General features: G+C 43.9%; 3 protein-coding genes and 1 non-coding gene across 9 annotated transcripts; 1 reads left to right on the top strand and 3 right to left on the bottom strand.

The window, feature by feature from the left end:
* Positions 1 to 1953: 1953 nt before the first annotated feature.
* LOC106585412 (zinc finger and BTB domain-containing protein 26) lies at positions 1954 to 6501 on the bottom strand. Of its 3 annotated transcripts, none has more exons than XM_014171572.2 (3): positions 6343 to 6500; positions 5380 to 5547; positions 1954 to 5172 (listed from the first exon to the last, which is right to left on the bottom strand). In XM_014171572.2, the coding sequence occupies exons 2-3, from the start codon at positions 5518 to 5520 to the stop codon at positions 3958 to 3960; spliced, it is 1356 nt and encodes a 451-aa protein (XP_014027047.1). In that variant the 5' UTR covers positions 5521 to 5547; positions 6343 to 6500; the 3' UTR covers positions 1954 to 3957. The 3 variants fall into 3 exon arrangements, with proteins under 3 accessions (XP_014027047.1, XP_014027048.1, XP_014027046.1); XM_014171573.2 differs by having other exon boundaries at positions 6454 to 6480; XM_014171571.2 differs by having other exon boundaries at positions 5380 to 6501.
* A 16144-nt stretch (positions 6502 to 22645) lies between these two features.
* trnat-ugu (transfer RNA threonine (anticodon UGU)) lies at positions 22646 to 22719 on the top strand. Its single transcript has one exon. It is a non-coding gene; the product is annotated as a tRNA-Thr (tRNA).
* A 6828-nt stretch (positions 22720 to 29547) lies between these two features.
* LOC106585413 (UDP-glucuronosyltransferase 2A2) lies at positions 29548 to 35524 on the bottom strand. Of its 2 annotated transcripts, none has more exons than XM_045706742.1 (2): positions 35344 to 35524; positions 29548 to 31204 (listed from the first exon to the last, which is right to left on the bottom strand). In XM_045706742.1, the coding sequence occupies exon 2, from the start codon at positions 31188 to 31190 to the stop codon at positions 29607 to 29609; it is 1584 nt and encodes a 527-aa protein (XP_045562698.1). In that variant the 5' UTR covers positions 31191 to 31204; positions 35344 to 35524; the 3' UTR covers positions 29548 to 29606. The 2 variants fall into 2 exon arrangements, with proteins under 2 accessions (XP_045562698.1, XP_045562699.1); XM_045706743.1 differs by lacking the exon at positions 35344 to 35524 and adding an exon at positions 33914 to 34203.
* Positions 35525 to 45142: 9618 nt separating this feature from the next.
* On the bottom strand, positions 45143 to 58645 carry krt1-c5 (keratin, type 1, gene c5). 3 transcript variants are annotated; one of them, XM_045706741.1, is made up of 10 exons: positions 58490 to 58645; positions 57376 to 57800; positions 57011 to 57093; positions 56170 to 56326; positions 51324 to 51488; positions 50636 to 50761; positions 49418 to 49635; positions 46260 to 46368; positions 46039 to 46064; positions 45143 to 45892 (listed from the first exon to the last, which is right to left on the bottom strand). In XM_045706741.1, the coding sequence occupies exons 2-9, from the start codon at positions 57781 to 57783 to the stop codon at positions 46041 to 46043; spliced, it is 1290 nt and encodes a 429-aa protein (XP_045562697.1). In that variant the 5' UTR covers positions 57784 to 57800; positions 58490 to 58645; the 3' UTR covers positions 45143 to 45892; positions 46039 to 46040. The 3 variants fall into 3 exon arrangements, with proteins under 3 accessions (XP_045562697.1, XP_014027051.1, XP_014027052.1); XM_014171576.2 differs by lacking the exon at positions 46260 to 46368 and having other exon boundaries at positions 45145 to 45892; positions 58490 to 58634; XM_014171577.2 differs by lacking the exon at positions 46260 to 46368 and having other exon boundaries at positions 45145 to 45892; positions 57376 to 57795; positions 58490 to 58634.
* Positions 58646 to 58865: the final 220 nt, after the last annotated feature.

Raw genomic sequence — 58865 nt, 5'->3', positions numbered from 1 at the left:
TTGAGAGTCCTATATATTTGTATGTGTTTGGTTAAGTGTTTGTGGGAGATTGTTTCTTGTTTTGCCTGTGTGAGCCTGACAAGACTGTTTTGTTGTTCGTGAGTTCTTTGTTTTTGTTATTTTGGTGTTCTCTTTGTTTAAAAATAAATACAAGATGAGCATCCACATTCCTGCTGCGTTTTGGTCCTCTATTCCCGACGACAACCGTTACAAATACCCACTGCTGGTTAGGGCCGTTACGATACCAGTATCGCGATACCCGTTAGTATCGGGGAAAGGAAGCAAAACACAAAATGGATTTAACTCCTTTAGGAAAACAGCCCTAATGTTGGAAACAAACATCATTATGTTGTCACCCAGAGTCACATTTATTTATTTTCCAAGCTACAGCACAGAATATTTTACATACAACAGGTTTTTAAAGGACCAATGAGTTTTATCTGCTTCGCCATGGAAAAATATCACAATACTGGTATCGTCCCGGCCGTACTGCTGGTAGTAGCCCTCACAATGGCTGGTGTGCACTTCGCGCTGCTCCATATCTCAAAGCCATATCAAATATCTTGGTTGTAAAATAGTTGCTATTGAGAGTTGAGAAATAACTACACTTACAGCAGGCCCCAGCTAAACAGGCACAGAGGCAGGGCACACACTTTCATTACAGGAATCATGAGGATAATACACTTTACTGTAATGAAAGTGTAAAACAAATCTTAACAGGCTCATAGGCCACCGGCCATGTCACCTTTTTCAATTATTTGATCAAAATTTTTAAAAATGATGTGTGTCAATTTTTGACCAGCCCACCCAACTAAAAAATGGTCCAGCTCATCTGTCATTTGCCAAAATTGACAGATGGCCAATCTGCCCCTGGTCCAGGACATATCTACTGAAGTGGATACTACCGTGGATATATACTGTACTATGGTATTATGCACTCCACTTGACAATATAATGTCCTCAGTACCAATGATTTACATCATGTTTCTGTTATCTGACAGAAAACAGCCGGACTGGAGTCAGACAGGGACAGGACCAGTTCTAAAAACATTGTATTTCTTCTCAGTATAATTGAATTAATGTTTTTGACATCCGGCCCCTTAAGACAGACATATTCTGTGAGACAAGCAGCCACTTAAAACATCTTAAAATGTCCGGTGGAGAACAAAAGGAGCTCTGAGGGCTTCACTGGGTGACTAATATTTGATATTCTGCACTAAAACAAAACATTTGAAGCTATTTCTAGACAAGACTTGTTTAACAAAGGGCTCCATATTTCTACCCAAACGTCCCATTTGTAAAAACAATGACCACGGTCTGGAGGCCTGACCATGGAAAAGACAAGTCCCAGAGTGGTAATACATGTCTAATATTCTATCTGAGGTGCACATGGCTTCTTGGAAAAGATATTTCACCATCAGTCGTGGCGGACTTGGCTGGTTGATAACGTTCCGTGACGTGGGTGGATTCAGTTGAATAATAACAGCAAATTAGGGCAACTTCTCTGGACATTGAGTCTGCAGACTCCAAAACAGAACATCAACAAAACTCATACTTCTTTGGCATTGTATGTTTTTGTCATAGAGTGCATTCAATTGACAATTATCACCTTTAGGCTAAGAGCTGCTGCCCACAATTAGCAAAACTTTTGAGAAACTCATTAATGTAAACACAGAGCGTTTCAGTTTACTGAATTAAGCAATTCAAAGATTAACTCTTGTAGCTACTGCTTAATGTATTCACACACACACACACACACACACACACACACACACACACACACACACACACACACACACACACACACACACACACACAGAGAGAGAGTTGGTTTAATAATGGTTTAACATATACAAAACAGGCAATATCTGTACCAACAGAACATAGACAGTGACAACGTCTAAGTGACATATTCCACAGAACAATTGTAACATAGACACAGGAAGTCAGGAAGCAGGTGCAGTTAGTGAGTTTAATGATAACGAACATGGAATGATACAAAACAAGAGAAGTGTCTCACACAAACAATACTACTTGATGATTGACAAAACAGTGCTAGATAAATAGTAAGTAATGAAGGTAGTGATGAAGTCCAGGTGTGACTGTGCAGGTGTGCGTAATGATGGTTGCCAGGTGTGCGTAAAGATGGGTTGCCAGAACCGGTGGATAGTAGACCGGTGACGTTGAGCGCCGGAGCGGGAGGAGAGTTAACAACAATGAGCACACCCAGTTAGCCATGTGAGCTAACTACAGTAATTGTGAGTGAGCCAAGAGTCAGGATTGTGACTGGCTGCACAGCGAAGCTGCAGAGTTTCAGTCAAGCAGATCCTGTCTGCCTGAGTGATTGGGCTAGGCGCAGGAAGACATGCCAGCTGCCCCACAGACCATGCGTCCATGCACCACCGCACCTGCACACACACACACACAGAGAGGGCGTATTCCAGATTTACAGACATACTCTGTGCAGGCCTGCTCAGATTTGTAGATATTTGTAATCCCTGGTGATGTGTTTACCTTCTCAGAAATGCCATCAATATGATACAGTATAATGATCTTGTAATCTGTGCAGGCTAGACTGCACTCAATGTGCATATAGAACTGTCTGTAGGTTACTTGTAACCAGTCAAGTAGTCAATCAACTGACGTGGCCCCTTAATTTGATATCTATGTAAATAAAACAGAGATCAGTGTGACAGTGAATACATCTATTCATAAGGCATGGTATGAAGTACAATAGGATATTGATATCTAAATGGAGCAGATAAAAAGACTAGTGTAAACATTAATTTACTACATTATAATAACCCTGATGCTGTGGCATGGGGAATGGTCATCAATGTAAATCCTCTTACAATCTTGAATTACAGTACTGTAACATCAGTAATACAACCACAACAATGGGCAACTACATGTAGTGTTCTCAGAGAATACAAAAGACAGCGCATCATGTTGAGATTACATGGTATACAACGGCTCCATCTGCTGTAGGAAGCATAGTAATGCTTTTGGGGTTACAGGCTGACTACAGTAACTTGATTGGGTCCATAGTGCTGAAAAAAAAATATACTAGTATTTACATGGTGGTTACATTGACAGGTACAGTGTAATTACAGTGTAGATACACATTGTTGCATAGTACTTACAACTATAGATGTTTGGACTTTGTAGGCTATCAATAAGATTTGCAAATAAATTCTAATTGACAGTTGGGCCCAAACCGCCCATACTACGTACCAATGTGTACACACACTGTAATTAACCTGTACCTACCAATCTAATAACATTGCAAATAGATCAGCTTTTAGTGTCACAAAGTAATGTGGGACGCTTTGTTTTCCTGTTGGGTGTCTGCTCCTCTGATATGGTAGAAACACAACATCCTCATCATTCTCACCCATGTCACATCCTCATACAAGATACAAGCATTTATTGTCTACCCATTTCCAAAACAGGCTTAATCGACAATAATAACATATTATGTTTTAAAGACACACTATCATCACTTTGGTCCTACTGTGGGCTACCTTTAGCCAAAACAATCCTCCTGAGGACAAATCATGTCAGTAATATTTTTGGCACTCATTTCACTTAAGAACACTTGTTGTGACTTAACAGAAATGTCAGCATTACACATCTTTAAAGCTTGCTATTTTAATCTGATAAGAAATCTAACAGATTCACATTCTGTTGTCTATTCATAAATAAAATATGCATTTACATGTATTACAAAAATGACACCACACAATCAGGGCAGCTTTTTAAATATCATGTTAACTCATTCACTAAATGAACATTGTTATAAAATATGAACACATACTGTATACACGTCTACAGTAACTTTTATTCTAATATTCAGTGTTGTACCTTCAAGTACCGTACGATTCGGTTTACAATTCAGCTAACACTACTACGCAGCTATTCCTTTATGACTCAGCAGAAATGAAACGTGATACAGCACTAAAGAGAATCATCCATAACAACAGGCTTATTGTCCATGCTATTGTCCATGCTACAGTCCTGCAGACGCCCGTACTCAAAATCAAGAACCCCGTCATGTAGTAGACTCCGCTCGTTGGCGTTGTCAAAGCTGTTCTTGCCGTGGATTTGTTTGAGATGTTTGCGGAGCACGGGCTTGTGTGCGAACACCATGTCGCAGTAGTTACAGCGATGGGGCTTGTCTCCACTGTGTAAGTTCTGGTGGTCCAGGAGAGAGCATTTCTGAGTGAAGGTCTTGCCACATATGTTGCATTGAAAGGGCTTGATGCCAGCGTGGACCCGCATGTGCCGGTGCAGGTTACCCTTCTGGGTGAACGTCTTTCCACACAGCAGGCACATGAACAGCTTGTGCATCTTGAGGTGGTTGGCGTAGTTCTCTAGCTGGCGGAACACACGGGCACACTTTGGGCACTGGTGGTACCACTGAAGAGATTTGTCTGAGTTTCGTAGGTGCCCCCCCAGATTAGGTCTCCCTGTGGCTGAGGTGGGTAGTGGGGGGGGGCTGAGCGGGTATCCTGGCATATGTGGTATGGTCATCTCACCAGCCCGGGTGTCCACGGTTGAGTTGATTAGGGAGTGCTGGGGCTCAGGGGAGTGTAATGACGATGGGGGGCTGGTGTGGAAGCACCCTGCAATGGAGGCAGAGGAGCGTTCAGACATCTCCGACACCCGCTCACAAACGGCCTCCACCTTTACGATGGTGATGGGGCTCTCCTCGCCCTCACCCCTGTCTCGCCTCTGGGTCGGGGTCATCGGCTGAATTATCACATCATCATCTTCATCATCCTCCTCCTCCTCACGATTTATTACCTGGGCATGGGGCAACTCCTGTATTTTCTGGGTGGGAGAGGCTCTGAGAGTCTCTCCATCTCCTTCCTCCTCCTGAGGCTGCTGTTTCACTTGGCAGTGTCGTGGCTGGATGAACTTCTTGAGGGCCTGGGTGCACTGCTCCACCACGTGGCCCATCTGGAGGAAGCTGGCCACAGTTAGGTAGTTGACCAGCTCCAGCTCAGGCAGCTCCAGGGTGCCTGTGTAGCAGGACAGCAGCAGCCGCTGGCCCACCTCTGCCTCCTGGGTCATGGAGATCTGAACCTCCCTTGTGGACGAGTCCTGAAGGAAGAACTGGTCCCGGAGGAAGGGAGAACCGGCAGCCAACACCACCTTGTGACCGGGGACCTAATAATAATATTTATAAAAAATGTAATAAAATGTATAGCACAATTCATACAGAGACTGCACCTCATGGTGATGTGCCTAATAAAATAATGATAAAAAGAAGATACAAAATATATAAAAACTTGGTAAACAGAAAATGCTTATAATATAAGCAGCAGAGAATGCTTATAATAAGTGCAAAAACACAGGTGGTTGATAGATGTGTACCTCCAGGTCATTGATGCGCACGGTGACATCACAGAAGCGGGTCTGGCGGCGAAGCAGGTTCATCTTCTGCAGCATAGAGTCTCCAAAGGTTCCGAAGCGGAACTGGAGGATCACCTGGTTCTGCTGCTGGGCCATGGACATGGTGGCTTCCTGCAGCTGCCTGCAGGCCTGGTGGGAGAGAGAAAACACAGTGGCAATGCATTTTATAACAGGTATATGGAATATCATGTGGTTAAAATGCATTTTAAGACTTTTTATAAGAATATGATCCCTTTATGAGGTAGTATTATCAGAATTATCCTGATTTAATAACAGCCAGCTTGAGGCAGTTGAAAATGTCCTAGATACAGACATAATATGTCATTATAAAGGCTTATAAGACATCACAAAGGCTCAAACTACATTATAAGGGTCAAGCATGATGATATGAGAGTGCAACATTAATTTATGTTTCTGAGCAATGACTATTAGTGTAATGTGAAGTGTATCATACCCAAATAGAAAATCATGACATAATATATTAGTTCTTATTATCAAATAAATCTTTGAACAATCAATAATGCTGATATTATAAGAGATCAATATGAAAACTGAAACATATCAAGACGCAAAACAATCTCAATTGATAATATAGGATTATTATTCTTAGGCCTATTATTATGCTACGGTGCGGAGACATAGTTGACAGCAAACGCGGAGCCTAATGGTCAGAAGACAAACTGATGTTAGATAAATATTCAGAAAAAAGGATGTCACTCCATTTGTATCAAACAGAAACACAGCTAGGCGTCATTCATTGTTTTAGTGAAACGATCAAGCAAAAGCATATTATGTCTACTCGGCGTTCTTTCTCTTCATCACGGGAATCTAGATACGGCTCTAAAACAGTGGCCATATTTTACCAGTGTCCCGAATGTAAAGACAACAGCATTACTACACTTCAGCGCTAGAGAAAACATTCACCTATCGTCTATTGTCAATAGGAAAATCACGCCTCGAAAACTCGGTAAAATCACTTTACATTAATCTACTTTTCAATCTAGAATCGTCTTGAAAAGATTGCAGTTTGCCTACAGTGCGGAAGTGCTAGCAAGGAGGTTCGTCACTAGATCCTACAGCCATAAAGTCATAAACCCCGCCTATTTCTACCGTTTATTATCCTAAATTAGTTTTTAAAGCTAACCCTAACCTTAACCACACTGCTAACCTTATGCCAAATCCTAACCTTAAATTACGACCAAGAAGCACATATTTATTTTTATACATTTTTACGATAATAGCCAAATTTCCCTTTGTGGCTGTGGTAACTAGTGGAAACCAGTGAGGAGGGGCAGCGCCACAGAGGTTCTAAACCCAGAGACCCAACATCGCGAGACTTCCGGGGACGCTTGCGAAGCAGACACGGCAGACCGGTGTTAAAGAAGTCAATGGGCGCGTTCGAGCGAATCACTTTTGTCAAATTGATGTACATCGTTGGTCACTGTCTTTAAAAATTCAGGGGATCAAAGGTCATGAAGTTTTGATAGCAGTAGATGGCAAGTTATGTTTATTTGTACTAATAGCACAAACTCCGAGAACATCGAGTTATAGGATTCAGAAGGGGCGTAGCATTGATGGAGTTCGATGCGCCATGAGTTTGTGCTATTAGTACATAAAAACATTGTGCTAATTTGTACATAAAGTACATAATGAATGAGAGACTGGGTTGCAACTCCTATATAAAATAGTTTTTGATGAAAATGAAAACGTGTCAGTTTGTCACTTTCACGAGTTTGTAATAATGACATGTTCAGCTACATAAAATAACTGGTTTGAATCTAGGCTGTACTATTAGAAATCGATCAAATTAACAACTTAGTTTGAATTGTTCACATCTGTCATTGAGCACGTTTGAGTGGTAAGTCGAACACATTATCGAATCAATCCGTGAACGAGAGTCTCAAATATCACATGAATTTGTATTACTCCATTGTACATGAATCGCAGCAAAATTAGTTGTTGTTCAGTCATGTCTTTGGTCACCTTCGCGTGGGTCAAACAAAAACACCCTTATGAGTGGCTGACAATAGATACTCCTACAATACAGTCGATGGATGCAGGATGAAGTTGGTAACCGTAGCTAGCTAGCTATTTTAAAGTGAATTTGAAAATGTCTTATCTGATAAGAAATTACCAATAAACTAGTAGTTTCTGTATTTCGGCCCGCATAATTCTGGACTATTATTATATTTTAATCAGTTATGTGTATTGCTTTATCATCTTGATTACCAACCATGACGAAACACCCTGTAGGGAGGAGGTGAGCGCACTCAGAGTGTGATGTCAGGAAAACAGCCTCTCACTCAACGTCAACAAAACAAAGGAGATGATCGTGGACTTCAGGAAACAGCAGAGGGAGCACCCCCCATCCACATCGACAGGACAGCAGTGGAGAAGGTGGAAAGTTTAAAGTTCCTCGGCATACACATCAAGGACAAACTGAAATGGTCCACCCACGCAGACAGTGTGGTGAAGAAGGCGCAACAGTTCCTCTTCAACCTCAGGAGGCTGAAGAAATTTGGCTTGTCACCCAAAACCTTCACAAACTTTTACAGATGCACAATTGAGAGCATCCTGTCGGGCTATATCACCGCCTGGTACGGCAAAAGCATCGCCCACAACCGCAAGGCCCTCCAGAGGGTGGTGCGGTCTGCACAACGCATCACCAAGGGCAAACTATCTGCCCTCCAGGACACCTACAGCACCCGATGTCACAGGAAAGCCAAAAAGATCATCAAGGACAACAACCACCCGAGCCACTGCCTGTTCACACCGCTACCATCCAGAAGGCGAGGTCAGTATAGGTGCATCAAAGCTGGGACCGAGAAAAAAAAACAACTGAAAAACAGCTTCTATCTCAAGGCCATCAGACTGTTAAACAGCCATCACTAACACAGAGAGGCTGCTGCCTACATCAGACTTGAAATCATTGGCCCCTGTATTAAATGGATCACTAGTCACTTAAATAATGTCACTTTAATAATGCTTACTTAATAATTACTCATCTCATATGTATATACTGTATTTTATACAATCTATTGCATCTTGCCTATGCCGCTCTGTCATCGCTCATCCATATATTTATTTTTATACTCTTATTCCATTCCTTTACTTAGATTTGTGTGTATTAGGTAGTTGTGTGGAATTGTTAGACTACATGTTAGATATTGCTGCACTGTCGGAACTAGAAGCACAAGCATTTTTCTGCACTCACAATAACATCTGCTAATCGTGTGTATGTGACCAATACAATTAGCTTTGATTTGATTTGATTAACTGGAAGTGATCTTTATTTGCTCTGGCCAACATTGCTGTTGCAACGTAACGTTAGCATGTTTGTTCCCGGGAGCGTGTAGGCCTTTTAGCAAGCTGTTTAAAAATCTGCTCGCTGTTGTTATCATTTATGTAAAAAGAAAATCAATAATATCAACCGTGTAAGCACATGGAAATACTTTTTAGCAAACTATTTATTTATTTCAGACTCATGACTTAAATGGCGGACTGTGAAACTCAATCTCCCTTGATTCCGTAGTACTGCAACTGACCATATAATAAATCTACTTAATTATGTTGTATTCTACACCAAACCTTTTTTTTTAAACTATTACTCTGAACATATTACTCTGCATCTAATGTGCAAGATGGCACTGACAGAGATGGTCGCCTCGCCCCACGTTCTTAGGAAACTATGCAGTATTTTGTTTTTTTAATGTTTTATTTCTTACATTGTTACCCCAGGAAATCTTAAGTCTTATTACATACAGCCGGGAAGAACTATTGGATATAAGAGCAACGCAACTTACCAACATTATTATTGAATTATTGTTAGACATTATTGTTAAATTTCACTGCTATGCGGATGACACACAGCTGTACATTTCAATGAAACATGGTGAAGCCCCAAAATTGCCCTCGCTAGAAGCCTGTGTCTCAGACATAAGGAAGTGGATGGCTGCAAACTTTCTACTTTTAAACTCGGACAAAACAGAGATGCTTGTTCTAGGTCCCAAGAAACAAAGAGATCTTCTGTTGAATCTGACAAATAATCTGGATGGTTGTACAGTCGTCTCAAATAAAACTGTGAAGGACCTCGGCGTTACTCTGGACCCTGATCTCTCTTTTGAAGAACATATCAAGACTGTTTCAAGAACAGCTTTTTTCCATCTACGTAACATTGCAAAAATCAGAAACTTTCTGTCCAAAAATGACGCAGAAAAATGTATCCATGCCTTTGTTACTTCTAGGTTGGACTACTGCAATGCTCTACTTTCCGGCTACCCGGATAAAGCACTAAATAAACTTCAGTTAGTGCTAAATACGGCTGCTAGAATCCTGACTAGAACCAAGAAATTTGATCATATTACTCCAGTGCTAGTCTCCCTACACTGGCTTCCTGTTAAGGCAAGGGCTGATTTCAAGGTTTTACTGCTAACCTACAAAGCATTACATGGGCTTGCTCCTACCTATCTTTTCGATTTGCTCCTGCCGTACATACCTACACGTACACTACGGTCACAAGACGCGGGCCTCCTAATTGTTCCTAGAATTTCTAAGCAAACAGCTGGAGGCAGGGCTTTCTCCTATAGAGCTCAATTTTTATGGAATAGTCTGCCTACCCATGTGAGAGACGCAGACTCAGTCTCAACCTTTAAGTCTTTACTGAAGACACATCTCTTCAGTAGGTCCTATGATTAAGTGTAGTCTGGCCCAGGGGTGTGAAGGTCAACAGAAAGGCTGGAGCAACGAACCGCCCTTGCTGTCTCTGCCTGGCCGTTTTCCCCTCTTTCCACTGGGATTCTCTGCCTCTACCCCTATTACAGGGCCTGAGTCACTGGCTTACTGGTGTTTTTCCATGCCGTCCCTGGGAGGGGTGCGTCACCTGAGTGGGTTGAGTCACTGACGTGGTCTTCCTGTCTGGGTTGGCACCCCCCCTTGGATTGTGCCGTGGCGGAGATCTTTGTGGGCTATACTCGGCCTTGTCTCGGGATGGTATGTTGGTGGTTGGAGATATCCCTCCAGTGGTGTGGGGGCTGTGCTTTGGCAAAGTGGGTGGGGTTATATCCTACCTGTTTGGCCCTGTCTGGGGGTTTCATCGGATGGGGCCACAGTGTCTCCTGACCCCTCCTGTCTCAGCCTCCAGTATTTATGCTGCAGTAGTTTATGTGTCGGGGGGCTAGGGTCAGTCTGTCACATCTGGAGTATTTCTCTTGTCTTTTCCGGTGTCCTGTGTGAATTTAAATATGCTCTCTCTAATTCTCTCTTTTTCTCTTTCTTTCTTTCTTTCTCTCTCTCGGAGGACCTGAGCGCTAGGACCATGCCTCAGGACTACTTGGCTTGATGACTCCTTGCTGTCCCCAGTTCACCTGGCCGTGCTGCTGCTCCAGTTCCAACTGTTCTGCCTGCGGCTATGGAACCCTGACCTGTTCACCAGACGTGCTACCTGTCCCAGACCTGCTGGAACCCTGACCGGTTCACCGGAAGTGCTACCTGTCCCAGACCTGCTGTTTTCAACTCTCTAGAGACAGCAGGAGCGGTAGAGATACTCTCAAAGATCGTCTATGAAAAAGCCAACTGACACTTATTCTTGTGTTACTTACTTGTTGCACCCTCGACAACTACTATGATGATTATTATTTGACCATGCTGGTCATTTATGAACATTTGAACATCTTGGCCATGTGCTGTTATAATCTCCACCCGGCACAGCCAGAAGAGGACTGGCCACCCCTCATAGCCTGGTTCCTCTCTAGGTTTCTTCCTAGGTTTTGGCCTTTCTAGGGAGTTTTTCCTAGCCACCGTGCTTCTACACCTGCATTGCTTGCTGTTTGGGGTTTTAGGCTGGGTTTCTGTACAGTACTTTGAGATATCAGCTGATGTAAGAAGGGCTAAATAAATACATTTCATTTGATTTGATTATGACCAGGAATACGACTTCCCGAAGCAGATCCTCTCTTCGGACCACCACCCAGACAATGTATCTAATCCCAGCAGATGACTGAAAACAATGGCGATGCAGAAGGGGCAGAGGGAGCGGTCTTCTGGTCAGGCTTCGTAAATGGGCACATCGCTTACCACTCCCGAGTATACTACTTGCCAATGTCCTGTCTCTTGACAACAAGGTAGACAAAATTCGAGCAAGGGTTGCCTTCCAGAGAGACATCAGAGAATATAACATTCTCTGTTTCACAGAAACATGGCTCTCTTGGGATATGTTGTCAGAATCGGTCCAGCCATCGGGCTTCTCCATGCATCGCGCCGACAGAGATTAACACCTCTCTGGGAAGAGGAAGGGCGGGGGTGTATGCTTTATGATTAACAACTAATGGTGTGATCATAACAACACACAGGAACTCAAGTTCTTCTGCTCACCCGACCTAGAATTCCTTACAATCAAATGCCAGCCATTCTACCTACTAAGAGAATTCTCATCAGTTATAGTCACAGCTGTATACATCCCCCAATCAAGCGAACACCAAGACGGCCCTCAAGGAACTTCACTCGACTCAATGTAAACTGGAAACTATATATCCGGAGGCTGTATTTATTGTAGCTGGGGATTGAAAAAAATCAAATTTGAGATCAATGTTAACTAAATTTTATCAGCATATTGATTGCACGACACATAGGGCTAACACTCTCGACCACTGCCGTTCTAACGTTCGCGATGCATACAAAGCCCTCCCCTGCTCTCCCTTCGGAAAATCTGACCACGACGCCATCTTGCTCATTCCGGCTTATAGGCAGAAACTCAAACAGGATGTACCAGTGACGAGAACCATTCAACGCTGGTCTGACCAATCGGAAGTCACGCTCCAGGATTGTTTTGATCACACTGACTGGAATATGTTCTAGTCAGCCTCAGTGAACGACATTGATCTATATGCTGACTCGGTGAGTGCGTTTATAAATAATTTCATTGGAGATGTCGGAACCACTGTGACTATTAAAACCTACCCTAACCAGAAACCATGGCTGGATGGCGGCATTCGCAAAAAACTGAATGCGCGATCCATCGCATTTAACCATGGAAAGAGGTCTGGTGATATGGCTGAATATAAACAGTCTAGTTATTCCCTCCGCAAGGCAATCAAACAAGCGAAATGATGGTACAGGGACAAGGTGGAGTCGCAATTCAACGGCTCAGACACGAGACGTATGTGGTAGGGTCTACAGGAAATCACGGACTACAAAAATAAAAACAGCCATATCACGGATACCGATGTCACGCTTCCAGACAAACTAAACACCTTCTTTGCCTGCTTTGAGGATAATACAGTGTCCCCGTATCAGCTCGCTAACAAAGACTGCGCCCCCCCCCTCTCCTTCTCAGTGGCTGATGTGAGTAAAACATTTAAACATGTTAACCCACGCAAGGCTGCTGGCCCAGACAACATCCCTAGCCGCATCCTCAGAGCATGTGCAGACCAGCTGGCTGATGTGTTTACGGACATATTTAACTGCTCCCTATCCCAGTCTGTTGGTCCTATATGATTCAAGATGGCTACCATTGTTCCTGTACCCAAGAAGGCAAAGATAACTGACCTAAATGACTACCGCCCCGTAGCACTCACTTCTGTCATCATGAAGTGCATTGAGAGGCTAGTCAAGGATCATATCCATGCCACTTTACCGCCCACCCTAGACCCACATCAGTTTGCATTCCGCCCTAACAGGTCCACAGATGACGCAATCGCCATCGCACTGCACACAGCCCTATCCCATCTGGACAAAAATAATACCTATGTAAGAATGCTGTTCATTGACTACAGCTCAGCATTCAACACCATAGTACCCTCCAAGCTCATCATCAAGCTGGAGGCCCTGGGTCTCAACCCCTCCCTGTGCAACTGGGTCCTGGACTTTCTGACGTACTGCCCCCAGGTGGTGAAGGTAGGAAACAACATCTCCACTTCACTGACCCTCAACACTGGGGCCACACAAGGGTGTGTGCTCAGCCCTCTCCTCTACTTCCTGTTCACCCACGACTGCGTGGCCATGCACGCCTCCAACTCAATCATCAAGTTTGCAGACAACACAACAGTAGCGGGAGAAGATGTGGAGAAGATGGAAAGTGTTAAGTTCCAGGGCGTACACATCACAGACAAACTGAAATGGTCCATCCACACAGACAGTGTGGTGAAGAAGGCGCAACAGCGCCTCTTCAACCTCAGGAGGCTGAAGAAATGTAGCTTGTCACCTAAAACCCTGACAAACTTTTACAGATGCACAATCGAGAGCATCCTGTTGGGCTGTATCACAGCCTGGTACGACAACTGCACCGCCCACAACCGCAAGGCTCTCCAGAGGGTTGTGCAGTCTGCACAACGCATTACCAGGGGCAAACTACCTGCCCTCCATGACACCTACAGCACCCGATGTCACAGGAAGGCCAAAAAGATCATCAAGGACAACAACCACCCGAAACACTGCCTGTTCTCACCGCTATCATCCAGAAGGTGAGGTGTATCAGGTGTATGAGGTGTATCAATGCTGGGACCGAGAGATTGAGAAACAGCTTCTATCTCATGGCCATCAGACTGCTAAAAAGCAATCACTAACTCAGAGAGGCTGCTGCCCACATTGAGACCCAATCACTGGACACTTTAATAAACGGATCACTCTAGTCACTATAACTAGTCACAAATAATTCCACTTTAATAATGTTTACATATCTTATATTACTCATGTCACATGTATACCTATTGCCTACCACATGTATATCTATTGCACCTTGCCTATGGCGCTCGGCTATCGCTCATCCATATACTTATATGTACATATTCTTATTCGCCCCTTTAGATTTGTGTGTATTAGGTAGTTGTTGGGGAATTGTTAGATTATTTGTTAGATATTACTGCACTGTTGGAATTAGAAGCACAAGCATTTCGCTACACTCGCATTAACATCTGCTAACCATGTGTATGTGACCAATAAAATTTTATTTTGATAATAATAGAAGAAACAATTGTATTTTGCATTTTAATTATATCTGTGATAGTGTAGCTTGTTTATTTATTGGCCTATATGCGTCCAATAGAAAAAACACTGGTATATTTATTTAACTAGGCAAGTCTGTTATGAACAAATTCTTATTTACAATGATGGCCTACCCCGACCAAACCCTAACCCAGACAGCGCTGGGCTAATTGTGCACTGGCCTATAGAACACCCAATCACAGACAGTTGTGATACAGCCTACAATTGAACCAGGGTCTGTAATGACACCTCTAGCACTGAGATGCAGTGGCTTAGACCGCTGCGCCACTCGGGAGCCCATGTCTGTCCTGACTGCACAACCATTAAAATGATCACAGAGAAAATTCTTTGAGTCTTAGTAGTTGCTCAGTGAAACATATTTGACAGTATATTGAGATGTTAGTCTCAGTACACTCAAAAAAAGAGTGCTTTGGTGCACCATTTGTGCCTGTAGGGGAACCCTCTAAAAAAGGTTCCTGATCGAACCATTTAAGATCAGATACAACTCTTTCTTTCTGAGTGTAGATTATTCATTGTCCCACAGCTCACTGTCTTTATTGATGATCAGGTAAAACACAGAATGTTGTAGCCTAAGTTTGTGCGCTGTGACAGCATCAATGGCAGGATCAGTGGACTAGACTGTGAAGGCTTACTGTCCAAGTCTACAGGGATGTGACCCGGCAATAGTGCAACCAAAAACACTATATTAGTTTGGCAACACTGCCCTACAAAGGCAAAACGCAGTAACTACGAATTTGGTAAAACATATTTGTTCTGTTGTAATGGTTTCCTTACACAAACAAGCCAGTTGATCAGAATATACCATGTATTATTAGAAATTGCTGTCAGTCTAGACAGAAAAACAAGTCAGATTTAGCAGTAAAAGAAATGGAGTAGTTCCTGTTTTTTGCATTTGTAGGGCAGAAGTGGGAGCCTAATAATCATATGTTTACAATCAATACTATATATTTATTTATTATTTAACTAGGCAAGTCAGTAAAGAAAAAAAGCATATTTACAATGACAGCCTAACCCAATTGTGCACCGCCCTATGGGACTCCCATTCATGGCCAGTTGTGATGCATCCTTGAATCAAACCAGGATCTGTAGTGAAGCCTCTAGCATTGAGACGCAGTGCCTTAGACCACTGCACCACTCAGGTGCCCAAGCAACTATACAATATAATGTATAGCAACTATACAATAAAATATAGGCCTACAACATTTTACAATCATATGGGAACCCAGTCTAAGTCGGCTACCACTCAAGTGCGGTCATAGAAATAAATAAGAAAACTAAACTGCATTAGGTAAAATGGACATCCTAAATATTTCTGTTGAGCACTTTGGCATTACAAGGCAGTTGATAAAAGTACTCCTAGAGTCATTGGAAAGACTATACAGATATCCAGATTCTGTCTGGGGGGGGGGGGGTTGCAAGTGCAACGCAATATTAGGAAGGTGTTCTTAATATTTTGTACATTCGGTGTACATGCAAAATAATGTCATATTGCAACGAGAACATAGCATTTTACAAACAACATCATATGACTCTATAAAGGAATACCCCAATAAAGTGCTGTAAGGGATGGATGCAGATGAACACAAATATTGATGATCTTTCTGGAAGGTTCTCCCATCTCCACAGAGGAACTCTAGAGCTCTGTCAGAGTGACCATTGGGTTCTTGGTCACCTCCTTTTTATATGTAATATATTTGCCAACATTTCTAAAAACCTGTTTTCGCTTTGTCATTTTGTGGTAGGTTTGTGTGTAGGTTGATGAGAAAAATAATAAGGCTGTAAAAATGGGGAAAAAGTCAAGGGGTCTGAATACTTTCCGAATGCACTGTACCCTACCGGGACCTGGGAAGATCCAATCCGAAAAACGGGAGCCGCGGAGCAGACAATTTGCGCCATACGGCTAAAGCCAATTTTGCGACAATAAATGTGAGACACGGCGTGGTCTGATGTACGGATTTATATGAACCGCGGGCACGTCCTCCTTTCCTTCCAGTGAAAATGAATGGGAAGCGGTGTTTCACCGCACGGCACTGCTTGCTAGTGAACACGAGGCATTCGCCTGCGCAGAGCGTGAGGGATATAATCCACACTTTCAACCGTAGTGACCGTCTGAAAGGTATGAAATAGAACAACACTTAAAAATTGATCAGGAACATACCGATTAAGTATGACTTTTCTTGCCAGCTAATGAATGTATGCACTAGACATATTTTTGAAGTTTATTGACCTGACAGCCCATGTACACTTGCACAAGATGCCGGGCGGTGAAACATCGCTTCCCATTCATTTCAATGGAAGGAAAGCGGAGAGGGCGGGGACCGCGGCGTGGGAGGAGGTGAAAAACATAAACGTTTCCCCACTTTATGAAAATCACCAGCAATAACCGCTGGGCGATGGCCAATCATATTTTTTATTCTTTATTTCACCTTTATTTAACCAGGTAGGCAAGTTGAGAACAAGTTCTCATTTACAATTGCGACCTGGCCAAGATTAAGCAAAGCAGTTCGACACATACAACAACACAGAGTTACACATGGAGTAAAACAAACATACAGTCAATAATACAGTAGAAAAATAAGTCTATATACAATGTGAGCAAATGAGGTGAGATAAGGGAGGTAAAGGCAAAAAAGGCCATGGTGGCAAAGTAAATACAATATAGCAAGTAAAACACTGGAATGGTAGATTTGTAGTGGAAGAAAGTGCAAAGTAGAAATAGAAATAATGGGGTGCAAAGGAGCAAAATAAATAAATAAATACAGTTGGGGAAGCGGTAGTTGTTTGGGCTAAATTATAGATGGGCTATGTACAGGTGCAGTGATCTGTGCGCTGCTCTGACAAATGGTGCTTAAAGCGAGTGAGGGAGATAAGTGTTTCCAGTTTCAGAGATTTTTGTAGTTCGTTCCAGTCATTGGCAGCAGAGAACTGGAAGGAGAGACCGAGTGGTTCCCATGACGAATTTGACGCTATGCGACCCAAGGCTTGAGACTTTCTTCAGCAAAGATGGCTGACAAAAATACTAGGATGGAAGCAAATGTAAGTGATTATAACGTCATAACTAATCATGCAAAAAATGTACAGTTCAGAGGAATATGTTAGTTAATGTAGAGACAAACGATTATGCATATTTATTTGTCATAAAGTTAATTTACGAAGATCGCGATTGAACAAGCTAGCTGACTAGCTAACATTAGCCTGCTAGCTGGCTAGCTTTATGGGTGTTGTGACATGAGTATGAAATTGTAATTCTGGTTGTTTAATGTTTTAGGGACTCCTGAAACAACCAGCATACCAGGCTGTCATCTAGTGAAACAGTGGATGTAAAGAATCTAGCTAGCTGAAGCATTTACTGCAAATTTAATGTACAATTGTGTACGCTTGCCTTGCTGATATTTGCCATGCAATGCAGATTAAATAACATAGCTAGCTAACTATTTTCTTGCTTACTGTGCAGTGGAGGATAACAATACCTGTATGCCTATGGATGTGTAGCTAGCTTTGTAGCTGATCTGTGTACGGACCCTAAAACGTTTGGTATACATATTAGTTCAGAGCCTAGCTATGAACCTCAGCTATCATAACCAGTTGTATCAATTTCAAAACCTTCTGAATGACGTTAATGAAGACTATGGATTGAGTAGAATATAATATACAGTTGTCGGAAGTTTACATACACCTTAGCCAAATATATTTAAACTCAGATTTTCAGAATTCGTGACATTTAATCCTTTTAAAAATTCCCTGTTGTCACGAATCCCACCGAAGGTGGCTCCCCTGCCTGCTCGGGCGGCGCTCGGCGGTCGTCGTCGCCGGCCTACTAGCCGCTGCTGATCCCTCTTTCCTTTTCGGGTGGTATGTCTTATTGTTTGCACCTGTTCCTTATTTGTGTATCTTGATTTGTGGTTATTTAAGCCTGTTTAGCCCGCCCAGGTTTGTGCGGGATTATTTTCGTCAGTGTGCTTTTTTTGGATGTGCTGGCGATCTGCTTGAGTTATTTTCTTTCCGAACTGTGTAACCGTTGTGTATGGGTTGGGCACTTAGTTCTCACGCCTGTTGTGTTGGCGTCGACCGTTGTCGAACCAGAGAAAAATAAAACTCATTTTTCTTATCTCTGCTCTCTGCGCCTGACTCCTACCACCACTCCTAGCATTCGTGACACCTGTCTTAGGTTAGTTAGAATCACCACGTTATTTTAAGAATGTGAAATGTCAGAATAATAGTCAAGAGAATTATTTCTTTCAGCTTTTATTTCTTTCATCACATTCCCAGTGGGTCAGAAGTTTACATACACTCAATTAGTATTTTGTAGCATTGCCTTTAAATTGTTTAACTTGGGTCAAACGTTTCGGGTAGCCTTCCACAAGCTTCCCACAATAAGTTGGGTGAATTTTGGCCCATTCCTCCTGACAGAGCTGGTGTAACTGAGTCAGGTTTGTAGGCCTCCTTGTGTAACCGATGTGAAATGGCTAGTTAGTTAGCGGTGGTGCGCGCTAATAGCATTTCAATCAGTGACGTCACTCGCTCTGAGACTTAAAGTAGGGTTTCCCCTTGCGTTGCAAGGGCCGCGGCTTTTGTGGCGCGATGGGTAACGATGCTTCGCGGGGTGTCAGTTGTTGATGTGCGCAGAGGGTCCCTGGTTCGAGCCCGGGTTGGGGCGAAGAGAGGGACGGAACCTACACTGTTACATTGATGCTGTTGACCCGGATCATTGGTTGCTGCGGAAAAGGAGGAGGTCAAAAGGGGGGTGAGTGTAATAGATTTGAAATGGCTAGTTAGTTAGCGGTGGTGTGCGCTAATAGCATTTCAATCAGTGACGTCACTCGCTCTGAGACTTGAAGTAGGGTTTCCCCTTGCGTTACAAGGGCCGCGGCATTTGTGGCGCGATGGGTAGCGATGCTTCGTGGGGTGTCAGTTGTTGATGTGTGCAAGGGTCCCCGGTTGGGGCGAAGAGAGGGACGGAACCTTACACTTGCTCGCACACACTTTTTCAGTTCTGCCCACACATTTTCTATAGTATTGAGGCCAGGGCTTTGTGATGGCCACTCCAATACCTTGACTTTGTTGTCCTTAAGCCATTTTGCCACAACTTTGGAAGTACGCTTTAACTTCCTGACTGATGTCTTGAGATGTTGCTTCAATATATCCACATCATTTTCCTCCCTCATGATGCTATCTATTTTGTAAAGTGCACCAGATCCTCCTGCTGCAAAGCACCCCCACAACATGATGCTGCCACCCCCGTTCTTCACGGTTGGGATGGTGTTCTTCGGCTTGCAAGCCTCCCCCTTTTTCCTCCAAACATAACGATGGTCATTATGGCCAAACAGTTCTATTTTTGTTTCATCAGACCAGAGAACATTTCTCCAAAAAGTATTTTCTTTGTCCCCATGTGCAGTTGCAAACTGTAGTCTTCCTTTTTTATGGCGGTTGTGGAGCAGTGGCTTCTTCCTTGCTGAGTGGCCTTTCAGGTTATGTCGATATAGGACTCGTTTTACTGTGGATATAGATACTTTTGTACCTGTTTCCTTCAGCATCTTCACAAGGTCCTTTGCTGTTGTTCTGGGATTGATTTGCACTTTTCGCACCAAAGTACGTTCATCTCTAGGTAGACAGAACGCGTCTCCTTTCTGAGCGGTATGACGGCCTCGTGGTCCCATGGTGTTTCTACTTGCGTACTATTGTTTGTACAGATGAACATGGTACCTTCAGGCGTTTGGAAATTGCTCCCAAGGATGAACCAGACATGTGAAGGTCTACAATTTCTTTTCTGAGGTCTTGGCTGATTTCTTTTGATTGTCCCATGATGTCAAGCAAAGAGGCACTGAGTTTGAAGGTAGGCCTTGAAATACATCCACAGGTACACCCCCAATTAACTCAAAGTATGTAAATTAGCCTTTCAGAAGCTTCTAAAGCTATGACATAATTTTCTGGAATTTTCCAAGCTGTTTAAAGGCACAGTCAACTTAGTGTATGTAAACTTCTAAACCACTGGAATTGTGATACAGTGAATTATAAGTGAAATTATCTGTCTGTAAACAATTGTTGGTAAAAAATACTTGTGTCATGCAAAAAGTAGATGTCCTAACCGACTTGCCAAAACTGTAGTTTGTTAACAAGAAATTTGTGGAGTGGTTGAAAAACGAGTTTTAATGACTCCAACCTAAGTGTATGTAAACTTCCGACTTCAACTGTAACTTTGTGCCAAGGATGTAAGTCGTATATACAGTACATGTAGTTATTACCATGCATGAGATCCTCACATTGAAGCCTGTACATTTAATATATTCACTGATCATGTACTCTACCTTGGCAAATAAAGGTGCAGTTCAGGTATGAATGTCTTTGAGATTATTTTTCAATCATATCCAATACCAGGAGTATCAAATTAGTCTTTGCTACTGTGTCTGCATGTATGTATTACAATTATACACTTCAACAGTGTTTACCAATCTTGGTCCTGGTACATCAATGGTTACACTAAATATGCAATGGACTAGAAACATGATTTAACTAGTTAAGGCTCATTTGTAATTCATATATACAGAAATATTATTTTAAAAAACTGTACACTACACTTCCTATGCATCATGTAAAAACTCTAAAACCAGTTCATCTCAATATCTAAATTCCTTCATCCGTATTGATCTGATAAACACAGGATAGGTGTAGTATTTCATCAAATGAGAGACTTAATTTCAACCAGAAGAGAATGTGAAACGCTTTATTGAAAGAAGTTAATTATCCAAGTGTTATAAATACATGCATTATAAATATTATAATTGTGATATTATGAATACAAGTTCAATCTTTACTTCAATATGTTGTGCATTATAAAAACAGAGGAAGAAAGAGGTGGCAAGATTGGTGTAAAAGAGGGAAAGAGGTAAGGACATAGGAGCAGGGAAGGCAGCATGTGATTAATGAATCACAGTGCTACCCTAACATTCTCTCAGTTCATCACAATTACATAGTGTCTCTAGTGGTGTCTCCTAACCAGCCTTGGGGTCCCAATCGCCCCGAAGGTTATCTTAATAGCGGGTGAGGTGGTGATGACGGGACTGGGAGTTGGCATCCTCTCTCACATCAAAACATACGTGCAGACGAGAGACAGATGGCGAGAGATATAATAAAAAAATAAAAAAAGACTTAAACATGCTAACACTCTCAGTCGTCAATCATCAGGAGGTGAAATGCAAAACTGACCTTGGATCATTAACTCGGGGACTACTGCATCTCTATCTGAATTTCAATGATAAGCATATCTTTAATAATACTTCCTGTTGACCTGACCAAGTGACCTCTCACCTCTGATCATGCTGTGCCCTCTATGTAGCCAGTTCAGATGCAGGAGGGGTTCACCGACACAGCTGCTATAACCTAGAGGATTTAGAGAGAAGGGGAGAGAGGGATATGTGTGTGGCCTCACCTGGTGTCCACACTAAGTGGCTGCAGAGTACTCTATGCTGAAAAACATGAACGGACACACGAGGACAAACAATATAGCGTAGTTATAGAAATAATGAAGTGTCTTACTGTTCTCCATGGTTGGCCCTCTTGCCTTTTCTTTGAAGGTGGAAGGAGCCACAGCTATACTGCTTACTGCACAACATAATCAATCAATCAGATTGATACATGAGTGTGTAGGTGTGGGTTATAGGGTGTCTAATTGTTCTGCATTTTTTTGATATCGGTGATTTAAAATAGCCTGTTTTGTTTTTGTACATACATCACACCCTTACCTAAACAGCACCCTCACCTGAGAAGTAGAAATCAAAGTGATAGAAAATGGGAATTGAATAACTGCAGTTGACATAGCTAAGTAAAAGGAAGAATACTCTTATTGCAATGTGGATGGCTCTTAGAAGAGCCTTTGGTTGTGCATAGTGTAGTCTATGGTGTTGCCAGGGAACAGCAACCTCTTCGAAGAAGTAAGAGGTGAAGATCTCCCGCACACGGATTACCTGTCTTGCTGCGTTGTTGGACCCCCATCCTTGAAACATCATGCAGAGCAGGAGACTTCTCCTCTGGCACACAGCGGCGAGCTAAAGATCCCCTCCTGGTCCTCGTGTCCATGCTCATGAAGTTATGAAGGACATAGGTAGCCATCACACGCCTGAATTCCTCCAGGAGGCAGTCCCAGATGGCCCTGGTCACCCAACCTTGCAGTGCTCTACACGGTAACTTGGATCACATGATCCAAGATGGCGTAGCAGTCAGATGTCTTTGGGTTGGCCCGTGTGGCTCAGTTGGTAGAGCATGGTGTTTGTAACGCCAGGGTTGTGGGTTCGATTTCCACGGGGACCAGTAAAAAAAATGGATGAAATGTATGCACTCACTACTTACTGTAAGTCGCTCTGGATAAGAGCTTCTGCTAAATGACTCAAATGTAAAAAAAAAATGTATTTGTCTTGTCTCGTCCCATGTAGATATATTTTTCTTCGCATTCTTTTTAATATTTTTCCTAAACCTCAACTTCAAAATACTCTCCTGCAACCCGCCTCACCCAATGTGGTGTGGATCTGTTTTTTTTCTAAAGTATTTCTATTTACCTCAGAACTGGAATACCTCAACTGAAGCTAGCTAGCTAATTAGCTACCAGCTATCAGTCAGCTAACCACTGCTAGCGGTCATCAGCTAACCTTTAGCTCGGAAAGCTCTCGCCAGTTCGTACAACGTGTTTCAAACCAGAGCATACAGGACCTATTTTTCTCTCCATAACCCCGGACTCCTACCACAAACTCTGAACCTTTTCATCTGGATCATCGCAGCTAGCTAACTGCAACCTGGGTTGACTACTCCTGGCTAATGTTTCCGTCCCGGAGCTAGCACCAACTAGCCTGGGGCTATCCCATGCTAGACCCATCTCCCGGCTAGGGCTCCTGGGCTAGTCCTGAAGCCCACTCCTCAGCTACAATATCCGGGACCCTACTACTGCCGGTACGGGGCATGGAACCCCGCCGATCCTTCACGACTAGAATACCGACATAATCTGCCCGAGGATCCCAACAGGCCCCTCAGGCGCGATGTCCCCTGAAGGCCCATTCTGCTAACCGCGGCCTGCTAGCTATCTAGAGCATTTTGGACTGTTAGCTGATCCATCAGCCAGTTTCTTGGACCACTATACCCATTTTGCCAATTGGACTTGGACCCCTCTGCTACTTGGAACCCTACTAATTCCACGACTGGTCTATCGACGTCACCGCATGAGGAGGCAAAAACAGACTTTCCCCCATCGCGACGTCCATCTAAGGCCCTTATGCTAGCTTACTAGCCCCGGCCTGCTAACTGTCTGAATCGCCGTGTCCCCAGCTAGCCCAACCACTCACTGGACCCATACGATCACTTGGCTACGCATGCCTCTCCCTAATATCAATATGCCTTGTGCATTACTGTCCTGGTTAGTGATTACTGTCTTATTTCACCGTAGAGCCTCTAGCCCTGCTCAATATGCCTTAACCAACCATGTTGTTCCACCTCCCACATATGCGATGACATCACCTGGTTTAAACGTCTCTGGAGACTATATCTCTCTCATCATTACTCCATGCCTAGGTTTACCTCCAATGTACTCTCTTCCTACCATACCTTTGTATGTACATTATGCCTTGAATCTATGCTATCGTGCCCAGAAACATGCTCCCTTTACTCTCTGTTCTGAATGTGCTAGACGGCCAGTTCTTATAACCTTTAGCCGTACACTTATCCTACTTCTCCTCTGTTCCTCTGGTGATGTAGAGGTTAATCCAGGACCTGCAGTGCCTAGCTCCACTCCTATTCCCCAGGTGCTCTCATTTGTTGACTTCTGTAACCGTAAAAGCCTTGGTTTCATGCATGTTAACATTAAAAGCCTACTCCCTAATTCTGCTTTATTCACTGCTTTAGCACATTCTGCCAACCCGGATGTCTTAGCCGTGTCTGAATCCTGGCTTAGGAAAACCACCAAAACCCCTGAAATTTCCATCCCTAACTATAACATTTTCCGCCAAGATTGAACTGCCAAAGGGGGCAGAGTTCCAATCTACTGAAGAGAGAGCCTGCATAGTTCTATTTAACTATCCAGGTCTGTACCAAAACAATTTGAGCTTCTACTTCTAAAAATTCACCTTTCCAGAAACAAGTCTCTCACCGTTGCTGCTTGCTATAGATCACCCTCTGCCCCCAGTTGTGCCCTGGACACCATATGTGAATTGATTGCCCCCCATCTATCTTCTGAGCTCGTGCAGCTAGGTGACCTAAACTGGGACATGCTTAACACCCCAGCTATCCTACAATCTAAACTTGATGCCCTCAATCTCACACAAATTATCTATGAACCTACCAGGTACAACCCCAAATCCGTAAACACGGGCACCCTCATAGATATCATCCTAACTAACTCGCCCTCCAAATACACCTCTGCTGTTTTCAACCAAGATCTCAGCGCTCACTGCCTCATTGCCTGCATCCGTAGCGGGTCTGCGGTCAAACGACCACCTCTCATCACTGTCAAACGCTACCCTAAAACACTTCAGCGAACAGGCCTTTCTAATCGACCTGGCTGGGGTATCCTGGAATGACATTGACCTCATCCCGTCAGTAGAAGATGCCTGGTTATTCTTTAAAAGTGCCCTCCTCATCATCTTAAATAAGCATGCTCCATTCAAAAAATGTAGAACCAGGAATAGATATAGCCCTTGGTTCACTCCAGACCTGTCTGCCCTTGACCAGCACAAAAACATCCTGTGGTGTTCTGCATTAGCATCGAATAGCCCCCGTGATATGCAACTTTTCAGGGAAGTTAGGAACCAATATACACAGGCAGTTAGGAAAGCTAAGGCTAGCTTTTTAAAACAGAAATTTGCATCCTGTAGTACAAACTCAAAAACGTTCTGGGACACTGTAAAGTCCATGGAGAATAAGAGCACCTCCTCCCAGCTGCCCACTGCACTGAGGCTAGGAAACTCTGTCACTACCGATAAATCCACAATAATTGAGAATTTCAAGAAGCATTTTTCTACGGCTGGCCATGCTTTCCACCTGGCTACCCCTACCCCGGTCAAGAGCCCTGCGCTTCCCACAGCAACTCGCCCAAACCTCTCCCACTTCTCCTTCACCCAAATCCAGATAGCTGATGTTTTGAAAGAGCTGCAAAATCTGGACCCCTACAAATCAGCCGGGCTAGACAATCTGGACCCTCTCTTTCTAAAATGAACTGCCGAAAACGTTGCATCCCCTATTACTAGCCTGTTCAACCTCTCTTTCGTATCGTCTGAGATTCCCATAGATTGAAAAGCTTCCGCGGTCGGAGGGCCTGTTGTCCGGACCTCTGGAAGTGTCTATGGGGGTGCCACAGGGTTCAATTCTCGGGCAGACTCTCTTCTCTGTATACATCAATGATGTCGCTCTTGCTGCTGGTGATTCTTTGATCCACCTCTACGCAGACGACACCATTCTGTATACCTCTGGCCCTTCGTTGGACACTATGTTAACTAACCTCCAGATGAGCTTCAATGCCATACAACTCACCTTCCGTGGCCTCCAACTGCTCTTAAATGCAAGTAAAACTAAATGCATGCTCTTCAACCGATCGCTGCCCGTACCTGCCCGCCCGTCCAGCATCACTACTCTGGACGGTTCTGACTTAGAATATGTGGACAACTACAAATACCTAGGTGTCTGATTAGACTGTGAACTCTCCTTCCAGACTCAAATTAAACAAACCAAAATTAAATCTAGAATCGGCTTCCTATTTCGCAACAAAGCATCCTTCACTCATGCTGCCAAACATACCCTCGTAAAACTGACCATCCTACCGATCCTCGACTTCGGCGATGTCATTTATAAAATAGCCTCCAACACTCTACTCAACAAATTGGATGCAGTCTATCACAGTGCCATCCGTTTTGTCACCAAAGCCCCATATACTACCCACCACTGCGACCTGTATGCACTCGTTGGCTGGCCCTCGCTTCATACTCGTCGCCAAACCCACTGGCTCCAGGTCATCTACAAGTCTCTGCTAGGTAAAGCCCCGCCTTATCTCAGCTCAGTGGTCACCATAGCAGCACCCACCCGTAGCACGCGCTCCAGCAAGTATATCTCACTGGTCACCCCCAAAGCCAATTCTTCCTTTGGCCGCCTCTCCTTCCAGTTCTCTGGTGCCAATGACTGGAACAAACTGCAAAAATCTCTGAAGCTGGAGACTCTTACCTCCCTCACTAGCTTTAAGCACCAGCTGTCAGAGCAGCTCACAGATCATTGCACCTGTACATAGCTCATCTGTAAATAGCCCATCCAATCTACCTCATCCCCATACTGTATTTATTTATTTATTTATCTTGCTCCTTTGCACCCCAGTATCTCAACTTGCACATTCATCCTCTGCACATCCTACCATTCCAGTGTTTAATTGCTATATTGTAATTACTTTGCCACCATGGCCTATTTATTTCCTTACTTCTCTTATCCTACCTCATTTGCACATGCTGTATATAGATTTTCTGTATATGCTGTATATAGATTATTGATTGTATGTTTGTTTATTCCATGTGTAACTCAGTGTTGTTGTATGTGTCGAACTGCTTTGCTTTATCTTGGCCAGGTCACAGTGGCAAATGAGAACTTGTTCTCAACTAGCCTACCTGGTTAAATAAAGGGGAAATAAAATAAATAAATAAAAAACTGTAGGTAATCGTTTTGAAATAATCTCCAGTTACAAGGTATCTGCAGGACTATGGAAGATAATGTCATTATTAGACTTTTACATCTCCAGGTAATTGTGGATTACTAAAGTATAATATCCCTTATAACAAATCATGATAACATTAGATAGATAGATGCATGTGCACACACATGTGCATGTGACAATAACAGGATCATATCAAGGATACCATCACAAATGAATACATAAATACAACTTGAAACTTGATGATGAGTTGATCATTTGAATCAGCTGTGCAGTGCTAAGGCAAAAACAAAAATGTGCACCCCTTTGAGTCCCCTGGACCAGGACTGAGAACCACTGCTCTTCAGTGGGACCTTATTCATCTGTAGACAGGCTTTCATAGCTCTCTTTATCTGAGGACAGAAAACCTCTCAAGAAACAGACTTCATTATACTCAATTTACACCGCACTGAATATTATGTTTTTTTACTATCTCCATCCTGACTTCTAGGGACTGGAACTACACAAGTACCTGCCCTATCCAGAATAGCTTACTCTCTCACTTTGACAGTTTGGGCTGTTATCCTATCACCCTCCTCCATGGTTGTTAGCTAGCTACCTACAAATGCATTTGGAGTTTTTACAGTGATGAATACATCAAAACAGCTAGCTAATTAAGTAGCTAGTGATATTTAATTAACTTAGCTAGCTACCTATTCAGTATGTAAAGTTCATTAGATAGCTAGCTAGCTCATTTAGCAGCTAATTTGAGTTAGCCTGTACTGTAGCTAGTTAGCCAATAATACATCGTTGTTTTACATTTTCGAAATGTATTTACTTACATAGTGTTAAGTTGCGTTAATTCGATCTGGTATCAGAACAAAATAGTCAGCAAATAGTAACTTCAGATTTATTTGTACTTTAATTAATGCAAACACTTGAATGGTAAATGGGTGGCTCGTATATATGGGCTCTCTGTAACACCTCGCAGGGCAGACAGAGAACTGGTAATGACATCACAAGTTCTTCCTTAAATACTGGACAGACTTAGTTCCCTCTCCCTGAGGGCCTGTCATAGTAGAGGCTAGAATATGGTTTAGACTTATTCCAGCCTATCGTTGGCGTGCAGGTTGGTCCCAACCTCTAGACGCACTCCTGTTTCCTGGCGTAGCTGTTGTCTCTGGCAGATGTCTCATCTTGTGACTGCAAAATGCACAGTTCTCTAAAACCCTTACACCCCCCTGCATATACTTTTCACCCATATCCTGTTATTGCTATTATTCTACAGAAAAGCTCTTGCAAAACCCTGTTTTAAAGCATCAGCATTCTGTCCACATGACCCACCATCACATGAGCCACTTCCTCTAACATATAGCAGTATTCAATCATCTTATAGTTAATAAACTTATCATTATAGCATCTGTGTTATATTATATAGGTTATGCAAACAGATTGTTATATTATATAGGATATGCACACAAATAGTTGGTCAAACCCTAACAATAGGTTCTCCCAGTCATGTGGACAATTGGAAACAGGGCAGCAAAGTTGAGTGCTTTGGGACAGGGGTGGGGCCCACGGCAGCACCCGCTGCTCGTTAAGAAGAGTAAGAAAGATTCGTGCTTTCACGTCAGAGTCTCTAAAAGTCTCCAATAACACCAGAAAAAGTTGCTAGAGGGCTCTGAATACTCGCTAAACGCTCAGCAGGCCACATAGCCTACCATGTGGACCAGTATGTGGTCTACTGAGCATTTTAGGTTAAAATAAAGTGAGGTAGCGAACTCAGGTTCATAGAGCTAAATAATTTATTAATAATTTATGAATTGAAATTATTTTATATTTTTACTCAAGTGATTTGCATGCAGCAACCCTGCATTATATTGAAGTTCTATTGATTTGGGTTGTTATAAATCAGATAACAAAATTGTCGTAGAAGGCTTACAAACTTTAGTCTACCTACGAGCCTACCTACAGCTCTTTGTCTCACTCCCTTAGAGAGCTGAAGGAAGAGCTGAAGCTGAGATGCAGCATCCTGCTAAACCACAGCTGGTTCAATGGACACATACCCTGGGAGGTGAGGTTATGCTCTGGACACACAAACCCACACATACCCACATGCACACATGCACGTCGCACACACGGTCCTTTGGCCTTGTTATACAAATGTAATAACTATTTGTAATCAGATCCAGGAGTTTTATCAGCTCTTGTCACCTGTCAGAGAGACCTCCTCTCTCTCGCGCTCTCTCTCTCGCTCTCTCTCTCTCTCTCTTTCTCTCAACCAGGCAACTCAAGTGAGTTTTTGTGCTGTAGTACAACATTTACAACATACAGTACTATCAAATTTGGAGTACAATACTTAATGTGAGGGTGACATTTAAAAAATGGAATGCAAAGATATATTGCCAAAAGTAACCAACTGTATTGTTTCAAATACCCACATAAATGATTGTGACCTTCTTATTGATGTTAGAAAGAATACCAGCAAATAATATTTTGAATATTTTATTATTGATAAATTGATAGTATATTCATTAATACATCGATATCATTCATGTTTCACTTTCCTCCTACAAAACACCTTACGCCACAAAAACCTTACAGCTAAAATGATAACCAGCATTATGAGCAACACAATAGCCAGTAGCATGGCCACGACGTCAACAGAGTGGTAGGTGAACCAGGACATCTTATAGGACTCTGTCCTCAGATGTGCCGCTCCTTTGTTCCTCATGACAAACTCAATCCAGAACATGGCGCGATCCAGTGGTTTCATGGGCTGGTCCCTGTGCAGCCTGGATAGCCTCTGCATGTTCTCCCTGTAGGACGGCTCATAGAGAACAGCCTTCACTGCCTCCAGGAAGATGTCTCTGTCTACGGTAGCGATGTCCACTATCTTAGCCACTCCCTTAGACCTCATCCTATTGAGGTTATCGTGCTGGTCGAAGACTAACGGGAGGCCAACAATAGGGACACCATGGTAGATGGCCTCCTGGACTCCATTGGTTCCACCGTGGGCAACAAAGGCTCGGGTCTTGGGGTGTCCAAGGAGGTCATTCTGGGGGAGCCAATCCACTAGTAAGGTGTTGTTGCCCACAGAGGTGGGTCTCTTCCCAGTGTGCCTCCAGATGACCCTCTGAGGCAGTTTGGCGAAAGCAGCTGCGATGTCCTCAGCGATGTCCTCAGGAAGTTGTCCCACCAAGGTCCCCAGGGACATCATGATGACCCCATGGTCCCCGGACTTCTGGACAAAGTCCTCCATGTCCTGGGGAAGCGGCTTTGAGGGCTTGCACTGGAAGCCACCCATGTAGACCACGTTTGGCATGGTGGGCCGCGGAAACTCAAAGGTAAAATCATTCCTCATGAGCCATATGTCTGCTGCCTGGAACAATGACATGTAGTGAACGTCAGGGCCGAAGTAACGATGTACGAACGGAATGTAGTTAGAGTCTATGACGTATGCAATTTGAAACCTTGTAAAAAGATAAAACAGAACATTTATGACTCTCTCTTGAAAAGTCATTTTGTCTGTCAACAGTGCTCCTGGCAATGGGACATATGAGAGAGGCGAGGGGGCTATGGCAAAGTGACCATCGCCCTGGACTGTCCATCGGACATTGAAGACAAGAGGAAGACCAATTCGGTGAGCCAGAAACACGCCCCCACCAATGGCAGGATCCGTCAAAACCAGGTCATAGTATGCATCGCGAAGTGATTGCATTAGTTCGGCATCTTCGAATATCATAGTCATCATTACAACCAAATCCTTGTGTAACTCATAGAAAAGCTTCACCAACTCAAGCTCCAAACTAATACGAGACCAGAAACCTCCACCCTCCCTTTGGATCTGCAATTGTCTGGTCACAAACAAACTAAAGACCTCCTCAACAAATCCACCACCAGATACTGGGATGGTAATGCACGAGTAGTGAGGGGATTTCTCCTTGATGTACCAGTTGGTGGTTGGACGAATCACTGTGATGCTATGGCCTCTGGAGTGCAGCTCTTCGATGAGGACTTTCATATTCACCCAGTGGCTTCCATCCAATGGGAAGACCAGCACGTTCCCCCCATAAACAGTGGTCAGAGAGAAGAGCAGAACAGCAACCGTGACCAGGGCTGGTTGATGCATCTCTTAGGTGAATCCTTTGATAAAAGATACAAAGGAAGAATAGTTAGTTACAGAGAAACTCCATCTCTTATTTCCTAATAAATAGGTTTTAATTACATGAACATTTTAGTCACTAAGCAGACACTCTTATCCAGGTTTTCTTACATTTATTGCATTCATCTTAAGACAGCTGGATGAGACAACCACATATCACAGTTGTAGAAAGTACTTTTTCAGTCAATAAAGTAGTTGTTGTCAGTTCTTGTTCTAATGCTAGTAGAAAAATATAACTTTACTGTGTAGATCAATAATTTACTGTGTTATTCATATGTTAATCATGTACAGTGCCTTTAGAAAGTATTCACACCCCTTGACTTTTTTCAGATTTTGTTGTGTACAACCTGAATTTAAAATGAATTAAATTGAGATTTTGTGTCACTGTCCTGCACACAATACCCCGTAATGTTAAAGTGGAATTATGTTTTTAGACATTTTTACAAATTCATAAAACATTTTAAGCTGAAATGTCTTAAGTCAATATGTGTTCAACCCCTTTGTCTAAATAAGTTCAGGGGTAAAGATTTTGTCACGCTCTGACCTAGGAGAGCTGTGTTTTCTCTGTTTAGTTAGGTCAGGGTGTGATAGGTGGGTGGGCATTCTATGTTTTGTTTTCTATGTTATGGTTTCCAATCAGAGGCAGCTGTCTATTGTTGTCTCTGATTGGAAGTCATTCTTAGGGAGCCTGTTTTTCCCTTTGTTTTTGTGGGATCTTGTTTTTGTGCAGCTGTGTTTATTGCAGCCCCAGAACGTCACGTTTGTTTCTGTTTCACCTGTTTCTTGTTTTGTTCGGATTCACTAAATAAATATGTGTAACTACCGGCACGCTGCGCCTTGGCTGATTTATGACAGCGAATTCGAAGACAGCACTCGTGACAGATTTGATTAACAAGTTGCATAGACTCACTCTGTGTGCAATAAGTGTTTAACATAATGTTTTTATGACTATCTCATCTCTGTACCCCACACATACAATTATCTGTAAGGTCCCTTAGTCGAGCAGTGAATTTCAAACACAGATTCAACCAGGGAGGTTTTCCAATGCCTCGCAAAGAAGGGCACCTATTGGCAGATAGGTAAAAAATCGTCTTGAAAGTCTGAGGCAAGACTTAAAAATGTCTGTCTAGCAATGATCAACAACCAACTTGACAGAGCTTGAAGAATTGAAAAAATAATAATGTGCAAATATTGTACAATCCAGGTGTGCAAAGCTCTTAGAGACTTACCCAGAAAGGCTCACAGCTGTAATCGTTGCCAAAGGTGATTCTAACATGTATTGACTCAGGGGTGTGAATACTTATGTATATTTCTTTATTTCATTTTAAATAAATGTGTAAAAATGTCTAAAAACGTGTTTTAACTGTCATTATGGGGTATTGTGTGAGAAAGAAAATGTATTTAATCAATTTTGAATTCAGGCTGTATCAACAAAATGTTAGGGGTATGAATACTTTCTGAAGGCACTTTACAGTGTATACATATGAAGTTGGTAAAATAGTATGCAAACATTATTAAAGTGACCATTATTTCATGTCTATGTACATAGCGCAGCAGTCTCTAAGGTGCGGGGTAGAGTACCAGGTGGTAGCTGGCTATTAACAGTGACTAAGGTCCAGGGCAGAGTACTGGGCGGATGCCGGCTAATGGTGACTATTTAACAGTAATATGGCTTGGAGATAGAAACTGTTTTTCATTTTCTTGGTCCCGGCTTTGATGCACCTGTACTGTCTCCGCCTTCTAGATGGTCGAATAGGTCATGGCTGAGGTCCTTGATGATCTTCTTGGCCTTCTTGTGACACAGCAGTGTGCCCCCAGTAATGCGTTCAGCTGACCGCACCACCTTCTGGAGAGCTCTGCGGTAGCGGACGGTGAAATTACTGTACCATGCGGTGATACAGTCCAGCAGGATGCTCTCAATGGTGCATCTGTAGAAGTTTGTGATAGTCTTAGGGGCCAAGCTGAATTTCTTCAGCCTCCTGAGGTTGAAAAGGCACTGTTGCGCCTTCTTCACCACATTGTCTGTATGAATGGACCATTTCAGGTTGTCAGTGATGTGCATGCCGAGGAACATGAAGCTTTTCACCCTCTCCACTACGGTCCTGTTGAGGTGGATGGGAGCGTGCTCCTTCTGCTGTCTCCTGAAGTCCACGATCAGCTCCTTCGTTTTGTTGACATTGAGGGAGGTGTTATTTTTCTGGCACCACTCCACCAGGGTCTTAACCTCTTCCCTGTAGGCTGTCTTGTCGTTACAATAAATGCGGCCTCAAGATATGCGGTTTCCAGTTTGCACAAAGTCCAGTGTAGTTCCTTGTGAGCCGTCACAGTGTCGGTTTGGGGGGAATATACACGGCTGTGTCGATGACCGAAGAAATTATCTCAGAAGGTAACGCAGTCAGCATTTGATGGTGATGTATTCCAGATTGCGAGAACAAATGGCCTTGAGTTCCTCTACTGTATGTTACCACAATCAGACCATGAGTAGTGAATCATGAAACATACACCTCCACTTTTCTTTTTCCCGGAGAGTTCTTTCTTCACATATCACAGTCATAGTAAGTACATTTTTCCTCAATAAAGTAGCTATCAGCAAAGTCAGAGCTAGTAAGGGGGAAAGAGTCAGTGCGAGTGTTCGTAAACGAAAGACAATTTGACAAAAAAATTTACACAATAAAAACCTTTACACTTACTGTAAATAAGTAGTCAATGTTCAATTGAAAACGTAGAGGCACTGTGTAATGCTATGAAATCTTCCAATGCTGTCACAATTCTCCCAGTCATTGTCAAGCCTTCAGGCACATTACTTCTAAAGTTGTGCAAGTTCTCTCTATGTCTGGATAAAGCTTCCTTGTTACGTGACACAATTGTTTCCACTGGCAAAGCCCAGATGCAACACGAAATATGCATAGGATGGGAGCTACCGTAATTTCCGGACTATTGAGCGCACCTGAATATAAGCCGCACCCACTGAATTTAAAAAATATATATATTATTTTGAACATAAATAAGCCGCACATGTCTATAAGCCGCAGGTGCCTATCGGTACATTGAAACAAATGAACTTTACACAGGCTTTAAAGAAACACGGCTTGTAACAAAAATAAATAGGCTTTAACGAAACACGGCTTGTAACAAAAATAAATAGGCTTTAACGAAACACGGCTTGTAACAAAAATAAATAGGCTTTAACGAAACACGGCTTGTAACAAAACATAAAAAATTAGCAGTAAGCTTTAGTTGTCTTTTTGCACTGAGTCAATTCCTCACGCTGCTGTTTCCAACGTCTTATCATCGACTCATTAAGACCAAGCTCCCGTGCAGCAGCTCTATTTCCTTTTCCAACAGCCAGATCAATCGCCTTCAACTTGAAAGCTGCATCATATGCATTTCTCCGCGTCTTTGCCATGATGAGGGTGACAAAATGACTACCGTAATCAGAATGATGGGAAGTTTGAGAGCGCTCGATTTAATTTAAACAGTAAACAAAAAAGTTGTTTGACCTTAACCCGTTCGGCAATTTCATTGGTCTAATGAAAGCTTCATGCCGCCAAAAAACTGAGCACGTCACAGAATGTGTTTTTTTGAACAAAAAAAATTTGAAAGCGGGAAAAATCCATATATTAGCCGCGTCATTGTTTAAGCAGCGAGGATCAAAGTGTGGGAAAAAAGTTGCGGCTTATAGTCCGGAAATTACGGTACTCTGACAACGTCTCTTTAAAAACTCTTCTTTTGTTTACATACCTTACAAAAAGCTTTGTTAGACCTCACTGAAAATATTCAATCAAAGGAGTTAATCTAATTTGAATGGTGATGCTGAGTTTTATATGGATTTGTATAACTACAAATGTTTGTGGAGGATGCTTCTTGAGATGTTAGACATTTATATTGTCTAAAGGTTGTTGAATCAAGTCAAGTTTATAGGTATTCTATAATTCTCTGTAAACATAGATCGATATGAGTTCCAATGGGTTAATCTGAGAACGTTGTAGGTATGATGATGCCATGTTTTCAACACCAGGTACTGAGATCAGAAACTGTTTCAACAACAGGTTTAACTATTCCGATATTCCACTACTTTAACTGTTACTTTAAACTAGATTTTATTCACATAAACACTTACCAAAAAATCCCAGTCAAAAAATCCAAAGTAATGTTTGGCTACCCCCCCCCCTAAACAGCAGTTTGCAAACACTGAAAGTAGTCCTATGGCTGTGGCTTTGAGCTGGAGTAACCGAACTTATGCTGCCACAACTAATCTGTGCTCTCTTGTTCAAAGTTCACAAGTTCTGACATGCAGCGTAATAACACCCCTGTAATTGCGTAAGGCTTTTATGTGTTGGCTTCCTTTTATGTATTAGGAAATAGTCATTAGTTCAACATTGTTGTAGTGAACTAAAACGTGAACTTAAATGGAAACTGATCATGAAAAAACTGTTTAGTAAACTGAAATAAAATAATTAACAAATCTGTTTGAAAAACTAAAATTGGAGTTGGTCCGGGGAGTGGGTCCAAGGCTGGTCATGTGTGTCATTCTCCTAAGTACTCTATGCAGCCTACTGCAAATTATGTTTGATATCCATGTCATTTGAATACAGTCAGAGGTGATACTATAAGTATTATGGGCCATAATTCATGGATAATATGTTCTGTTTTCAAAACAACTTAGCAATGTTTTCAGTGTCTTTATATAAATGACTGCCTGTCTGTGCACACACTTCTTATTCTGAAAAGTGTGGAAGCATCTACCTGTGAAGGGGAGTTTACATGGTAGTAGTAGTAGTAGTATAAATGCTATGAGGTTTTTAGTGTTAATTGTTAGATTTTATTTGACCATTGGAAAAATAGCTACAGTACTGCAGGGAAACAACATGCAGGTTTTCTTGAACTGAGCCTTAAATATTACAGGTCAGACTTGGCCACAGGGGGGCAGTCCTCTCATACAAAATAATACAGGCTACTGAAAAACATTCACCAGAGGTATTCTGCATAATGCTGGTTCCATGAAGACACACTACCTGCACTATTCCCACACAACACCGACAGATGCAACTGCAAAAGTGGGTATCAATTTACACCCCCAATAGGGTTGTTGTGCAAACTACTTTCACATTTCACAGGGAGTTTCCAGGATTGTGTTGCAGATTTGTCAGACAGTGATCTTTATTTATTTTATTTATTTCACCTTTATTTAACCAGGTAGGCAAGTTGAGAACAAGTTCTCATTTACAATTGCGACCTGGCCAGGATAAAGCAAAGCAGTTCGATAACATACAAAAACACAGAGTTACACATGGAGTAAAACAACATACAATCAATGATGCAGTAGAAGAAAAAAAAATAAGACTATATACAATGTGAGCAAATGATGTGAGATAAGGGAGGTAAAGGCAAAAAAATGCCATGGTGGCAAAGTAAATAAAGTATAGCAAGAAAAACACTGGAATGGTAGATTTGTAGTTTGAAGAAAGTTCAGAGATAAAATATAAATAATATGGTGCAAAGGAGCAAAATAAATAAAATAAATAAATACAGTAGGGGAAGAGGTAGTAGTTTGGGCTAAATTATAGATGGGCTATGTACAGGTGCAGTGATCTGTGAGCTGCTCTGACAGCTGGTGCTTAAAGCTAGTGAGGGAGATAAGTGTTTCCAGTTTCAGAGATTTTTGTAGTTCGTTCCAGTCATTGGCAGCAGAGAACTGGAAGGAGAGACGACCAAAGGAGGAGTTGGCTTTAGGGGTGACCAGAGAGATATACCTGCTGGAGCGCGTGCTACAGGTGGGTGCTGCTATGGTGACCAGTGAGCGGAGATAAGGGGGGACTTTACCTAGCAGGGTCTTGTAGATGACCTGGAGCCAATGTGTTTGGCGACGATTATGAAGCGAAGGCCAGCCAACGAGAGCGTACAGGTCGCAGTGGTGGGTAGTATATGGGGCTTTGGTGACAAAACGGATGGCACTGTGATAGACTGCATCCAGCTTGTTGAGTAGGGTATTGGAAGCTATTTTGTAAATGACATCGCCGAAGTCGAGGATTGGTAGGATGGTCAGTTTTACGAGGGTATGTTTGGCAGCATGAGTGAAGGATGCTTTGTTGCGAAATAGGAAGCCAATTCGAGATTTCACTTTGGATTGGAGATGATTGATGTGAGTCTGGAAGGAGAGTTTACAGTCTAACCAGACACCTAGGTATTTGTAGTTGTCCACAAATTCTAAGTTAGAACCGTCCAGAGAAGTGATGCTGGACAGGCGGGCAGGTGCAGGCAGCGATCGGTTGAAGAGCATGCATTTAGTTTTACTTGTGTTTAGGAGCAGTTGGAGACCACGGAAGGAGAGTTGAATGGCATTGAAGCTCGTCTGGAGGGTTGTTAACACAGTGTCCAAAGAAGGGCCAGAAGTGTACAGAATGGTGTCGTCTGCGTAGAGGTGGATCAGAGATTCACCAGCAGCAAGAGCGTCATCATTTATGTATACAGAGAAAAGAGTTGGCCCAAGAATTGAACCCTGTGGTACCCCCATAGAGACTGCCATCTGGTAATATACTGTACATCGTTGACATGATATGAAAGCAGAGTTTTGGTTCCAGTCACTGTTCTTCTTATTCCTTTTTAGGAAGAAAGATATTTATTGTTTGAACTGCACCTGTTTGCTTATATATTTGTAAATCTTTGTCTGTGTCTTTGTGTGTGAGTGGGTGGGAATTACAGGGGGAATTTACGTTGGTATTTAACTAATGACAAAGGTTAGGGTAATTTACGTAGCAGATTAGGTGAAATGGGTTAAGTTTAAAATAAGGGGAAAGGTTAGCTAAAATGCTCCAGTTGTCCCTGACGCGACTCAAACACACAACCTTTGGATTGCTAGACGGTCGCTGATTGCGCCTATCCAGACTCCCCGACCAACCTCCCTACTTTCGTTTCTGTCTAAAGTAACTACACCAAGTAGGTATCATACGTCTTGGAGGTGCTCAGAAATACGTAAAGTATGTTTTGTATGACTCTGAGGCCAGGCTGACCTACACCTGCATGCTGGTGTGTGTGACCTCGTAAATGAATGCCTTGAGTAACCACAGCCCCTCCGTGATGTTGTCTCATCTTCCATTCAGTTGTTCTTCAAAAGTATGACTGTGAGACAAAGCCATTCTTAATCTTTTGTTTAGCGTATAACGTTAAAAATATTAACTCTCTCCAACTCACATTAACAGTTTCTGTCGGGAAAATGTACTTTCATGTTGAACATGGATGTGACTCGCATAGGTGTATTTTTGGTGCTGCTATTTCCCCTGATAGTTTCTCTTTATTCTGCTGCACTAAATCCTCCTGGTTCATATGACCACTGACACTATGTCTTTGTCTTTGTATTGTGAAAAAATATGTCAGCGGCCCACTGTGTCATTTAAAAATTTGAAAACATGACAAGGACTATTTAATATTGTCAATAGACTATACTCTACATAGTCGTGAAATGACTATCATGAAATCAGCCTCCATACTGTAAATATGATGTGGTGGATTATCAGTAGAGATTTGCATACTTAGGGTAGATTGATTCACTGTCACGACTTCTGCCGAAGTTGGTCCCTCTCTTTGTTCGGCAGTCGGCGTCGCCGGTCTTCTAGCCATCATCGATCCACTTTTCATTTTCCATTTGTTTTGTCTTGTCTTCCCACACACCTGGTTTCAATTCCATCATTACATGTTGTGTATTTAACCCTCTGTTTCCCCCAATGTCCTTGTCCGGACTTGTTTATTGTAAGTTCTTGTGCACGTTATTCTGGTGTGCGACGGGTTTTGTACCCATTGTATTTATTGTTCTGTTTACGGTGATTTTTATTATTAAACTGCGCCGTTGGAAACACAGTTTTTGCTCTCCTGCCGCCAGTTTTTGCTCTTCTGCCGCCAGTACGCACCCCTTACATACATGTCGTATGTGTGAAGTGAGCGAAGGAGGCATCATACAGCGTTATATGACGTTATATACAGCGCTTCAGTGACCTCAGTACCTCAGCTGCTTAGCAAATACATACAGTAGACGATCACTATTACAGATTTTTTCATATAAAAACGACATTAATACTTTACTCACATATGCTATTAAACTTACCATGGTTTCTATGGCATTACAGGGTCCAATACCTGCAGCTAGTTGGGTGCACACACACACACACACACACACACACACACACACACACACACACACACACACACACACACACACACACACACACTCAGATGGAACTACATACACTAGTGAGGGCCTCAGTGATTAGAGACTGAACTCAAGGTCAGGGCAGTGAAAAGGGTAGAAAAAAGGGTGCTTTGAAAAAGGAGCATTGTGCACTTTGTAGATATTGAGTTACACATGCTCATTATTAAGTGGTAGAAGATAAAAGTTTGTCCCTTATCTACAACTGATCATCCAGGTTAAAAAGAGTAATAAAGAACTTATATAGACGATGGAAAGATCAGACCAGATTTTCAAGCTTATTCTGTGGGTTGGCCAATTTGGGGCAGGTGACAGTAGCCATAGATGGTATTATAACTGATATGACACCTGATCTTAACTCTATGCGTACCACAATAATCCAGAAAAACAGGACAATACAATGCTTTTCATGACATCAATTGTACTGCCTGCCTAGGCTGTCAACGGCGTCACTGTTGTCATCGCAAACTAATGTGTGTTTCAGTTTCGGAAACGTTATTTAGACATCTCTCTCTCTCTCACACACACACACACACACACACACACACACACACACACACACACACACACACACACACACACACACACACACACTTGAAATCTGAGACTACTGTATTTGGGCCTCCTCAGTTTCTGCCCCCCTATTATTTTCAGTCCCTGATTATTCTTCCATAGATTTTACATGTGGTCTTGTGTCACCACTATGACAGCATATAAAGTACCAGTCAAAAGTGTGTACACACCCACTCATTCAAGGGTTTTTCTTTAGTTTAACTTTTTTCTACATTGTAGAATAATAGTGAAGACATCAAAACTATGAAATAACACATATGGAATCATGTAGTAACCAAAAAAGTATTAAACAAATCCAAATCTATTTTATATTTGAGATTCTTCAAAGTAGCCACCCTTTGCCTTGATGACAGCTTTGCACACTCTTGGTATTCTCTCAAATAGCTTCATGAGGTAGTGACCTGGAATGCATTTCAATTAACAGGTGTGCCTTGTTAAAAGTTAATTTATGGAATTTCTTTCCATAATGCGTTTGAGCCAATCAGTTGCGTTTTGACAAGGTATGGGTGGTATACAGAAGAGAGCCCTATTTGGTAAAAGACCAAGTCCATATTATAGCAAGAACAGCTCAAATAAGCAAAGAGAAATGACTTTCCATCATTACTTTAAGACATGAATGTCAGTCAATCAAGAGCATTCCAAGAACTTTGAAAGTTTCTTCAAGTGCAGTCGCAAAACCATCAGGCGCTATGATCAAACTGGCTCTCATGAGGACCGCCACAGGAAAAGAAAACCCAGAATTACCTCTGCTGCAGAGGATAAGTTCATTAGAGTTAACTGCACCTCAGATTGCAGCCCAAATAAATGCTTCACAGACTTCAGGTAACAGTGTCACAGCTGTCGGAAGGATTAGACCAAAGTGCAGCGTGTTGAGTGCTCATCTTCTTTATTTAGAGTAACGTGAACACTTAAACAAAAAATAACAAAACGACACACGACAGTTCCGTAAGGTAACATAGACTATATGAAAAACAACCACCCACAACCCACAGGAAAAAACAGGCTGCCTAAGTATGGCTTCCAATCAGAGACAACGAAAGACACCTGCCTCTGATTGGAAACAATACTCGGCCACACATAGAAAATGAACATAGAAAATGAAAACTAGAACAAATCCCCAAGAAACAAACCAACCCCAAAACACACAAAAACAACACCCCCTGCCATGCCCTGACCATACTACAATGACAAATTACCCCTTTTACCGGTCAGGACGTGACAAACAGACACATCTCAACATCAACTGTTCAGAGGAGACTGTTCAGAGGAGGCCTGTGCTACACCCCCCCTTCGCCAATCCTCCCACTACGGAGGTGGCTCTGGCTCCGGGCGTAGCTCTTGTTCTGCGCTGCCGACCCCCGCTGGAAGCTCTGGGCTGTAGACCGTTGCTGAAGACTCTTGGCTGCAGACCGTTGCTGAAGACTCTTGGCTGCAGACCACCGCTGAAGGCTCTTGGCTGCAGACCACCGCTGAAGGCTCTTGGCTGCAGACCACCGCTGAAGGCTCTTGGCTGCAGACCACCGCTGAAGGCTCTTGGCTGCAGATCACCGCTGAAGGCTCTGGGCTGCAGACCACCGCTGAAGGCTCTGGGCTGCAGACCACCGCTGAAGGCTCTGGGTTGCAGACCACCGCTGGAGGCTCTGGACTGGCAGGCGTCGCTGGAGGCTCCGGACTGGGAGGCGTTGCTGGAGGCTCCGGACTGGGAGGCGTTGCTGGAGGCTCCGGACTGGCAGGCGTCGCTGGAGGCCTCGGACTGGCAGGTGTGGCTGGAGGCTCCAGACTAGCAGGCGTCGCTGGAGGCTCCGGACTGGCAGGCGTCGCTGAAGGCTCCGGACTGGCAGGCGTCGCTGAAGGCTCCGGACTGGCAGGCGTCGCTGGAGGCTCCGGACTGGGAGGCGTCGTTGGAGGCTACGGACTGGCAGGCGTCGCTGGAGGCTCCGGACTGGCAGGTGTCGCTGAAGGCTCCGGACTGGGAGGCGTCGCTGGAGGCTCCGGACTGGGAGGCGTCGCTGGAGGCTCCGGACTGGGAGGCGTCGCTGGAGGCTCCGGGCTGAGGAGCGTCGCTGGAGGCTCCGGGCTGAGGAGCGTTGCTGGAGGCTCCGGGCTGAGAGGGGTCGCTAGAGGCTCCGGACTGAAGAGCGTCGCTGGAGGCTCCGGAATGAAGAGCGTCTCTGTAGGTTCCAGACTGGGGACCTTCGTTGCAGGCTCCGTGCCATGGATCATCACTACTGCTTCCGCGTTATGGATGATCACTGGAGGCTTTGTGCCATGGATCCTCACTGGAGGCTCCGGGCCATGGATTATCACTGGAGGCTTCGTGCCATGGATCATCCCTACAAGCTCCGGGCCATGGATCATCACAGGAGGCTTCGTGCCATGGATTAACACTACAGGCTCCGGGCCATGGGTCATCACTGGAGGCTTCGTGCCATGGATTATCGCTGGAGACGTCGGACCATTGACCATCACTAGAGGCTTCCTACGGGGTGCTGGAACTGGTCTCACCAGACTGGGGAGACGCACTGCGGACCGCGTGCTCAAAGCAGGCACCGGCCTTTCCGGGCTATGGAGGCGCACTGGAGGTCTGCTACGTGGGACTGGCATGGGAGGCGCCAGGCTACTAACACGCCCCTTCGGGCTAGTGCGGGGAGCAGGAACAGGACGTACTGGGCTATGGTGGCGCACTGGAGGAAGAGTGCGCGGAGCAGGCACAGGACGTACTGGGCTATGGTGGCGCACTGGAGGAAGAGTACGTGGAGCAGGCACAGGGTACACTGGGTCTTGGAGATGCACTGGAGGTCTGGAGCGCACGGCCTGCACAACCCGTCCTGGCTGGATGGTCACTGTAGCCCGGCACGGGCGGAGCGCTGGCACAGGGCAAACTGGGCTGTGCTGGGGAATGAGGGCTGCCGTGCGTAGAGCAGGCGCAGGATAAACTGGACCGAGGAGACGCACTGGCGGACAGATGCACTGAGCAGGCATACTCCTTCCTGGCTGAGTGCCAACTCTAGCACGGCAACGCTGCAGAGCCCGTACCGACCGCACCGGACTGTGCATGCGGATGGGCGAGATAGTGCGCATCACCCCGTAATGCATCGCTCGCCCCTCTGCACGCCTGCTCAGTCGTGCCCTCTTCGCCAGTACCTCCTTCCGGAATCTCGCGTCAAGCTCCGTGCTTGACTCCATTCTTGGCTCCGGTTATCTCCACGGCTCTCTCCTGTATGCCCGGGAAGTTAAGTCAGGGCTCCCCCCTGACCTAGCCAAACTCCCCGTATGCCCCCCCAAAAATTTTTTGGGGGCTGCCTCTCAGTCTTGCCTTTCGGTGCATATAACGCCTCGTAGTATCGTCGCTCCTCTTTCACTGCTTGGATCCCCTCCCTCGGACGACGATACTCCCCAGCCTGCCTCCATGGTCCTTTACCATCCAGAATCTCCTCCCAAGTCCATTCCTCCAGATACCTCTGCTGCTCCTTACCACGCTGCTTGGTCTTCTTTTGGTGGGTGGTTCTGTCACAGCTGTCGGAAGGATTAGACCAAAGCGCAGCATGTTGAGTGCTCATCTTCTTTATTTAGAGTAACGTGAACACTTAAACAAAAAATAACAAAACGACACACGACAGTTCCGTAAGGTAACATAGACTATACGAAAAACAACCACCCACAACCCACAGGAAAAAACAGGCTGCCTAAGTATGGCTTCCAATCAGAGACAACGAAAGACACCTGCCTCTGATTGGAAACCATACTCGAACACATAGAAAATGAACATAGAAAATGAAAACTAGAACAAATCCCCATGAAACAAACCAACCCCAAAACACACAAAAACAACACCCCCTGTCACGCCCTGAGCATACTACAATGACAAATTACCCCTTTTACCGGTCAGGACGTGACAAACAGACACATCTCAACATCAACTGTTCAGAGGAGACTGTTCAGAGGAGGCCTTCATGGTTGAATTGCTGCAAAGAAACCACTACTAAAGGACTTGCTTGGGCCAAGAAACACGAGCAATGCACATTAGACCGGTGGAAATCTGTCTGGTCTGATGAGTCCAAAGTTGAGATTTTTGGTTCCAACCGCGGTGTCTTTGTGAGACGCAGAGAAGGTGAACGGATGATCTCCGCATGTGTGGTTCCCACTGTGAAGCATGGAGGAGGAGGAGTGGTGGTGTGGGGGTGCTTTGCTGGTGACACTGTCAGTGATTTATTTACAATTCAAGGCACACTTAACCACCATGGCTACCACAGCATTCTGCAGCGATATGTCATCCCATCTGGTTTGTGCTTAGTGGGACTATCATTTGTTTTTCAACAGGACAATGACCCAAAACACACCTCCAGGCTTTGTAAGGGCTATTTGACCAAGGAGAGTGATGGGAGTTGCAAAGAAAAAGCCATATCTCAGACTGGCCAATAAAAAGTAAAGATTAAGATGGGCAAAGGAACACAGACACTGGACAGAGGAACTCTGCCTAGAAGGCCAGCGTCCTGGAGTCGCCTCTTCACTGTTGACGGTGAGACTGGTGTTTTGCGGATACTATTTAATGAAGCTGCCAGTTGAGGACTTGTGAGGCATCTGTTTCTCAAACTAGACACTCTAATGTACTTGTCCTCTTGCTCAGTTGTGCACCAGGGCCTCCCACTCCTCTTTCTATTCTGGTTAGAGACAGTTTGTTCTGTGAAGGGAGTAGTACACAGCGTTGTACGAGATCTTCAGTTTCTTGGCAAGTTCTCGCATGGAATAGCCTTCATTTCTCAGAACAAGAATAGACTGATGAGTTTCAGAAGAAAGTTCTTTGTTCCTGGCCATTTTGAGCCTGTAATCGAACCCACAAATGCTGATGCTCCAGATACTCAACCAGTCTAAAGAAGGCCAGTTTTATTACTTCTTTAATCAGTACGACAGTTTTCAGCTGTCCTAACATAATTGCAAGATGGTTTTCAATTAGCCTTTTAAAATTCTAAACTTGGATTAGCTAACACAACGTGCCATTGGAACACAGGATTGATGGTTTCTGATAATTGGCCTCTGTACGCCTATTTAGATATTCCATAAAAAATCTGCCGTTTCCAGCTACAATAGTCATTTACAACATTAACAATGTCTACACTGTATTTCTGATCAACTTGATGTTATTTTAATGGACAAAAAATGTGCTTTTCTTTCAAAAACAAGGACATTGCTAAGTGACCCCAAACATTTGAACGGTAGTATATATATATATATAATATTTAATACAATTCCATATGGTAACACGAGATTCTGTTATTTGGGGGGGATTCCACTTTGTAACTACTGCTAACAGAGAGTTTCCTTTCATTACAATACAATCATTATTTTAGAAACTTTATCTGCAGCTACAATATAGGCCTAATTACATTTTGGTGAATGTACAGCATAGTTACAAAGTTACTATATGCCATAAAGAACTTAATGTAAAGTAGAATGTTGAAGGGATCTCTCATGAGACACACGTCTAGTCCACAATTAGCCTACTACTGTTTACTATTTCCCAAATAAACCCCAAAATGATATATTCCCAATATTGATTATTCATTGACCCCACACATTTTCCACGTTTTAGTCTACAGTTACTGCATGTCCAGGGATTGGTGGTCGAACATCTCCTTAGTCGACTCAGACTGTCCTTGTTTGAAGATAAAAAAGCATTCTTTCACAAATTTGTGATTTCAACTAGAATGTGGAGGGCCAATGCTCTGTGTATGTGATGATGAGGAAGATAATGAAGATATAAACGAATGGAGCTGATTAGCTTATTTCTTGCTGTCTTTGATCTGCTCCACCTCACTGGATTCTTCAACTACCCTGCCGTTGATCATGGTCTGGGTGACCACCTTGACGATCTTCCTGGTCCTCACCTCGGGCTCCTCTGTAACACGGAACAGGTCCACAGTTTCAGTTTCCACTTATCAGCACTAGTACACTGTAATAGCTGATGTGTGGCACAAAATGGCTGCCAGGATCTTAAAGGCTGGGATAGAGGTTAGAGAACAAATTATCTGACAATGTACTTACTTTTAGGAGGAGGCATTTCCTTGATCCTGAAAGTCAAATCAATAAAACACAGTTTACTTACACTGAACAAGAATATAAATGCAACATGCGACAATTTCAAAGATTTTACTGAGTTACAGTTCGTATAAGGAAATCAGTCAAATGAAATACATTCATTAGGCTCTAATCTATGGATTTCACATTACTGGGAATACAGATATGCATCTGTTGGCCACAGATACCTTAAAAAAAACAGGTTGGGGCGTGACTGCCATTGGCTTGTGGAATGTTGCCCCACTCCTCTTCAATGGCAGTGCGAAGTTTCTGGATATTGGTGGAAACTGGAACAAGCTGTTGCACATGTCAATCCAGAGCATCTCAAACATGCTCAACGGGTGACATGTCTGTTAAATATGTACAGTCGTGGCCAAAAGTTTTGAGAATGACACAAATATTAATTTCCACAAAGTTTGCTGCTTCAGTGTCTTTAGATATTTTTGTCAGATGTTACTATGGAATACTGAAGTATAATTACAAGCGTTTCATAAGTGTCAAAGGCTTTTATTGACAATTACATGAAGTTGATGCAAAGAGTAAATATTTGCAGTGTTGACCCTTCTTTTTCAAGACCTCTGCAATCCGCCCTGGCATGCTGTCAATTAACTTCTGGGCCACATCCTGACTGATGGCAGCCCATTCTTGCATAATCAATGCTTGGAGTTTGTCAGAATTTGTGGGGTTTTATTTGTCCACCCGCCTCTTGAGGATTGACCACAAATTCTCAATGGGATTAAAGTCTGTGGAGTTTCCTGGCCATGGACCCAAAATATCGATGTTTTGTTCCCCGAGCCACTTAGTTATCACTTTTGCCTTATGGAAAGGTGCTCCATCATGCTGGAAAAGGCAGTTCGTCACCAAACTGTTCCTGGATGGTTGGGAGAAGTTGCTGTCGGAGGATGTGTTGGTACCATTCTTTATTCATGGCTGTGTTCTTAGGCAAAATTGTGAGTGAGCCCACTCCCTTGGCTGAGAAGCAACCCCACACATAAATGGTCTCAGGATGCTTTACTGTTGGCATGACACAGGACTGATGGTAGAGCTCACCTTGTCTTCTCCGGACAAGCTTTTTTCCAGAGGCCCCAAACAATCGAAAAGGGGATTCATCAGAGAAAATGACTACCCCGTCTTCAGCAGTCCAATCCCTGTACCTTTTGCACAATATCAGTCTGTCCCTGATGTTTTTCCTGGTGAGAAGTGGCTTCTTTTTGACACCAGGCCATCCTCCGGGTTCTTCTTGACACCAGGCCATCCTCCAAAAGTCTTCGCCTCACTGTGCATGCAGATGCACTCACACCTGTCTGCTGCCATTCCTGAGCAAGCTCTGTACTGGTGGTGCCCCGATCCTGCAGCTGAATCAACTTTACAAGACGGTCCTGGCACTTGCTGGACTTTCCGACGGCACGTGTTTCCTTGCAGGAAACCATGGTTGACAGAGGAAGAACAATGATTCCAAGCACCACCCTCCTTTTGAAGTTTCCAATCTGTTATTCGAACTCAATCAGCATGACAGAGTGATCTCCAGCCTTCTCCTCGTCAACACTCACACCTGTGTTAACGAGAGAATCACTGTCATGATGTCAGCTGGTCCTTTTGTGGCAGGCTGAAAGGCAGTGGAAATGTTTTTGGGGGGATTCAGTTCATTTGCATGGCAAAGAGGGACTTTGCAATTAATTGCAATTCATCTGATCACTCTTCATAACATTCTGGAGTATATCCAAATTGCCATCATACAAACTGAGGCAGCAGACCTTGTGAAAATGAATATTTGTGTCATTCTCAAAACTTTTGGCCACGACTGTAGGCCGTGGAAGAACTTTCAGCTTCCAGGAATTGTGTACAGATCCTTGTGACATGGGGCCGTGCATTATCATGCTGAAACATGAGGTGATGGCGGCGGATGAATGGCACAGAAATTGGCCTCAGGATCTCGTCATGGTGTCTCTGTGCATTCAAATTGCCATCGCTAAAATGCAGTTGTGTTCGTTTGTCACGTCCTGACCAGTAAAGGGGTTATTTGTTCTTATAGTTTGGTCAGGACGTGGCAGGGGTTATTTGTTTTATGTGGTTCAGGGTGTGTTTGTGTATGTGTTCATGTAGAGGGGGTATTTGATTTATTAGTCCGGGGTTTTTTGGTTATTGTTCTATGTTTATTTCTATGTTCTGTCTAGTCGTTTGTATTTCTATGTTTTTCTAATTGGTGTTGGGGCCTTCAGTTGGAGGCAGCTGTCTATCGTTGCCTCTGATTGAAGGTCCTATAATTAGGAGTGTGTTTGGATTGTGGATAGTTGTATTCTGTTTTGTGCTCTTCACATGACAGAACTGTTAGTGTCGTTTCCGTAATTGTATACGTATTTATTTTGTTTCTCCTTCTTCAATATTAAAAAGAAGATGAGTATACACTTCCCTGTTGCGTCTTGGTCCTCCACACACGACAACAGTTACATCGTTGTCCGTAGCTTATGCTTGCCCATACCATAACCCCACTGCCACCATGACTCTGTTCACAACATTGACATCAGCAAACTGCTTCCCCACATGGCACCTTACACGTGGTCTGCGGTTGTGAAGCCGGTTGGACATTTTGCCAAATTTTCTAAAACAATGTTTTAGAACATGATGTTCGACCACCAATCTCTGGCTTATGGTAGAGAAATTAACATTACATTCTCTGGTAACAGCTCTTTTGGACATTCCTTCAGTCAGCATTCCAATTGCACCCTCCCTCAAAACTTGATACATCTGTGACATTGTGTTGTGTGACAAAACTGTACATTTAAAGTGGCCTTTTATTTTCCCCGGCACAAGGTGTACCTGTGTAATGGTAATGCTGTTTAATCAGCTTCTTAATATGCCACACCTGTCAGGTGGATGGATTATCATGGCAAAGAAAAAATGCTCACTAACAGGATTGTAAACATATTTGTGCACAAAATTTGAGACAAATAAGCTTTTTGTGCATATGGAACATTTCTGGGATCTTTTACTTCAGCTCATGAAACATGGAACCAACACTTTACATGTTGCGTTTATGTTTTTGTTCAGTGTACATATGAAGGAAGTAAGCCAAGTCACACATACAGTTGTAGCATTGTCGCCAGGCTCTTGTCTCATTTACCGTCTGAATTAGTCGACAGTTCACCAAGGCTCAGGCTTGTTTCCAAATAACTCATACCAAGAAGAATAATCCTCCCCCAGTATCTTACTGTATTTATGTTCAAATCTGAGGGAATGTCAGTGAGGGAAGGTGAGGGAATGTCAATCTTCATACTAATTATGCCTGTGTAAATCTGAGCTTAAAAAATGAATACAAATATTAAAATAAATCAATAGAGGGACTCACACTTCCTCTCCCTCTAGCAGTCTCCTGTAGGTGGCGATCTCCAGCTCCAGGTTCTGCTTGATGCGGAGCAGCTGTTCATAATCTGTCTTGTTGCGCTGCATGTCCAGACGCAGCTGGGACAGCTCCTCCTCCAGCTGAGACAGCGTGGCTTGCAGACTGTCCATCTCCAGAGCATACTTTTGGCCTGTCTCTCTCAGGTTCCCTTCCAACACACCCACCTGCATTTGGGACAGACAAGACAGGCCAGGGCAGCCAAGTTAACCTACTGTGTTTAGCTAGATGTTGGGATCGTCGCTAAGCTAAGGCGCTAATTTTATACTCAGACATGCTAGAAATGTGATAGTGTCTTACCACTACACCACTCATCACTGTAATGCTTATGTTATACACAAACATGGCTGCCAAATTGTTGTAGCTTGCCACTAGCTCATCACTTTTCAAGCTGGCGCACTAATATTATACACAGACACAGCAGCCATGTTATACGCTCCTGAGTAGAACTACACAGTCTGTATATGGCTCTCGAATTCCACACCTGGCTCATCAATTTACCATCTGTCAAACCTCACCAATTGACCAGCAAGACCAGGGAGTGTCATCCTCACTCATCATTCTTCAGCTTATAGAGACAGTAGGTTCTTTATCAGGTTGAACAAACACACATGATCTGTTTTCCAAACCAGCACCTTCTCTATGTAGATCTGGAGCTGCTGCGGGATGTATATATCTGCCCTCCCATGTTACTGACAGTGCCACAGACATGACCTTGACTTGTCTGGCTCTGTCTGGGTCCTGACACATTGATGAATTGACCTCCATTCACCTCCATTCACTCAGGAGAGCAGAGGATATTCACTGTGTGCACTGCAGCACTGTTGCTTTATAATGGCAAAGCAGATGCAGATGTGAAGCAACACACTAAGAGAGGATGACTCAATCTATTTGAGCAGTGTTTTTCCATGTACCTCCCACAGGGTTCATTTTACAATGATGCCCAGGAATTCAGTATCCTCAAAATCCAAAATGAATTGACCCCAACCCTGCTTCTCATCGGGGAGAAAGCATTGGTAGAGGCCGAGGAAATGGTAGAGGACAGATAAGGGTGTGTCTGGACAGAAAGGGGGGGTGTCTGGACTGTTGAAAGGGGTGTGTCTGGACAGAAAGGGGCGTATGTCGACAGAAGGGGGCGTTTGGACAGCTGAAGGAGAGCTGCAGTACCTGTTTGCGCAGACTGTCCAGTTCCCCCTCCAGGGCCTGTAGGAAGCGGCGTCTCTCGCTGAGCTCACTCTGAGCACAGCGTAGCGCCTCACCGCTCTCCTTTACTTCCGACTGCACTGACTCCAGCTGCAAAACACACACACGCACACACATACGCGTACACACACACACACACACATACATGTAACCAATGTGAAATGGCTAGTTAGTTAGCGGTGGTGCGCGCTAATAGCGTTTCAGTCAGTGACGTCACTCGCTCTGAGACTTGAAGTAGGGTTTCCCCTTGCGTTGCAAGGGCCGCGGCTTTTGTGGCGCGATGGGTAACAATGCTTCATGGGGTGTCAGTTGTTGATGTGTGCAAGAGTCCCTGGTTCGAGCCCAGGTTGGGGCGAAGAGAGGGACGGAACCTACACTGTTACATACACGCGTACACACACACGCGCAGACACAAGTGCACGCACACACACATATCATACGTGTACATACAGTAAACAATCAGGCTGACACTGAATAAGTATTCCATTGCACCAGCAGTGTTGCATACACACAGCAGTCATGAGTACATCTACCCACATACAGTACTACGTTCACAAACACAGATGATATACTGTAGAATACTTCTACTCAGTGACATCCTACTGAGCTCAGCTGAGTTCTTCATCATTACCATGTCAGATGTCTCACTGACCTTCTTAAGGTACCAGGTCTCTGAGTCCTCCTTGTTCTTACGCGCAATGCCTTCATACTGGCTCCTCAGCTCAGTCATTATGGCCCCAAGGTCTGGGCCCTGGGCTGCATCCACCTCCACATTCACCTGCTCGTTGGCCATACGGGCCTTCATGGAGCCCATCTCCTACAGGGACAGAGACCATAGTTGGGGTCAACTCCATTTAAATTCAGTCACCTCAGGAATTAAACTGGAGTTAGAATTGGAATGGAATTGACCCCAACCCTGATGGAGAGAAACAAACACATTCAGTGGGCCTGGAAATGGAAAACTGTAATCGCTGATATTGATAGGTTCTAATCAATGTCTACACACTAACACCCAGATGTCAGACGACAGTTGAGGTCAGTGTGTTGTTGCTGGTTCTATGGGGAGGCAGCCAGGTGTCACGTCCTGACCATAGTAAGTGGTTATTTTCTATGGTAGAGTAGGTCAGGGCGTGACAGGGGGTGTTTATCTATGTTTTGTATTTCTATGTTCCGTTTCTAGTATTGTATTTCTATATTGGTTTTGTTTGGTATGATCTCCAATTGGAGGCAGCTGGTCATTGTTGTCTCTAATTGGAGGTCATATTTAAGTTGATGTTTGTCCCACCTGTTTTTGTGGGTGATTATCTTTTGAGTAGTGTGTTTTCCTCTCTGCGTCACGGTTTGTTGTTTTTTGTGTTTCAAGTATTGAGTGTATTGCATTTAGTTTCACGGAATAAATAAGTATGTGGAACTACGAACACGCTGCATTTGGGTCCGATCCTTTGAACAGCCGTGACAGAATCACCCACCACAAAAGGACCAAGCAGCATGGTAAGGAGTATCTTGGAGGAATGGACTTGGGAAGAAATTTTGGATGGAAACGGATCTTGGAGGCAGGCTGGGGAGTATCGACGCCCGAAGGAGGAAATTGAAGAAGAATAGAGGGAGCAACGGATACTACGAGGCGCTATATCCACCAATAGGCAAGGCGGAGAGGGGGACATACGGGGAGTTTGGGGGCCATACGGGGAGTTTGGTGACGTCAGGGGGGAGACCTGATCTAACTTCCCGTGCGTATCGGAGAGAGCCGTGGAGCAGACAGGAGCCAGTCTGGGAGTCAAGCGCGGAGCTCGACGCAAGATTTCGAAGAGAGGTACTGGCAGAAAGAGCACTACGGAGCGGGCGTGCTGAGGAGCGAGTGGATGGACGAGTAATGGGTTATGGTGTGATGCGCAATATATCGCCCATACGTACTCACAGCCCGGTGCGCTCGGTGCCAGCTCCTCACCGGTGTAGGGCGAAGATGGTCATTCAGCCAGGAAGGAGTAGGCCTGCTCAGCATGCCTGGTCTCCAGTTCGCCTCCATAGTCCGGTACGTCCTGTGCCTCCTTCCCGCACTCGCCTTGAGGTGCGTGTTACCAGTCTGGCGCCACCTAGGCCTGCCCCACGCATCAGACCTCCAGTGCGCATGCCCAGTCCGGAGTGTCCTGTTCCTGCTCCCCGCACTCGTCCTGAGGTGGGGGTTACCAGTCTGGCGCCACCCATGCCAGTACCATGCATCAGGATTCCAGTGCACATTCCCTGTCCAGAGCTTCCGGCGACAGTTCCCCGTCCAGAGCTTCTGGCGACAGTTCCCCGTCCAGAGCTTCCGGCGACGTTTTTCAGTCCTGAACCTACTGAGATGGCCTACAGTCCGGAACCTACTGAGACGGCCTACAGTCCGGAACCTACTGAGACGGCCTACAGTCCGGAACCTATTGAGACGGCCTACAGTCCGGGAACCTCCAGCGACGCTCCCTAGTCCGGAACCTCCAGCGACGCTCCCCAGTCCGGAGCCTCCAGCGACGCTCCCCAGTCCGGAGCCTCCAGCGACGCTCCCCAGTCCGGAGCCTTCAGCGGCACTCCCCAGTCTGGAGCCTTCAGCGGCGCTCCCCAGTCTGGAGCCTTCAGCGGCGCTCCCCAGTCCGGAGCCTTCAGCGGCGCTCCGCAGCCCGGAGCCTTCAACGGCGCTCCGGAGCCTTCAGCGGCGCTCCGCAGCAATGATCTACAGTCTGGTTCTTTCGACGACGATCCACGGTCAGGTAGTAAAGAAGCAGAGGGATCAGTGGGTGGAGTGGGGGTTACGCCCCGAACCCGAGGCGCTGGATAAGAAGGTTCTGGGTACTGCATATGAGCCGCCATAGACATTAGTTGCCCACGCTACCCTCCCTTTGTGTTTTGTTGTTGGGGGGGGGGGGGGGGGGGTTTAGGTGCGGTCGGAGTCCTCACCTTTGGGGGGGTACTGTCACGTCCTGACCATAGTAAGTGGTTATTTTCTATGGTAGAGTAGGTCAGGGCGTGACAAGGGGTGTTTGTCTATGTTTTGTATTTCTATGTTCAGTTTCTAGTTTTGTATTTCTATGTTGTTTTTGTTTGGTATGATCTCCAATTGGAGGCAGATGGTCGTCGTTGTCTCTAATTGGAGGTCATATTTAAGTTGATGTTTGTCCCACCTGTTTTTGTGGGTGATTATCTTTTGAGTAGTGTGTTTTCCTCTCTGCGTCACGGTTTGTTGTTTTTTGTGTTTCAAGTATTGAGTGTATTGCATTTAGTTTCACGGAATAAATAAATATGTGGAACTACGAACACGCTGCATTTTGGTCCGATCCTTTGAACAGCCGTGACACCAAATGAGCTCTTAACCTGTTGGGGCTAGGGGGCAGTATTTGCACGGCCGGATAAAAAAACGTACCCGATTTAAACTGGTTACTACTCTTGCCCAGAAATGAGAATATGCATATAATTAGTAGATTTGGATAGAAAACACTCTAAAGTTTCTAAAACTGTTTGAATGGTGTCTGTGAGTATAATAGAACTCATATGGCAGGCCAAAACCTGAGAAGATTCCATACAGGAAGTGCCCTGTCTGACAATTTGTTCTCTTTCTGTGGCATCTCTATCGAAAATACAGCATCTCTGCTGTAACGTGACATTTTCCAAGGCTTCCATTGGCTCTCAGAAGGCGCCAGAAAGTGTAATGGGGTGTCTGCAGTCTCTGGGCTAAGTACAGCAGCTCTGTTTGTGAGTGGTCAGGCTGGGAACAGTGACACTGGAGATGCACGTTCATGAGAATTCACATTTTTTTTCTTTCAGCTTTTGAATGAATACAACGTCGCCCGGTTGGAATATTATCGCTATTTTACGAGAAAAATAGCATAAAAATTGGTTTTAAACAGCGTTTGACATGCTTCGAAGTACGGTAATGGAATATTTTGAAATGTTTCATCACGAAATGCACTCGCGCGTCACCCTTCGGATACTGACCTGAATGCACGAACAAAACGGAGCTATTTGAATATAACTATGGATTATTTGGAACCAAAACAACATTTGTTGTTGAAGTAGAAGTCCTGGGAGTGCATTCTGACGAAGAACAGCAAAGGTAATCCAATTTTTCTTATAGTAAATCTGAGTTTGGTGAGGGCCAAACTTGGTGGGTCTCAAATTAGCTAGCCGTGATGGCCGGGCTATGTACTCAGAATATTGCAAAATGTGCTTTCGCCGAAAAGCTATTTTAAAATCTGACACCGCGATTGCATAAAGGAGTTCTGTATCTATAATTCTTAAAACAATTGTTATGTATTTTGTGAACGTTAATCGTGAGTAATTTAGTAAATTCACAGGAAGTTTGCGGTGGGTATGCTAGTTCTGAACATCACATGCTAATGTAAAAAGCTGGTTTTTGATATAAATATGAACTTGATTGAACAAAACATGCATGTATTGTATAACATAATGTCCTAGGAGTGTCATCTGATGAAGATCATCAAAGGTTAGTGCTGCATTTAGCTGTGGTTTTGGTTTTTGTGACATATATGCTTGCTTTGAAAATGGCTGTGTGATTATTTTTGGCAGGGTACTCTCCTGACATAATCTAATGTTTTGCTTTCGCTGTAAAGCCTTTTTGAAATTGGACAGTGTGGTTAGATTAACGAGAGTCTTGTCTTTAAAATGGTGTAAAATAGTAATATGTTTGAGAAATTGAAGTTATAGCATTTTTTGACGCAAACATCACACCTTGCCCAGAGAGGTTAAAAAAGTATCTGACGGAAACATTGACACACTACTTACTGTCTGTTAATACACACTTGTACATATGTGAAATAAGACAAATATAAGAACCCAATAAATTATTTATTATGAATTATTCAGAGGTAATATTGTGTGTGTGGGAGATATAATTTCTACTAGGGAGCCTGAGTAGTTGGCCACATCCTGGACACCACACCTGGCTGTCTAAACACACACACTCCCTGTGGCTAGTGGAAGTCACGTAATGTGTGTGTGTGTGTGTGTGTGTGTGTGTGTGTGTGTGTGTGTGTGTGTGTGTGTGTGTGTGTGTGTGTGTGTGTACAGTAGTCTGTATGATCATGGTATCACCAGACTCAAAGACTACATGGAGTACAGGGTGTGGTCATTCTGCACATGATTATATTTCAGTGACATTCAACATGCATGGGGAAGTGAAACTGTATTCACGTACCAAATGAAAATATATTTTTTTATTTGAACACAATTACCCATGTACCAAAAAGCACCATTTGCCTAAAAGAATAAAAATGTTACGAAGTAAAACAAGATGCCTTAAGGATACCATATGAACCCTCATGTTTTTTTTAGGATATAATTCATATTTAAGAGTATGTGCACTGAGACAATCTGGAATACAACTCTGTTTCCTGGAACAACCCTCCACTGAACCAAAAACAGTTTGACAACGTGTGAAGTGATTAGGTTGATGTGTAATTACTCATCAGTAATAGCTGGGCCAGTTTTTACCCATGCAGCGGAGCTCTCACCTCATCGTGATTCTTCTTGAGGAAGTAGAGCTCCTCCTTCAGGCTGTCCAGGTCTCCTCTCAGTGTGGCTATGAGCTGGTCGTGGTCTGACTTGGCCCTCCTGAGAGCCAGACAGTCCCTCTCTACAGACTGGCACAGTGTGGCCTCAGCCTCCCATCTACACAAATGGATGGTAACAGAGGCATAGCACACAGACATGGACACACACAGGTACACACGCCGGTATGCAGACACATGCACGCAGGTAGACACACACAGCAGGTAGACACACACACACGTAACCATACCTCGGTCAGCAGATACATCTACACATACTGTGAGCACTGCTGCATTCCAACATTTGACTGTATACCATCAGTACATTGTGAATACATAGGGACCTTGACACAGACAACTCTGGTACCTCTTGATTTGTGCTTCACCTTGCCAACCACAGATACCTCTGAAATGGATGATGTTTCCTTGACCCTATCTATCTATCTATCATGGCCAGTGCTAACTGATGGCCTCCTTTCAGTCTGTGAGTACCGTGGGAGCAGGCTCTTATTTCTTGGCCTGACAGAGAGGTCATTTATCCAAATGCAACGTAGTCTAGCACTCCCATGTGAATCTCACAGACAGGCAGGTAAAAGAATAGCCCCTCTGTGTTGGCACCATAGAGATCTTATTAAATTACTAGAGAGGCTATGTCATGAACCCTAAAAGTTCCGGAATGGGGTGAAAGCACTGGCAAACCATGGTTGACCAACTCCCTGACCAAAATAGCTGACCTTTATCCCATCATAAGAAGGTTCATGTCCATTCTAGTATTCTAATTCCTAATTCTATGTTTGGCACTCACTTGACCCTGAAGTCATCGGCGGCCAGCTTGGCATTATCAATCTCCAGCATGATGCGAGCATTCTCCAGGGTCTTCTTTCTCACCTGAGAAGTAGCAGGAAGGAAGGAACACATTTACTTTAAAGTTAGACACTAAAGCACATAGATACACATCTGAAAGTGTCCCATCGCAGGACAGCAGTCGGATCTGATGTACTAGTGAAAGAAGAAAGTTGAGGAGCACGGCAGGGCACATACAGGAGACATTTGTGGAATAGGACTACACAAATGTAAACAATAAGAGTACCCAGGTATAGTGACCTATACACAATTACTGACTAGCTGATTACATATCATATTCATCATTACGGCCAGGTGGGCACTGACCTCCTGTCCAATGGCGTGAGCCTGGGCCATCATACCCTCGATATCGTGACCTTTGGGGGCCCGCTCCAGCATCAGTTGTTTGATCTTGAGCTCCAGCTCAGCGTTGGATCGCTCCAGGGAGCGCACCTTGTCCAGGTAGTTGGACAGCCGGTCGTTCAGGCCCTGCATGGTCTCCTTGTCGCTGGCGCCCACGCCCATGCCGTTCAGGGAGGAGAGGGCGCCCAGGACATTGAGCCCGTTGCCCATGGAGAGGGAGCGGGAGAGTGACAGGGTGCTGGCAGAGGACAGGGAGGAGACAGGGGCTTTGGAGCGGCTCCTGCCACCACTACTACTGCTGTCTCTCAGAGACATGCTGGAGAAGGATGGCTGGCGGGCTGAGTAGCTGCGCATGGAGAAGGTGGAGGACATGGTGCGTTTCTGCTGCGCTGGGGCAGAGTGGTGGAGAGAGTAGAGTGTTGTCAGTTGTCACTAACTGGCCAAGCTGCAAAGGCAAAAGTTATTACATTTCCTCCTAAAAATTTGAATTAAAAACTAACCATAACCTTAACCACACTACTAACCAGAGTGGAGGAGGACTAAAACACACTTTATGAACTATTCTGTCATTTGTAATCATATAGCAGCTGGACTATACACCCACTGTAAATGCAGTGTTGTGCCATTATAGAAACATACAGCACACAGAGCTCAGACCTAAACTCATAATATTCTGATCTGGTGGTGTAAATTAACAATACCCTTTGTTCATGTCAATTGTGCACAATAGACTCTCAGACAATATTGCTTTAGCGAACAATACAGTATGTTTGAAATCATCCAAAATCATCCAATCATCTAATATCCATGAAGCTGAAGTCTCCATCTCTTTGCACAAGACAAATTCATTTTGCATCTAGATGTCACTGCTTCAGACCTACTGTACATTGTGTTTTAACTCTCCCCTCCCCAGTGTGAACTGAAAAAGTACAAAGAAAAACTTGCTTACCAAACACTAAAAAGCCTGTTTACTGTCAATTTCAGGTCACATAACAGAAATAAATTCAACATACATAATTATAATCTATTTACAAACTTTTGGAAAATAAAGGAGAACTTCAAAGAAAAAAATACTTACATATGTATGTGTGCTGAAGCAGGTCCTGTGAAAGTTGTTTGAGGTGTGATGGGTTCTGACCCTGATGGTACAGGTGACTGTTATGGCTATATGAGAATCCTCAGGTGAGCTGAGCTGTGTCACCGAAGGGGGCGAGGGACTGGCTCAGAATATATGTGTATTGGGTGGAGCCATCATGGATGTATCCAATCAAAAGGATCCACTAGTAGAGCGCAATGTGACACCCTAGAGGGTTACAAAATTTGAGGTCTTGCCATGATAGATAAAAATATATCATCATTATAATCCCCTCTGTCACGCCCTGGCCACAGAGAGGGTTTTATTCTCTATTTTGGTTAGGCCAGGGTGTGACTAGGGTGGGTATTCTATGTCCTTT

This window comes from Salmo salar, chromosome ssa24 (genome assembly GCF_905237065.1).
Source record: "Salmo salar chromosome ssa24, Ssal_v3.1, whole genome shotgun sequence".
In the NCBI taxonomy this organism is placed as follows: domain Eukaryota; kingdom Metazoa; phylum Chordata; class Actinopteri; order Salmoniformes; family Salmonidae; genus Salmo; species Salmo salar.
This window is presented reverse-complemented; position numbering and strand designations above follow the sequence as displayed.

Excerpts from the sequence above, each read along its gene's own strand:
- LOC106585412 (XM_014171571.2), bottom strand. The coding sequence starts at position 5,622 with ATGCATTTTAACCACATGATATTCCATATACCTGTTATAAAATGCATT. Across the intron at positions 5,173-5,379 it reads TGCGCATCAATGACCTGGAG|GTCCCCGGTCACAAGGTGGT; the intron begins GTACACATCTAT and ends TATTATTATTAG.
- LOC106585413 (XM_045706742.1), bottom strand. The coding sequence starts at position 31,190 with ATGCATCAACCAGCCCTGGTCACGGTTGCTGTTCTGCTCTTCTCTCTG.
- krt1-c5 (XM_014171576.2), bottom strand. The coding sequence starts at position 57,783 with ATGTCCTCCACCTTCTCCATGCGCAGCTACTCAGCCCGCCAGCCATCC. Across the intron at positions 46,065-49,417 it reads CTGCTAGAGGGAGAGGAAGT|GATCAAGGAAATGCCTCCTC; the intron begins GTGAGTCCCTCT and ends TTTGACTTTCAG. Across the intron at positions 45,893-46,038 it reads GGAAATGCCTCCTCCTAAAA|AGGAGCCCGAGGTGAGGACC; the intron begins GTAAGTACATTG and ends TCCGTGTTACAG.